The 69,988-nt window shown below is 45.1% G+C and overlaps 10 protein-coding genes across 10 annotated transcripts; all 10 read left to right on the top strand.

Moving 5' to 3' along the window:
- Window positions 1–15,906: 15,906 nt before the first annotated feature.
- On the top strand, window positions 15,907–16,407 carry H2al1a (H2A histone family member L1A). Its single transcript, NM_001111037.1, has one exon. The coding sequence runs from the start codon at window positions 15,971–15,973 to the stop codon at window positions 16,286–16,288; it is 318 nt and encodes a 105-aa protein (NP_001104507.1). The 5' UTR covers window positions 15,907–15,970; the 3' UTR covers window positions 16,289–16,407.
- A 2,674-nt stretch (window positions 16,408–19,081) lies between these two features.
- H2al1b (H2A histone family member L1B) lies at window positions 19,082–19,571 on the top strand. Its single transcript, NM_001242947.1, has one exon. It carries the CDS (start codon window positions 19,139–19,141, stop codon window positions 19,454–19,456), a length of 318 nt encoding a protein of 105 aa, NP_001229876.1. The 5' UTR covers window positions 19,082–19,138; the 3' UTR covers window positions 19,457–19,571.
- A 2,733-nt stretch (window positions 19,572–22,304) lies between these two features.
- On the top strand, window positions 22,305–22,622 carry H2al1c (H2A histone family member L1C). The gene has a single exon (NM_001242949.1). The coding sequence runs from the start codon at window positions 22,305–22,307 to the stop codon at window positions 22,620–22,622; it is 318 nt and encodes a 105-aa protein (NP_001229878.1).
- A 2,851-nt stretch (window positions 22,623–25,473) lies between these two features.
- Window positions 25,474–25,791, top strand: H2al1d (H2A histone family member L1D). The gene has a single exon (NM_001242950.1). It carries the CDS (start codon window positions 25,474–25,476, stop codon window positions 25,789–25,791), a length of 318 nt encoding a protein of 105 aa, NP_001229879.1.
- A 2,792-nt stretch (window positions 25,792–28,583) lies between these two features.
- H2al1e (H2A histone family member L1E) lies at window positions 28,584–29,077 on the top strand. Its single transcript, NM_001025260.2, has one exon. It carries the CDS (start codon window positions 28,641–28,643, stop codon window positions 28,956–28,958), a length of 318 nt encoding a protein of 105 aa, NP_001020431.1. The 5' UTR covers window positions 28,584–28,640; the 3' UTR covers window positions 28,959–29,077.
- Window positions 29,078–31,807: 2,730 nt separating this feature from the next.
- On the top strand, window positions 31,808–32,125 carry H2al1f (H2A histone family member L1F). The gene has a single exon (NM_001242951.1). The coding sequence runs from the start codon at window positions 31,808–31,810 to the stop codon at window positions 32,123–32,125; it is 318 nt and encodes a 105-aa protein (NP_001229880.1).
- A 2,780-nt stretch (window positions 32,126–34,905) lies between these two features.
- Window positions 34,906–35,414, top strand: H2al1g (H2A histone family member L1G). The gene has a single exon (NM_001242952.1). It carries the CDS (start codon window positions 34,975–34,977, stop codon window positions 35,290–35,292), a length of 318 nt encoding a protein of 105 aa, NP_001229881.1. The 5' UTR covers window positions 34,906–34,974; the 3' UTR covers window positions 35,293–35,414.
- A 2,688-nt stretch (window positions 35,415–38,102) lies between these two features.
- Window positions 38,103–38,544, top strand: H2al1h (H2A histone family member L1H). Its single transcript, NM_001242953.1, has one exon. It carries the CDS (start codon window positions 38,142–38,144, stop codon window positions 38,457–38,459), a length of 318 nt encoding a protein of 105 aa, NP_001229882.1. The 5' UTR covers window positions 38,103–38,141; the 3' UTR covers window positions 38,460–38,544.
- Window positions 38,545–41,308: 2,764 nt separating this feature from the next.
- H2al1i (H2A histone family member L1I) lies at window positions 41,309–41,626 on the top strand. The gene has a single exon (NM_001242954.1). It carries the CDS (start codon window positions 41,309–41,311, stop codon window positions 41,624–41,626), a length of 318 nt encoding a protein of 105 aa, NP_001229883.1.
- A 2,845-nt stretch (window positions 41,627–44,471) lies between these two features.
- Window positions 44,472–44,801, top strand: H2al1j (H2A histone family member L1J). Its single transcript, NM_001114529.1, has one exon. The coding sequence runs from the start codon at window positions 44,472–44,474 to the stop codon at window positions 44,799–44,801; it is 330 nt and encodes a 109-aa protein (NP_001108001.1).
- The last annotated feature ends 25,187 nt before the right edge of the window (window positions 44,802–69,988 follow it).

Raw genomic sequence — 69,988 nt, forward strand, 5'->3', positions numbered from 1 at the left:
AAAGCTTTATTGCTTACATCTTCAGGAGCAAGAGTACAAGAGAGCAAGAGCTCTATTGCTTACATCTTTAGGAGCCAGAGCGCAAGAGAGCAAGAGAGCAAGAGCTTTATTGCTTACATCTTCAGGAGCCAGAGAGCAAGAGAGCAAGAGAGCAAGCGCTCTATTGCTTACATCTTTAGGAGCCAGAGAGCAAGAGAGCAAGAGAGAGCAAGAGAGAGAATGGCGAAACCCCATCCCTTTTTAAGGAGAATTATCCTCCGCCTAGGACGTGTCACTCCCTGATTGGCTGCAGCCCATCGGCAGAGTTGTCGTCACGGGGAAGGCAGAGCACATGGAGTGGAGAACTACCCTTGGCACATGCGCAGATTATTTGTTTACCACTTAGAACACAGGATGTCAGCGCCATCTTGTAACAGCGAATGTGAGGGCGGCTCCCTACATGTGTGAACATGGAAGAGACCAGGACAGGCTCAGCTCATTCTTTTGTAATAGTCCATTTGTGGGTGAATTAACCCAGACTTTTGAGAACTATATTAACCCTTTCTAAGAGTGGTCTTCCCATTACTTAATCATTTCTTTGGGAACCACCAACTGTTACACTGGGGACATGCTGCCCTCCCATGAAGCTTTGGAGGATGCTCAAACTCTTGGCAAATCTAAGCAAGGGCAGAAATGTCAACTTCCCCCCTACAGAGTAGCTGTCCTGGGTTAAACATGCAGATCATTCAGTGGAATTCCAGATTGGCTGACTGCAAATAGCTGGGCTCTGTGGTAAGAAAACCATGATGCACTGAATTCCCGGCTTTCTATATTTAAAGAAAGATAGTCCTAGGATTTCCCTGAAATACATTGGGGACATTGGGCTCCATTTCCAAAACTCAGCTGTGGTTTTATGTCAAGACAATTCAATCTGAAAGGCTCTCTAAGGCCACACTGAAAGGGAGAAGCCTCAATAGTTATTGAGATGGGCTAATCATGCCTGCTTTAATCAAATCAGAGAGCAGTTCCACTCCAGAGGAAAATTATTATGTCTGTGTATTTATGTGACAGATACTTTTCTCCTGTCCAAAGGAACCTAAGATTTGCCTGCTATAACAGCAACTACTCTAGAGTATGGGTACATAGACATCCTGGAAAAACAGGAGTATATCTCCATGCAGCATAGGGACTATAGCAGAACGGGCTAAATAGATCTTGATCCCTGGAGAATCTAATTCTCAGCCATTCTGCCTGTTCCGAATCAAGAATGAGGAGGCCACAGAAAAGGTTTGACACAGGCCAGGATCTCACAGGCTTCTTAACTTGGAGCTTTCTGTTACATCCCCAAAGAATAACATGTCCTGGTTTCCACTCACAGTTATGAATGAGGCATGATGTTGACAAATAGACCCCACCTCCACACTCAGTCCAGAACACCATTATATGGGCTTCAAAATACTCAGAAACTCAGAATGGGATGGCATCTCAATTCTTGATGTGAATGCTACTGCCATGGCTCCCTAAGATGAGACCACCACCAGTGGAGACAACCATCTTGGCTCTTTGTATTGGGAAAACACTCTAACACATTTCCTACTTAGAATCAGAATGTTAGCTCTGGAAGAAATCTTAAAGATCTATCTAGCTTGGTGTTTCTCAACACAAACGCTGCTAGAGGGAGAAGCTCTAAATTCCCCACAAAGGATCAATTAAAATTATATAGATGTAATACACATTTATTAAAGTTTTTTAATAAAACAGTAGAATCCCTTTTAAACGCTCATTCATTTCTCTTTCCATTGCAGTTAAATGTTAGTTCATATTACAGACATTTTATTTTAAAATGAATTTTATAGATTTTAAGGCATGAAGGTTTTCAGTGACAAAAAAAAAATGGTAATCCAAACCATTGTCCTGAAGCAGTGCCAACTTAATGTCAGAAGTCTATTTCAATCTTTTCTGATCCCTCTATTCACAGAGTCAAGACGAACACTAGCATCTCTGGACACCTACACTAACAATAAAGCCATTGGGTCACGAAGTCAGTATACAAAGAGGTGCAGTGTCAGAAAAGTTCAGTGCTCCATTCAGCTTCTAATGATTTGTATTCGCCCCCTGGTGTAATTCGTCATATGCACGCTCAGTATGTTCACACCTCTGGTGTCCAATTTCCATCATCAGTATGGAGTAGCAGTGGAGATGTAATGCAGTACACTTGAAAACCCTGCCTAACCGTGGCCTTTACCACAAATACACCCGTCTTTTGCTTCACAAGTAATCTGAAGGTGGGTGGTTGCGGGGGCCACTAAACTGCTTAAGAAAACCAGCAAACACTTTCCAATTCCATAATCCTCAGCCTAACACCTTTATTCTCGCTTTTGCTGCCCCGTGATCTGAAGCTTCAGAGATCACTCATCCCTGCTAATATCCAACACTGGAAACAGGGAAAGGAAACTGGGCTCTATTTTTTTGTGGGGCCGCTGTCTTACCTCGCAGTATCCCTCTACTGTGGATTTTCTTACATTTATTTGCTCAGAACCATGTCACAAGGTACCAGTCAATTGTGAAGGAAAGCAGGATTACTCTAGTTGCCTTGGTGTAAGCACGATTTATCCCTGGAGCTCACATACATTGCTACTGAGCAAACTATGGTTCTGTTACCAAGGAACAAAGGAAAACAGCCTTTGTCTAAACAACTAGCTCCGCCCTGCCCTGCACCTGCCATGAAAATGAGGACGTTCCTTCCTGAAAGAAGAGCCGGGAGCTGGTGCCCTGCTTTCTTTCAACACTGGGAAGCCATGAGTCACCTGTGTCTAGAAACACAAAAAGTACCTGTCAGCTGGCACATCCTCTGCAAGAGCTTCTTAAGGTACGTCAGAGCACGTCAGAGCAGAGGCAGCAATAGATGAAGCCACTGTCTTCCCTGTAATAAAAAAGCTGCCCCTCTGTTCTTCCCCGCCACCTTTGAAAGAGGGTGTAGGAAATGGCGAATGCCACCACACGTCTCCTGGTGGGATCATTTCCTAAAACATTCCCTCGGCAACTTGGAGAGAACCCAGGTACCCAGAGAGCTAATGTGAGCAACAGGCGGGTATAAATGCTAACCTTGAAGCCTGACCTGGAGCCTCCGTGGATAAGAGGAGTTTTGTTTTCGAAGCTGAAGTGAGGTATTTCTCTTACATTTTTTCAGACGGTGGCATGGAGACAGGAGTGGGAAGGGGAGCTGCTCAGGCATTTTCCTGTAGCCCCCAGAACATTACCATCAGAGGCCCGTGGATCCCCATGACTACCGTGTCCATGATACCCACTGTCTACCAGTAGTAGGCTTCAGCTACCTCCAAAACTTTTATGTTGATTGCCAATGGTCTGTGGGTTCTCTATGAATGCAAAAACGTTTCAAATGACTCCCTTTGAAAGTTCATGTAGTGCTAGGCCCTCTAAGGCCTCCCGAAACAGCACAATTGTGCCAAGGCTTCCTAGTCCAGCAGTACACATCTTCTGTGCCTCTGAGTGTTGATACTCAGTTGTCTGTACTTTGGAGATGATGTCTCCACACTTACACAGCACATATCACAGTAATGCAGAAACTCTGGGCTCTGAAAAACTGTTCCTTCTGAACACATTGCCATTTGCCCTTGTGCTGGTCAGTTTTATTGTCAGCTCAATACACACTAGGATCATCTGGGGGGAGGAAACCTCAAAAACGAATAAACACTTCCATCAGATTGGCCTTCAGACAAGCCTGCTGGGCATTTTCTTGATTAATGATTAGTATAGGAGTGCCCATCCTACTCTGGTTGGTGACACCCTAGGCAAATGGCCCTGAGTTGTATAAGAGAGCAATCTGAACAAGGCAGGGAGAGCAAGCCAGTAAGCAATTCTCCTCCACAATCTCCTCTTTAGTTCCTGCCTCTAGGTTCCTGTCTTTTCCCTTTGGGTTAGACTCTGAACTGTAAGTGGAAATAAACCCTTTCCTCCCCCAAGATACTTTAGGTCACAGTGTTTCGTACAACAACCCAAAGCAAACTATAACAGACAGGCCTCCAGGATGGATGCCCAGGCACACGCATCCACAAATTTCTGTGTCTAGTGCTGGGCTTAGCCTCAAACCTCTCCCTCTCAGAAGAAACCCCGTACTGCTCCACCAGTAGACTAAGAGGGGATAAAACTCTCTTTGCTTAAATGCAGGCTAGAAACAGAAAGAAAGAGCGAGATGGTGGCAGCCTCCTCTGCTGTCTGCCAAGAGAGCCATCAAGCTGTCCTGTGGTCCTAAGTTACACCAAAGCCCAAGTCCCATGGCTGCCTTGGTATTGATGTGTCCTGTGGCTAGGGCCATTTCCTGTATTCGATTGAGATCTAGCAATAGAGCACACCCAAAGGACTATACTTTGCGCTTCCTTTGCCTCTGTCCAAATACGCAAGTGTCCTTATTACAGCCACACATGCAGCCACTGTCTCCAGCTCATTCTCAGATGTCCTTGGGGTACAGGAATCAGATATAGCTGAGAGACTTTGTCAAAAGCCAAGAAGATAACTATGTCTGTGCCCTTTCTCAGCTCTGCCTTTAAATTGAGGAAGGCTAACACTCCCCTGAATCCTTTAGGGCTATAAGCTATGCTTCTGTGTCCTTCTTCCTTCTCCTCCTCCTGCTTCTTTCTCTCCTCCCCCTCCTCCCAATTGTCCTCCCTCCTTCCTTCGCACCTCTACTCTCCCCTAATGCCTCTGCCAAGCTTTGACAAACAAGAACCAAGGTCAGGAAAATGCTACTGGTTAGAGTAAGAATTCAGCTGTCCATGCTCCCCCCACCCCCCTGCCTTCCCCACACCCTGCTTGCTGCCAGGTGTCTAGATTACAATGTAGACAGGAGATGGATGCTAGTGTTTGTCTGTTCACTTGAGCGAGGCCCCATCACCATCTATGTGTGAGGGGATGAACAGGAACACCTGTCAAATTCCATGCAGAAGGCAGAGTGTGAGGAGCGTGCTCTCTAGATCCTAGTGGGTCTGCTTTTACTGCCCCAGAGCCCTGGGAGGTAACAACTGGAGCTGCCTGGCTCCATGCACACTGGAGCTTTACCTGGCTCTCCTTGAGTGCCTGCTGCGCAGAACTACGGGAATTCAGAGGCCACGTGCACAGACTGCTGTTTCCAGCTGCTCAGGAACCTGAGGACTGTGCTGGCTCAGCCTGCTGGCTAGCAAACCTCTGAAACCCTCCGGTCTTTATCTCCCTAGAGTTGTGATTGCAGGCATATGCTGCCACGCCCAGCTTTTTAAGCGAGTTCTGGGAAATCTGAACTCGATTCACTGCAAGCACTTTACCCACCGAGCCGTCTCGTGTCCCCAGCTCCTGAGTGTACTCTCACAAACGAGGTCAGGCAAGGACTCTGCTCTAGAGATTTGTGGCTTGGTGCCAGAATCCTGAACAATTTAAGTGGGCAAAGGAAACAGCTCTCAAACCAGTGTCAGACAGAAGAATGGTGCCTGCTCTGGTCTGACACAGTTAGTCCTCACCAAAGCTCATGCTGAAGCTCGGTACCTTACAGAGAAGCGTCAGGGGGATAGTGGGATTCAAATCATACTCCTTAGACTCGGGAAGATTCTCCAACCATGATTTTGTCCTCATAACAGTACAGAGCTATAAAGTGAAGCAGCTCCTTTATCTCCTCTCTTTTCTTCCTTTGTTGTACACATGCTTCTCCCATATATACCCACTTTCCCTTTCATGAAATTACGTAGCAAGAAGATCCTGATGCTATGTATCCTCCATTACCCAGAGCCCAATCAAATCCTTCTTCCCTTTATAAATTGCCCGGACTCTGGTAGTTTGTTGCAGTAACAGAAAACAAACAAAAACCATGCAAAAAAAGCCTAACTTGTTTATCACTGGGGTGAAGTGACTCTGACTCATGCTCTCCAGTACCACCCACAGGACTCTGCAGCACTAGCTGCAGTGGTCCACAGCAGTCAGGGACTTTCCAGGCACCTCTTAGCTGGCCCTGCAGTGAGAGATCTGCATTTGAGAGGCAGAAAAGAACTCCGAAATCAAGAGCTATTCATCTCAGGAGGAAATGAAAACGGTCCTGCATTTAAAAGATTTGTACAAGTCCTCCAATCAGTTCAGCAGAGCTTGGATTAGATCTCTCCATTACAAAAGACCTCAAAACAAAGCAGCACTCTGACTATTTCCTGAGCCCCCAGACAAGCTCGCCTTTTGAATGCCTCATTTCGTTCCCACAGCCATCCTGGGAAGATGGTTCTTTTGGCCTCTCCTCCAGTGAGGAGCTCAGAAATACATCCTGCAGCCTGAGAATTTATTCAAGGTCACACAGTCTGTGAGATCCAAACTTGAGTTTGTCCATATCTAAGCTCATATCTCAGCACAAGGAAAGACGAGTTTCTTGAATGCCAGGATTACTAGCGCCATGGGATGGTGCTGATCCATAGGTAGCACTGCTGGAAATTCTAGGAGAGGGACAATGCTTATATTACTTTCTAGGGAACTTGGTTCTAGTCTTCTTACTACACAACAGCCAAGAGACCAGCATAAAAGCTTTGAGGTCAGTATAAGAAAGAGGATGGAGAAGAGAATGAAAGAAGAGGAGAAGAGGGAGGGGAAGAGGAGAAGGAAGAGGGAAAGAGGAGAAAGAGGCAGCAGCAGAATAATGGAAAGCAAAAAGCTAAGAGAAATTGAGTAAATAATCCACTGAATAGATTTAATAGCGCTCTGAATTTTGCAGCCTGTCATGGCAGAAACAGAGGCTCCACTTCTCATGCTGTGAGGTGGTCTTCGTGGAAATTTCCTCCCAAACCAGGCAACTGAGTTGCAGGGTGTGAGAATGGTTTTCACAAGGGAGCCTCTCCCCCTCCTAAATACATGTTCTTTTACTGTACTGATAAAGAATTCTCCAAGTGAGGAACCGCCAAAGAGACAATTACAAGGTCTAAAGCAGGCTGTCAGGGCCTGTGGGGGCAAGAAAAACGGGCATGATGAGTTGCCCTGGGATCAAGGTTTCAGTACATTACAAAGGAGAGATCCAAGGAGAAAGGGGAGGTTTAAGCAACAGCAAGAGAAGAAAATTAAATAGAAGTATGTGGAGGTAGGAGAGAGGGTGAGACAGAGAGAGAGAGGGAGAGAGAGGGAGAGAGAGAGAGAGAGAGAGAGAGAGAGAGAGAGAGAGAGAGAGAGAATGAGCAAGCTGCCTGGGTCCTAGAGAGAAGGCTTAATGGACTTGGCCAACCCCACAGGGAGCTCTGAAACTAGAATATTCTTTTGGAATTGGGTGGAAATGGTGAAGCTTTTTAAATCCTCCATGAATCACTTCCTGTATACGAAAAGCACCAGGAAGAAGTGATGGAATATCTCCTTCTAAGGCTACTATGGTGTTCCCAGCAGTCTTGAGGGCAAGTCAGAGGGCTTTGTCAGTGTGTCTATCGACATGCATGTGTGTGAGCATATCTGTGTCTGAGCATGTGTATTTGGCAAGTATGTGAATTATGGCAACTGTTCTCACAGTTGGAATTGGGCTCCATTGCTGAGTTGTCACACAAACCAGTGAAGTCCATCTTTTTACTGCCTCTGCCAGTGCAAGGAGGATATATACCTCAGAGAAACTGTGAGCACCAGGTCTGCCCACAGAGACACTGAGAGGTGGAGTGCAGAGCCACTCACCAGTAGCTGGCAGGTCAGGAGCCCGAGAGGCAGACTGAGACCAGCTTCGGGAAGCAAAGGGAAGGAACAGTGACATAGGAAGAGATCTTGGAGTGATGGCTAGTGATTATTATCAGCAGAACAGTATCTGGAGTCGCTAGGGAGATGGGCCTCTGAGGGATTATCTTTATTATGTTAATTGATGTGTAAAAACCCATCTTAATTATGGGCTGGACCATTCCCCAAGCAGGAACAAATGGACTGTATAAGGTGGGAAAGAGCTTCACATACTCTTCCTGTCTATCTGCTTTTTTAATGGACTTTTATTAGATATTTTCTTTATTTACATTTCAAGTGTTGTCCCCTTTCCTAGTTTCCTCTCCAAAAATCATTTATCGCCTCCCCCATCCCCGTGCTCCCAACCTACCCACTCCCGCTTCCTGGCCCTAGCATTCCCCTGTACTGGGGCATAGAACCTTCACAAGACCAAGGGTCTCTCCTCCCATTGATGACTGACTAGGCCATCCTCTGCTACATATATACCCAGAAGATGCTCCAACTTTTAATACAGATACATGCTCCACTATGTTCATAGCAGCCTTATTTATAATAGCCAGAAGCTGGAAAGAACCCAGATGTCCCTCAACAGAGGAATGGATACAGAAAATGTGGTACATTTACGCAATGGAGTACTACTCAGCTATTAAAAAGAATGAATTTATGAAATTTTTAGACAAATGGATAGATCTGGAGGCTATCATCCTGAGGGAGGTAACCCAATCACAAAAGAACACACATAATAGCACTCACTGATGAGTGGATATTAGCCCTGAAGCTCAGAATACTCAAGATACAATTTGCAAAACACATGAAGCTCAAGAAGAAGGAAGACCAAAGTGTGGACACTTCGTTCCTTCCTAGAAGGGGGAACAAAATACCCATGGAAAGAGTTACAGGGGCAAAGTGTGGAGCAGAGACTGAAGGAATGACCATCCAGAGACTGCCCCACCTGGGGATCCATCCCATAAACAACCACCAAACCCAGACACTATTGCAGATGCCAACAAGAGCTTGCTGACAGGAGACTGATATAGCTGTCTCCCGAGAGGCTCTGCCAGTGCCTGACATATACAGAAGTGGATGCTCACAATCATCCATTGGATGGAGCACAGGGTCCCCAATGAAGTATCTAGAGAAAGTACACAAGGTCCTGAAGGTGATTGCAACCCCATAGGAGGAACAACAATATGAACTAACCAGTACCCCTAGAGTTTCCTGGGACTAAACCACCAACCAAAGAAAGCACATGGTGGGACTCGTGGCTATCTGATTTTTTTTTTTACTGTAGATTTGATGTAACCAGCCTGGAGAGCGCTTTTCCACTCCACTGGGACTTCCCTGACCTAAGGAGAGCTGTGTGAACCTCTTCCTTAACCTCTTGCTTTTGTCTAGGTGTTTTGTCACAGCAGCAGGAACAAACAAACAAAACAACAAGAAAATACTAAAACACATGACTAGAGACTGAAACTCTGAGATGAAATGAAATGGAAGAGGGGGATGATTGACACTGAGCAAAATATGAATCAGACAACCAACAAGCCAACACCACACACACTCACACACACACACACACACACACACACACACACACACACACACACACACACACACTGGGGCACAGAGACAAACAGAAGAAGCAAAAAGAGGTAAAGGCAGGTGGAAAGAGACTGAACAAATATAAACATGAGCAAAGAGATACAGAGCAGAAGGGTAGGTAGATAAGAAAGAGTGACGAGAAAGAAGATGACAGAGAAAGACCAAGAGGGGATGTAAAGAGTTGAGGAGGGAGACTGAAGGAGAAAAGGAAGAACTTGGGAGGGCTCGGCACTGCTAGGAGTTCATTAATGTGAAGGAAACAGACTATCCCTCAGAACCCCTTGGCCCAATGAAAACATTTCTTTAGAAATTTCATATTTGTTTCTTTGTTTGTTGTCATCAAATTCTAGTGGCTGTACTAAGTTATTCCTGACAGGAACGGCAGACATAAGCTTCCATCCAGGTCTCTAGAGCAAAGAGGAAAACAGGTGGGTGAGGGAGGCTTCTGTGACTGGACCTCTGGGAAAAGCTATGTCCCATTGACCACCATGGTGATCAGGCCTGTGTTCCATCCCTGCCACAGACTCCTGGAGCCTCTTCCCACACGGTTCTCCTACACACACTTCTCCAGCCCCAGGCTTCCCAGAACACTCACCTGAACATGCAAACTACTCATGTAACAGCTGTCTGAGATGCAGAGCATCCCAATGCCAGTGAGGTGTGAGGGCAGCCTGACAAGATTCCTCGCAGTGGTCTGCCATAAAGGAAAATAACTGTTTCTGCAGATAGACTACAAGATGACAAGGAATGGAGCAGAGAAAGGAAATGAAGAGGGACCCCCAGTAAGCCTGACCAGATAATAGGAAGTGAGCAAGATATACTCATAAAACAGACAAGACACTGAAGTCCAGGAAAAGGATTTAAGACACAGGGAGTGAGGGAGAAACACATGCACAGAGTTGCCATCTGAAAATACAGTGTAGTTGTGAGGATAACATGCTATGACCCTTAGGGAAGTACGGAAGAAAGTTCTGCTATTCAATGCAACTAGAGCAAGCCAGACCCAGCAGCTGGGAATGAACTAGGTGCTTTCTGATGACCGGTGGCTCAGTGAAGTCTAAAGCTCCATAGAAGAGGAATTCAAGACAGAGGCCTGCTGCTCTGCCAACTACATCACTGAGGTTGTGGGTGGTCAAAGATGGGGAAGGGATGGCATTCATTCCACAAGGATCCAAGCCTGTTCTTTCTGTGCAAAGCTCCAAATGCGCTCACCGTGTATTAGCCTCTTGCCCTACTTCTGACCCCACTTACCAACACGTTTTGTCTGTGTTCAGTGTAGCCCTAGTTCCATTGGCCACCATGGGGATCAGGCCTGTGTTCCTTCCCTGCAGCAGACTCCTGGAGCCTCCTTACACCTAGTTTTCCCAAGCACATTTGGAGAACACAACAGATGAGTACCTCTGCCCAGCTATGCCTGCAAATGCAGCACACACTCTGGAGAAGTCACGTGTACTGTTATATTAACAACTGATGGAACTGAGTGATGAGTTCCTTAAAGCCCAGAATTCCTTCTTTTGGTGTACTACTTTATGTTTGTTAAAGCTGACATATCCAAAACCGAGGATCCACGATTTTCATAGGCCTATGGGCCACTTGAGCATCTTGTTAAAATTCGGGCATAAAAACAAAAACAAAAACAAAAACAAACAAACAAACATCCTCTGGGAAAGGCAAATGATTCAAAACCTCAGACTTGTTCCTGAGTGATGTAGATCCGACTGGTCCATGGACCACATTGAATAGCAAAGGGCTTATCTACTACAGTATACCTGGGCCTATTCCTACACACCTATCTCTTTACAGTTACAAATGCAGGGACTCTCCAAGGGCTGCCACATACAGCAGGCAAGACTTAGCGTTTGTGTCAAGAAAGCAACGTGTTATAACGGAGAGAAGCGCCTTTGGATCTAAACCATCCTAATCTCTTGTCTCCTTCTACCATGTACCAACAATTCGGCCTTGTTTAAATTCACTTGAGTGTCTGGCTCCCAGATGCCTAATTTGTAAAATGGACACATTAGGCATTGCAGGGTTGTGGGAGAGAATGCAAAGGAAGAAAGTTACAGGTGAGTCTGGCTAAACCCGTGACTCTTATTTTGACCCCTGCTACCTTCACCTTCTTTAAATGCCAGTTCATAATATCTGAATCATGTGCTTAGCAATCAATCCTATCCTGATGACACACGCCACCTGTAGACTCTATGTAAAATTTTATGTGTCCTCGTGATCACTACTGGATTATAAGTTTGTTGCCAATTTTTTTTAATATAGTCATTTTGAATTTAACTATTGCCCACTAAGTACAAATTTCATGGACAAGTGAATGGATAGATGGACGAATGAATGAGATGGGTGGGTGATTCTGTGTTGGATAGTTGAATGGACAAATGGATATGTGAGCAGAAGGATGAGTAGGTTGGTGGGTAGATAGATGGGTTTATGAATTTATGGACCCAAGCACGGAAGGGGAAGCATAACATAGGAATGTGCTGATTCTACTCTAACTGTCCTGTGAAGCATGCTTCTTGGTAAATTTGTAGCACTTGGCTCAATATTTCTTAAGCCATTAGTCCCCTCAAGTCAAAGTGAGAGCTACAAGCCAAGCTGTTGGTAAGTTGCCTGTTGGTCAGAGAGGACATTAGTTATGGAAGTCTCAGCCAAGAATGACACCTCTACTAAGTCGTGTTAAAGAATCATATATCAAACTGTGGTTTTCCCATCCTGGCAGGAATGAGAGAGTCCCAGCTCCTACCACGTAGCTTTGGCTATGGAACAAGAACTACAAGATTGCCACTGCACAGACGAGGCTAGTGTCTGTTTATAAAGAAGAGTTTCTAGCTAATTACTAGCTGCTGAAAAAAATGACCCACCCACCAGGAGAGTTGTTGCTTGTATCCCATGAGTGCTCTGGGACCAAGCTTTTTCTCCCATAACAGACCTGGTTCAAGGACCAGGCCTACTATTAAATCTGTCCTTATTAGAGAAATCAATCAATCCATTTCAGCAGAAGAAAAAAAAGCTTCCTATTCAGATGTGAGTTCAATGAACAGCTAACTGGATATACCAAGGAGAGTGAATTTGCTCCTGGAGCCTTAGGGGAATGATACTCCTGCTCGCTGGAAACACATGTGTCTTTGGGATGAGGAGTCAAGATGATATTTACCAGCCTGTTGCACTCACTTTCCAGCTTTTTGGTTTTTATTACTAATTGTTACGGCACCACATTTTCTCTCTTTGATTTTTAGGCAATTCCCTTGACTTTATGAGAGAGTTCAGACTTTGATCCGGCAGCCCTGGAGAACAAGTGGTCTTGGGGGTCTCATCTTTCTGCTCAATGGTTTAAGCTGGCTTCTTCCTGGTTTCTATCCAAGGAAGGATCGTCAGCTTTCCCAGCTCTTAAATGAGGGGGCCTGTCAAGATGATAGCCTGCTTCCAGCTCTGTGGGTCCATACATTAAGAGGCTTCTGTTTTCAATGCAGATATCCAGCAAGTGTCTCCTCCACATCTTGAGGCTGAAGCATGAGGAAGATATCACTGAGTAGGCATGAAAAATGTGAGAATTTGAAAAAGAAGGATAAAGCCACTAGGTTTAAAAGTCATGGAACATTCAAATAAAAAAAAAAGCTTGGAGGTCTCCAGAGCTACTAAACTCTTTCATGCTATAAACAAAGAAACTACAAGGAACGAATGTGCTCTTGCCTTTTGTTCCTCCTTGAATAAAATAGGTGATTAGACAGATATTGCAAAAATACCATTCATATTAAAAAGTTGGGTAGTGGTTGCAGTTAATGAAATTCATGTTTGGTATCTCATCCTGGGTTACCATCTGTGATAGACTTTTCCATGTCCTCCTTGCCCAATGAGCTACATACACCTCGTAGCATTTACTTCTTTAAGGACCAACTTTTAGACTGGCTGTGTGATGGCTTTAGTAGATGTAACACTTGCAATCAAGACATAATCAGAAACCTACTCATAGCTTTCCCATCTATCTGTCACTACTTCTCCTCTTATACACTGACTACTGGACATTCCCTCTCAGAGCCTAGTTACCATACTGGAAGAAGACCAAGACTCTAAAAGAGGGTCAGGGCTCTCAACCATAGCTCCAGCTGAGCTCCTAGTAGAAGGGCAGCACCAGATTGATAGCACATGAGGGCACCATCTTGGGAGTGACTCCTCCCTACAAACCGCCCTGATGAAACTTCCCAGAAAATGCAGACAAGCCTTTTGCATCAAATATAGCTAAAAGTGCACAATCACCAGCAAATAAATGCCTGCTGTTTTTTGAAGCCACAAATATTTAAGGTAGATAGACACACAGCAATAGATAACTGGCACACCACAGCCACACTCAAAGGAATGTTTTCTACTTGAGCTTGACACTATTCCTAATGGAGTTCTCTGTATTCTCTCATGGCATTTCTTCTCTGGGTTCAACTGAGTGCTTCAATCCTGTTGTTTTGCGGACTAGCACCTAAACAGCTTCCAAATTCCACCTCTGCCATAATAATAGATGGTTTGGTTCTCTGTGCATGTGTCTTTGTGAACATAAGTTTATTTTCTTTCCCTAAATAAATCCCTTTTTGCATAGATAAATAAGGGCTGATGAGCTAGAAAGTGCTGATTTAGGACTAGGCCCCATAGTTTGCTTGCTTATCAGGTGCTTATGGGCTTTGAATGCATCAAGGTCCCAAACCTAAAGGTTAATGTTTTGACACTGAAAATCCATCAGTCAGAGGGTGAGGACGAGGGGACAGTTTGCATTAATTATGTCTGACTCTTAATTTGAATCAATGAAAATGCCAGAATGACAGAGGTGTTTGGACTGAATTATAATTAGCAAGACTGATCCGGGGCTGAACAAAGAGGCCTAGGGAGGACAACAACTGTGTCTGACAGTAGAGAAGAGGCTGGCAAGGCAGAGCTGCAGTCAGAGAGGCAAGCAAGGTAAAGAGCCTTGGCCAGAGTGAGAGGCAGCTAAGAGGAAAAGGCTCCAAAGGCCAGGCAGGGCAGGGACCAGAGCTTGGAGGGACGTGGTCTCTCAAGAAGTCTTAGAATGGCAGAGCTATCTAATCTACAAATTGTTGGGGAAACGGACCAAGGGGTGGATGCTGTCTCATGTCAGGACTTGTCTCATTTCTGGAACAAATTTGTTCCTTGGAGTTTTTTATATCATCAGCTTCAGTGAACCAATTTCCTCTGCAGAAGAGTGAAGTAAACCTCAGAGACTGGAGGGGCCTTGACCAAAGCCACATGCTCCCTGAGAGGCCGAGGTAATGGGGTATATATGTCTTCTATCCCTATCTCACCCCAAATTTGACATTGACCCAGGTCCCAGTATTTGAAATATACATCCACATTAATTTTCCTGGTATATTTCTACCCTTTAGTGGGGGCAGGATATGGTAGAGAAAAAGACAGAATGGGTTGAGAGCTGAATGGTGCTCACATGACTAGACTACGACTTAAAAATAGGTGCAAGGGGTAGGCAGCTGGCCTATTGTAAGGAGTGACAAAACTAGGGGAATTTGCTCTAAATGCTTGCTTAAATTTTTACCAGAAAGTCATTTATTCAGAATAAACATTTCAGTCCTTCTATGGTCCTTTTAAATTATGATTTTAGGCTATATTTTTATTTGTGTCCATGTACACATTAAGGGACTGTGGGAGAATATTCTTTTTAAAAAACATTTATTAGATATTTTCTTCATTTACATTTCAAATGCTATCCCCAAAGCCTCCTATATCCTCCCCACCCACCCTGCTCCCTAACCCACCCACTCCTGCTTCCTGGCCCTGGCATATCCCTGTACTGGGCATATGATCTTTGCAATACCAAGGGCCTCTCCTCCCATTGATGGCCGACTAGGCCATCCTCTGCTACATATGCAGCTAGAGACACAGTTCTGGGGGTACTGGTTAGTTCATGTTGTTGTTCCTCCTATAGGGTCACAGACCCCTTTAGCTCCTTGGGTACTTACTTTCTCTAGCTCCTTCACTGGGTGCCCTGTGTTCCATCCAATAGATGACTGTGAGCATCCACTTCTGTATTTGCCAGGCACCGGCATAGTCTCACAAGAGAGAGCTATATCAGGGTCCTGTCAGCAAAATCTAGAAAAATTTCATCATATCAAGAAGAAACCATGAACACGTAGGTCTTGTCAGATTGTAAAAATCTAAGAGAAAGAGTTCCCATGAGAGGAGGATATAACCAGGTGGGCTTAGTGGCCTGCCTACAATTCCAGTTGTGGGAGGATAAAACAGAATCTCCAGAGCAAGGTGGCTAGTAAGACTATATTGGTGAGCTCTGGCTTGGATTGAGAGATCTCTCTTAGTAAATAAGATAGAAGACTGATCAAGGGTGAGTCTAGATATCAACTTCAGGCCTTTACGTGTGTGGCCACACAGGAAACAGGAGCACAGGCAAACATTCACTCACACAGTCTCACAGACACATGAAAATGAGAAAAGATAAAAAGGACATATTCAGTAAGGTGAGCTGTTTCCTAATATGGGCATTTCTGCACTGAACACCAGAGTTCAGTGGCTACCAGTGATATCATAAAGTATGATGTAACAAAGCCCTCTCAAGGATAACTTCATAGGTGGGTGAGAAGGTTGGTTATTTGGAGAGCCTCGGGCCAACAGAGAGGGCCATCTGAGCCAAAACCTCCACACAGACATCATGGCCAAGAAAATGCAAAGGCGAAGAAGACAGAAAAGAACCCGCTCCCAGAGAGGTGAGCTTCCTTTCAGCCTTGTAGATCGTTTCCTACGAGAGGAATTCCATTCCAGTCGCCTGAGCTCTTCCGCACTTTCATTCCTCACGAGTGTGCTCGAGTACTTAACATCGAACATCCTCGAACTGGCTGGTGAGGTGGCCCAGACCACTGGCAGGAAGCGCATAGCTCCAGAGGATGTACGTCTGGTGGTACAGAACAACGAACAGCTCCGCCAACTCTTCAAACCAGGTGGCACATCAGTGAATGAGGATGACAACTGATGATGCCTGGGTCTCAAGAGTCTGGAGGTTCACCGCACCTTCGGCCTCACCCTGCCCCAGTGTCCTACTAGCTGGGGGAGCAAATCAAATATGCTATTAAAGCATCTAGATCAAACCCATTGATCCTGGCTCCTTTGTTTCTTCATTTTGAGCTAGAGGTTGCTATGAACCAACTGGGAGGGTGATGGTGGGTTTGAAGCTGTCGTTAATATGGGGAACTTGATTTCCAGAGGAAATTTCTAATAGGGGCCATGTGGGCAGTGGTCTTGGTGGGAGGAGATGGTGATGTGTAAGCACTTTTGACCGGGTGGCAGTGGGAGGATTTGGCTAAGGTAAAGAGGGCAGAGAAGCTGTCCCGGTAGTCTGTGAGCCCACAAGGCCTTGGAAGGCCAGGAATTTGGCTTCAGCCTCCCAGGCACATTGGATTCCCAATGAGATGCTGCTAACTGGAGATGGGTGGATGAAGACATGGATTGTGGTTTGAAAGGTTTCCTTGGAGGTTAGGTCTCAGGTTAGAAGATAATGACTGTGGGATGGGGGAGACCATGTGTGGCATAATATTGGCATGAGGTTCAAGGGTCAGGAGCCTTCCCTCAGCACTGAGCAATGATGGTGAAACCAGAAGAGATAAGCTGGAAGAAGACCCCATGGGAAGACCAGCAGGCTCAACTAACTGGAACCCTGAGATCTCTCAGATACTGAGCCACCAACCAGACAGCATACACTAGCTGGTCCCAGGCCCCAAAACACATATAGCAGAGGACTGCCTGGTCTGGACTCAGTGAAAGAAGATGTGCCTAACCCTTGAGAGACTTGGAGCCCCAGGGAGTAGGGAGATCTAGTGGAGTGGGAACATCTACTTGGAGACAGGAGAGGAGGTATGGGATGAGGAACAGTCAGAGGGCAGTCCTAGAGGGGGATAACGACTGGACTGTAAGAAAAAGATTAAAAAATAATAAAAATATGCAAAATAGAAAATATAGGTGGTTTTCCTTTTTAATTTTTAGAATTTCTGCCTCATTACAAAAGGATTTATACAAGAATTAGTAGTTATATAGTACTATGATGCTGTGTAGATATATGCTTCTATAGTCTTTTCTTTTTTTTTTTCTTTCCTCCTCTTTCTCCTCCTCTTCCATCTCCTCTACTTCCTCTTCTTAGGTTTTGAAACAGAGTCTCTCTACACTGTCCTGACTCACTCTGTAGACCAGGCTGAACTTGAACTCACATAGTTCTGACCGCCTCTGTCTTTGAGTGCTAGAATGTGCCCTCTGTCTTAGGCACACTGGTCATCTAAATAACAGTAGTGGAGAAATGCTACTGTCTAACTGCCTTGTAATTCAAGCAGGTCGAAATAGTTACACAGTATTAACGAACTTATTTATGAACATCTTCAGTGCTGTTCTCAGAAGGGAGCTCTGGGTTTTCAGTGATAGGATACGTCATAAAATAGTGCAGGACCTGTCATCAGAGGTTGAGACTGGGTTTTAGAGAGTTTTCATGTATTATGTATAAACTCTGCCCCTAATGTTTCACAGAACATATATGGGATAACTAACACTCAGGAGCTGCTCCAACTTAGCACTGGGGCCCCTGCCTCTAAGTGTCCACATTTGGGGTGTTCACTTTTCATCATCTCCTAGGCTTATGCTGCTGCTGGCCTTTTAGACAGAACTCCTCAGAGGCTGTCCAGTCAGCTTTCACAGCAGAATCAGAAGAGTTTAGTTTCATGTCCTAGGGTACCACATTCTTTTCATGTCATCTTGACCATTCCTTGTTTCCTCTGAACAGTGGCATCTTTCTCCTCCCCTGTCTGCACATGCTCAGGCTACTTTTCTTTCTTGTTTTAAGGCATTTTTATTAGATATTTTCTTCATTTACATTTCAAATGCTATCCCCAAAGCCTCCTATATCCTCCCCACCCACCCTGCTCCCTAACCCACCCACTCCTGCTTCCTGGCCCTGGCATATCCCTGTACTGGGCATATGATCTTTGCAATACCAAGGGCCTCTCCTCCCATTGATGGCCGACTAGGCCATCCTCTGCTACATATGCAACTAGAGACACAGTTCTGGGGGTACTGGTTAGTTCATGTTGTTGTTCCTCCTATAGGGTCACAGACCCCTTTAGCTCCTTGGGTACTTACTTTCTCTAGCTCCTTCACTGGGTGCCCTGTGTTCCATCCAATAGATGACTGTGAGCATCCACTTCTGTATTTGCCAGGCACTGGCATAGTCTCACAAGAGAGAGCTATATCAGGGTCCTGTCAGCAAAATCTAGAAAAATTTCATCATATCAAGAAGAAACCATGAACACGTAGGTCTTGTCAGATTGTAAAAATCTAAGAGAAAGAGTTCCCATGAGAGGAGGATATAACCAGGTGGGCTTAGTGGCCTGCCTACAATTCCAGTTGTGGGAGGATAAAACAGAATCTCCAGAGCAAGGTGGCTAGTAAGACTATATTGGTGAGCTCTGGCTTGGATTGAGAGATCTCTCTTAGTAAATAAGATAGAAGACTGATCAAGGGTGAGTCTAGATATCAACTTCAGGCCTTTACGTGTGTGGCACACAGGAAACAGGAGCACAGGCAAACATTCACTCACACAGTCTCACACACACATGTAAATGAGAAAAGATAAAAAGGACATATTCAGTAAGGTGAGCTGTTTCCTAATATGGGCATTTCTGCACTGAACACCAGAGTTCAGTGGCTACCAGTGATATCATAATGTATGTTGTAACAAAGCCCTCTCAAGGATAACTACATAGGTGGGTGAGAAGGTTGGTTATTTGGAGAGCCTCGGGCCAACAGAGAGGGCCATCTGAGCCAAAACCTCCACACAGACATCATGGCCAAGAAAATGCAAAGGCGAAGAAGACAGAAAAGAACCCGCTCCCAGAGAGGTGAGCTTCCTCTTAGCCTTGTAGATCGTTTCCTACGAGAGGAATTCCATTCCAGTCGCCTGAGCTCTTCCGCACTTTCATTCCTCACGAGTGTGCTCGAGTACTTAACATCGAACATCCTCGAACTGGCTGGTGAGGTGGCCCAGACCACTGGCAGGAAGCGCATAGCTCCAGAGGATGTACATCTGGTGGTACAGAACAACGAACAGCTCCGCCAACTCTTCAAACCAGGTGGCACATCAGTGAATGAGGATGACAACTGATGATGCCTGGGTCTCAAGAGTCTGGAGGTTCACCGCACCTTCGGCCTCACCCTGCCCCAGTGTCCTACTAGCTGGGGGAGCAAATCAAATATGCTATTAAAGCATCTAGATCGAACCCATTGATCCTGGCTCCTTTGTTTCTTCATTTTGAGCTAGAGGTTGCTATGAACCAACTGGGAGGGTGATGGTGGGTTTGAAGCTGTCGTTAATATGGGGAACTTGATTTCCAGAGGAAATTTCTAATAGGGGCCATGTGGGCAGTGGTCTTGGTGGGAGGAGATGGTGATGTGTAAGCACTTTTGACCGGGTGGCAGTGGGAGGATTTGGCTAAGGTAAAGAGGGCAGAGAAGCTGTCCCGGTAGTCTGTGAGCCCACAAGGCCTTGGAAGGCCAGGAATTTGGCTTCAGCCTCCCAGGCACATTGGATTCCCAATGAGATGCTGCTAACTGGAGATGGGTGGATGAAGACATGGATTGTGGTTTGAAAGGTTTCCTTGGAGGTTAGGTCTCAGGTTAGAAGATAATGACTGTGGGATGGGGGAGACCATGTGTGGCATAATATTGGCATGAGGTTCAAGGGTCAGGAGCCTTCCCTCAGCACTGAGCAATGATGGTGAAACCAGAAGAGATAAGCTGGAAGAAGACCCCATGGGAAGACCAGCAGGCTCAACTAACTGGAACCCTGAGATCTCTCAGATACTGAGCCACCAACCAGACAGCATACACTAGCTGGTCCCAGGCCCCAAAACACATATAGCAGAGGACTGCCTGGTCTGGACTCAGTGAAGGAAGATGCACCTAACCCTTGAGAGACTTGGAGCCCCAGGGAGTAGGGAGATCTAGTGGAGTGGGGACATCTACTTGGAGACAGGAGAGGAGGTATGGGATGAGGAACAGCCAGAGGGCAGTCCTAGAGGGGGATAACGTCTGGACTGTAAGAAAAAGATTAAAAAATAATAAAAATATGCAAAATAGAAAATATAGGTGGTTTTCCTTTTTAATTTTTAGAATTTCTGCCTCATTACAAAAGGATTTATACAAGAATTAGTAGTTATATAGTACTATGATGCTGTGTAGATATATGCTTCTATAGTCTTTTCTTTTTTTTTTCTTTCCCCATTTCTCCTCCTCTTCCTTCTCCTCTACTTCCTCTTCTTAGGTTTTGAAACAGAGTCTCTCTACACTGTCCTGACTCACTCTGTAGACCAGGCTGAACTTGAACTCACATAGTTCTGACCGCCTCTGTCTTTGAGTGCTAGAATGTGCCCTCTGTCTTAGGCACACTGGTCATCTAGATAACAGTAGTGGAGAAATGCTACTGTCTAACTGCCTTGTAATTCAAGCAGGTCGAAATAGTTACACAGTATTAACGAAATTATTTATGAACATCTTCAGTGCTGTTCTCAGAAGGGAGCTCTGGGTTTTCAGTGATAGGATACGTCATAAAATAGTGCAGGACCTGTCATCAGAGGTTGAGACTGGGTTTTAGAGAGTTTTCATGTATTATGTATAAACTCTGCCCCTAATGTTTCACAGAACATATATGGGATAACTAACACTCAGGAGCTGCTCCAACTTAGCACTGGGGCCCCTGCCTCTAAGTGTCCACATTTGGGGTGTTCACTTTTCATCAGCTCCTAGGCTTATGCCGCTGCTGGCCTTTTAGACAGAACTTCTCAGAGGCTGTCCAGTCAGCTTTCACAGCAGAATCAGAAGAGTTTAGTTTCATGTCCTAGGGTACCACATTCTTTTCATGTCATCTTGACCATTCCTTGTTTCCTCTGAACAGTGGCATCTTTCTCCTCCCCTGTCTGCACATGCTCAGGCTACTTTTCTTTCTTGTTTTAAGGCATTTTTATTAGATATTTTCTTCATTTACATTTCAAATGCTATCCCCAAAGCCTCCTATATCCTCCCCACCCACCCTGCTCCCTAACCCACCCACTCCTGCTTCCTGGCCCTGGCATATCCCTGTACTGGGCATATGATCTTTGCAATACCAAGGGCCTCTCCTCCCATTGATGGCCGACTAGGCCATCCTCTGCTACATATGCAACTAGAGACACAGTTCTGGGGGTACTGGTTAGTTCATGTTGTTGTTCCTCCTATAGGGTCACAGACCCCTTTAGCTCCTTGGGTACTTACTTTCTCTAGCTCCTTCACTGGGTGCCCTGTGTTCCATCCAATAGATGACTGTGAGCATCCACTTCTGTATTTGCCAGGCACTGGCATAGTCTCACAAGAGAGAGCTATATCAGGGTCCTGTCAGCAAAATCTAGAAAAATTTCATCATATCAAGAAGAAACCATGAACACGTAGGTCTTGTCAGATTGTAAAAATCTAAGAGAAAGAGTTCCCATGAGAGGAGGATATAACCAGGTGGGCTTAGTGGCCTGCCTACAATTCCAGTTGTGGGAGGATAAAACAGAATCTCCAGAGCAAGGTGGCTAGTAAGACTATATTGGTGAGCTCTGGCTTGGATTGAGAGATCTCTCTTAGTAAATAAGATAGAAGACTGATCAAGGGTGAGTCTAGATATCAACTTCAGGCCTTTACGTGTGTGGCCACACAGGACACAGGAGCACAGGCAAACATTCACTCACACAGTCTCACACACACATGTAAATGAGAAAAGATAAAAAGGACATATTCAGTAAGGTGAGCTGTTTCCTAATATGGGCATTTCTGCACTGAACACCAGAGTTCAGTGGCTACCAGTGATATCATAATGTATGTTGTAACAAAGCCCTCTCAAGGATAACTACATAGGTGGGTGAGAAGGTTGGTTATTTGGAAAGCCTCGGGCCAACAGAGAGGGCCATCTGAGCCAAAACCTCCACACAGACATCATGGCCAAGAAAATGCAAAGGCGAAGAAGACAGAAAAGAACCCGCTCCCAGAGAGGTGAGCTTCCTTTCAGCCTTGTAGATCGTTTCCTACGAGAGGAATTCCATTCCAGTCGCCTGAGCTCTTCCGCACTTTCATTCCTCACGAGTGTGCTCGAGTACTTAACATCGAACATCCTCGAACTGGCTGGTGAGGTGGCCCAGACCACTGGCAGGAAGCGCATAGCTCCAGAGGATGTACGTCTGGTGGTACAGAACAACGAACAGCTCCGCCAACTCTTCAAACCAGGTGGCACATCAGTGAATGAGGATGACAACTGATGATGCCTGGGTCTCAAGAGTCTGGAGGTTCACCGCACCTTCGGCCTCACCCTGCCCCAGTGTCCTACTAGCTGGGGGAGCAAATCAAATATGCTATTAAAGCATCTAGATCGAACCCATTGATCCTGGCTCCTTTGTTTCTTCATTTTGAGCTAGAGGTTGCTATGAACCAACTGGGAGGGTGATGGTGGGTTTGAAGCTGTCGTTAATATGGGGAACTTGATTTCCAGAGGAAATTTCTAATAGGGGCCATGTGGGCAGTGGTCTTGGTGGGAGGAGATGGTGATGTGTAAGCACTTTTGACCGGGTGGCAGTGGGAGGATTTGGCTAAGGTAAAGAGGGCAGAGAAGCTGTCCCGGTAGTCTGTGAGCCCACAAGGCCTTGGAAGGCCAGGAATTTGGCTTCACCCTCCCAGGCACATTGGATTCCCAATGAGATGCTGCTAACTGGAGATGGGTGGATGAAGACATGGATTGTGGTTTGAAAGGTTTCCTTGGAGGTTAGGTCTCAGGTTAGAAGATAATGACTGTGGGATGGGGGAGACCATGTGTGGCATAATATTGGCATGAGGTTCAAGGGTCAGGAGCCTTCCCTCAGCACTGAGCAATGATGGTGAAACCAGAAGAGATAAGCTGGAAGAAGACCCCATGGGAAGACCAGCAGGCTCAACTAACTGGAACCCTGAGATCTCTCAGATACTGAGCCACCAACCAGACAGCATACACTAGCTGGTCCCAGGCCCCAAAACACATATAGCAGAGGACTGCCTGGTCTGGACTCAGTGAAAGAAGATGTGCCTAACCCTTGAGAGACTTGGAGCCCCAGGGAGTAGGGAGATCTAGTGGAGTGGGGACATCTACTTGGAGACAGGAGAGGAGGTATGGGATGAGGAACAGCCAGAGGGCAGTCCTAGAGGGGGATAACGTCTGGACTGTAAGAAAAAGATTAAAAAATAATAAAAATATGCAAAATAGAAAATATAGGTGGTTTTCCTTTTTAAATTTTAGAATTTCTGCCTCATTACAAAAGGATTTATACAAGAATTAGTAGTTATATAGTACTATGATGCTGTGTAGGTATATGCTTCTATAGTCTTTTCTTTTTTTTTTTCTTTCCTCCTCTTTCTCCTCCTCTTCCATCTCCTCTACTTCCTCTTCTTAGGTTTTGAAACAGAGTCTCTCTACACTGTCCTGACTCACTCTGTAGACCAGGCTGAACTTGAACTCACATAGTTCTGACCGCCTCTGTCTTTGAGTGCTAGAATGTGCCCTCTGTCTTAGGCACACTGGTCATCTAAATAACAGTAGTGGAGAAATGCTACTGTCTAACTGCCTTGTAATTCAAGCAGGTCGAAATAGATACACAGTATTAACGAACTTATTTATGAACATCTTCAGTGCTGTTCTCAGAAGGGAGCTCTGGGTTTTCAGTGATAGGATACGTCATAAAATAGTGCAGGACCTTTCATCAGAGGTTGAGACTGGGTTTTAGAGAGTTTTCATGTATTATGTATAAACTCTGCCCCTAATGTTTCACAGAACATATATGGGATAACTAACACTCAGGAGCTGCTCCAACTTAGCACTGGGGCCCCTGCCTCTAAGTGTCCACATTTGGGGTGTTCACTTTTCATCAGCTCCTAGGCTTATGCCGCTGCTGGCCTTTTAGACAGAACTCCTCAGAGGCTGTCCAGTCAGCTTTCACAGCAGAATCAGAAGAGTTTAGTTTCATGTCCTAGGGTACCACATTCTTTTCATGTCATCTTGACCATTCCTTGTTTCCTCTGAACAGTGGCATCTTTCTCCTCCCCTGTCTGCACATGCTCAGGCTACTTTTCTTTCTTGTTTTAAGGCATTTTTATTAGATATTTTCTTCATTTACATTTCAAATGCTATCCCCAAAGCCTCCTATATCCTCCCCACCCACCCTGCTCCCTAACCCACCCACTCCTGCTTCCTGGCCCTGGCATATCCCTGTACTGGGCATATGATCTTTGCAATACCAAGGGCCTCTCCTCCCATTGATGGCCGACTAGGCCATCCTCTGCTACATATGCAACTAGAGACACAGTTCTGGGGGTACTGGTTAGTTCATGTTGTTGTTCCTCCTATAGGGTCACAGACCCCTTTAGCTCCTTGGGTACTTACTTTCTCTAGCTCCTTCACTGGGTGCCCTGTGTTCCATCCAATAGATGACTGTGAGCATCCACTTCTGTATTTGCCAGGCACTGGCATAGTCTCACAAGAGAGAGCTATATCAGGGTCCTGTCAGCAAAATCTGGAAAAATTTCATCATATCAAGAAGAAACCATGAACACGTAGGTCTTGTCAGATTGTAAAAATCTAAGAGAAAGAGTTCCCATGAGAGGAGGATATAACCAGGTGGGCTTAGTGGCCTGCCTACAATTCCAGTTGTGGGAGGATAAAACAGAATCTCCAGAGCAAGGTGGCTAGTAAGACTATATTGGTGAGCTCTGGCTTGGATTGAGAGATCTCTCTTAGTAAATAAGATAGAAGACTGATCAAGGGTGAGTCTAGATATCAACTTCAGGCCTTTACGTGTGTGGCCACACAGGAAACAGGAGCACAGGCAAACATTCACTCACACAGTCTCACAGACACATGAAAATGAGAAAAGATAAAAAGGACATATTCAGTAAGGTGAGCTGTTTCCTAATATGGGCATTTCTGCACTGAACACCAGAGTTCAGTGGCTACCAGTGATATCATAATGTATGTTGTAACAAAGCCCTCTCAAGGATAACTACATAGGTGGGTGAGAAGGTTGGTTATTTGGAGAGCCTCGGGCCAACAGAGAGGGCCATCTGAGCCAAAACCTCCACACAGACATCATGGCCAAGAAAATGCAAAGGCGAAGAAGACAGAAAAGAACCCGCTCCCAGAGAGGTGAGCTTCCTTTCAGCCTTGTAGATCGTTTCCTACGAGAGGAATTCCATTCCAGTCGCCTGAGCTCTTCCGCACTTTCATTCCTCACGAGTGTGCTCGAGTACTTAACATCGAACATCCTCGAACTGGCTGGTGAGGTGGCCCAGACCACTGGCAGGAAGCGCATAGCTCCAGAGGATGTACGTCTGGTGGTACAGAACAACGAACAGCTCCGCCAACTCTTCAAACCAGGTGGCACATCAGTGAATGAGGATGACAACTGATGATGCCTGGGTCTCAAGAGTCTGGAGGTTCACCGCACCTTCGGCCTCACCCTGCCCCAGTGTCCTACTAGCTGGGGGAGCAAATCAAATATGCTATTAAAGCATCTAGATCGAACCCATTGATCCTGGCTCCTTTGTTTCTTCATTTTGAGCTAGAGGTTGCTATGAACCAACTGGGAGGGTGATGGTGGGTTTGAAGCTGTCGTTAATATGGGGAACTTGATTTCCAGAGGAAATTTCTAATAGGGGCCATGTGGGCAGTGGTCTTGGTGGGAGGAGATGGTGATGTGTAAGCACTTTTGACCGGGTGGCAGTGGGAGGATTTGGCTAAGGTAAAGAGGGCAGAGAAGCTGTCCCGGTAGTCTGTGAGCCCACAAGGCCTTGGAAGGCCAGGAATTTGGCTTCAGCCTCCCAGGCACATTGGATTCCCAATGAGATGCTGCTAACTGGAGATGGGTGGATGAAGACATGGATTGTGGTTTGAAAGGTTTCCTTGGAGGTTAGGTCTCAGGTTAGAAGATAATGACTGTGGGATGGGGGAGACCATGTGTGGCATAATATTGGCATGAGGTTCAAGGGTCAGGAGCCTTCCCTCAGCACTGAGCAATGATGGTGAAACCAGAAGAGATAAGCTGGAAGAAGACCCCATGGGAAGACCAGCAGGCTCAACTAACTGGAACCCTGAGATCTCTCAGATACTGAGCCACCAACCAGACAGCATACACTAGCTGGTCCCAGGCCCCAAAACACATATAGCAGAGGACTGCCTGGTCTGGACTCAGTGAAGGAAGATGCACCTAACCCTTGAGAGACTTGGAGCCCCAGGGAGTAGGGAGATCTAGTGGAGTGGGGACATCTACTTGGAGACAGGAGAGGAGGTATGGGATGAGGAACAGCCAGAGGGCAGTCCTAGAGGGGGATAACGTCTGGACTGTAAGAAAAAGATTAAAAAATAATAAAAATATGCAAAATAGAAAATATAGGTGGTTTTCCTTTTTAATTTTTAGAATTTCTGCCTCATTACAAAAGGATTTATACAAGAATTAGTAGTTATATAGTACTATGATGCTGTGTAGATATATGCTTCTATAGTCTTTTCTTTTTTTTTCTTTCCTCCTCTTTCTCCTCCTCTTCCTTCTCCTCTACTTCCTCTTCTTAGGTTTTGAAACAGAGTCTCTCTACACTGTCCTGACTCACTCCATAGACCAGGCTGACCTTGAACTCACAGAGTTCTGACCGCCTCTGTCTTTGAGTGCTAGAATGTGCCCTCTGTCTTAGGCACACTGGTCATCTAAATAACAGTAGTGGAGAAATGCTACTGTCTAACTGCCTTGTAATTCAAGCAGGTCGAAATAGATACACAGTATTAACGAACTTATTTATGAACATCTTCAGTGCTGTTCTCAGAAGGGAGCTCTGGGTTTTCAGTGATAGGATACGTCATAAAATAGTGCAGGACCTGTCATCAGAGGTTGAGACTGGGTTTTAGAGAGTTTTCATGTATTAAGTATAAACTCTGCCCCTAATGTTTCACAGAACATATATGGGATAACTAACACTCAGGAGCTGCTCCAACTTACCACTGGGGCCCCTGCCTCTAAGTGTCCACATTTGGGGTGTTCACTTTTCATCAGCTCCTAGGCTTATGCCACTGCTGGCCTTTTAGACAGAACTTCTCAGAGGCTGTCCAGTCAGCTTTCACAGCAGAATCAGAAGAGTTTAGTTTCATGTCCTAGGGTACCACATTCTTTTCATGTCATCTTGACCATTCCTTGTTTCCTCTGAACAGTGGCATCTTTCTCCTCCCCTGTCTGCACATGCTCAGGCTACTTTTCTTTCTTGTTTTAAGGCATTTTTATTAGATATTTTCTTCATTTACATTTCAAATGCTATCCCCAAAGCCTCCTATATCCTCCCCACCCACCCTGCTCCCTAACCCACCCACTCCTGCTTCCTGGCCCTGGCATATCCCTGTACTGGGCATATGATCTTTGCAATACCAAGGGCCTCTCCTCCCATTGATGGCCGACTAGGCCATCCTCTGCTACATATGCAACTAGAGACACAGTTCTGGGGGTACTGGTTAGTTCATGTTGTTGTTCCTCCTATAGGGTCACAGACCCCTTTAGCTCCTTGGGTACTTACTTTCTCTAGCTCCTTCACTGGGTGCCCTGTGTTCCATCCAATAGATGACTGTGAGCATCCACTTCTGTATTTGCCAGGCACTGGCATAGTCTCACAAGAGAGAGCTATATCAGGGTCCTGTCAGCAAAATCTAGAAAAATTTCATCATATCAAGAAGAAACCATGAACACGTAGGTCTTGTCAGATTGTAAAAATCTAAGAGAAAGAGTTCCCATGAGAGGAGGATATAACCAGGTGGGCTTAGTGGCCTGCCTACAATTCCAGTTGTGGGAGGATAAAACAGAATCTCCAGAGCAAGGTGGCTAGTAAGACTATATTGGTGAGCTCTGGCTTGGATTGAGAGATCTCTCTTAGTAAATAAGATAGAAGACTGATCAAGGGTGAGTCTAGATATCAACTTCAGGCCTTTACGTGTGTGGCCACACAGGACACAGGAGCACAGGCAAACATTCACTCACACAGTCTCACACACACATGTAAATGAGAAAAGATAAAAAGGACATATTCAGTAAGGTGAGCTGTTTCCTAATATGGGCATTTCTGCACTGAACACCAGAGTTCAGTGGCTACCAGTGATATCATAATGTATGTTGTAACAAAGCCCTCTCAAGGATAACTACATAGGTGGGTGAGAAGGTTGGTTATTTGGAGAGCCTCGGGCCAACAGAGAGGGCCATCTGAGCCAAAACCTCCACACAGACATCATGGCCAAGAAAATGCAAAGGCGAAGAAGACAGAAAAGAACCCGCTCCCAGAGAGGTGAGCTTCCTCTTAGCCTTGTAGATCGTTTCCTACGAGAGGAATTCCATTCCAGTCGCCTGAGCTCTTCCGCACTTTCATTCCTCACGAGTGTGCTCGAGTACTTAACATCGAACATCCTCGAACTGGCTGGTGAGGTGGCCCAGACCACTGGCAGGAAGCGCATAGCTCCAGAGGATGTACGTCTGGTGGTACAGAACAACGAACAGCTCCGCCAACTCTTCAAACCAGGTGGCACATCAGTGAATGAGGATGACAACTGATGATGCCTGGGTCTCAAGAGTCTGGAGGTTCACCGCACCTTCGGCCTCACCCTGCCCCAGTGTCCTACTAGCTGGGGGAGCAAATCAAATATGCTATTAAAGCATCTAGATCGAACCCATTGATCCTGGCTCCTTTGTTTCTTCATTTTGAGCTAGAGGTTGCTATGAACCAACTGGGAGGGTGATGGTGGGTTTGAAGCTGTCGTTAATATGGGGAACTTGATTTCCAGAGGAAATTTCTAATAGGGGCCATGTGGGCAGTGGTCTTGGTGGGAGGAGATGGTGATGTGTAAGCACTTTTGACCGGGTGGCAGTGGGAGGATTTGGCTAAGGTAAAGAGGGCAGAGAAGCTGTCCCGGTAGTCTGTGAGCCCACAAGGCCTTGGAAGGCCAGGAATTTGGCTTCACCCTCCCAGGCACATTGGATTCCCAATGAGATGCTGCTAACTGGAGATGGGTGGATGAAGACATGGATTGTGGTTTGAAAGGTTTCCTTGGAGGTTAGGTCTCAGGTTAGAAGATAATGACTGTGGGATGGGGGAGACCATGTGTGGCATAATATTGGCATGAGGTTCAAGGGTCAGGAGCCTTCCCTCAGCACTGAGCAATGATGGTGAAACCAGAAGAGATAAGCTGGAAGAAGACCCCATGGGAAGACCAGCAGGCTCAACTAACTGGAACCCTGAGATCTCTCAGATACTGAGCCACCAACCAGACAGCATACACTAGCTGGTCCCAGGCCCCAAAACACATATAGCAGAGGACTGCCTGGTCTGGACTCAGTGAAAGAAGATGTGCCTAACCCTTGAGAGACTTGGAGCCCCAGGGAGTAGGGAGATCTAGTGGAGTGGGAACATCTACTTGGAGACAGGAGAGGAGGTATGGGATGAGGAACAGTCAGAGGGCAGTCCTAGAGGGGGATAACGACTGGACTGTAAGAAAAAGATTAAAAAATAATAAAAATATGCAAAATAGAAAATATAGGTGGTTTTCCTTTTTAATTTTTAGAATTTCTGCCTCATTACAAAAGGATTTATACAAGAATTAGTAGTTATATAGTACTATGATGCTGTGTAGATATATGCTTCTATAGTCTTTTCTTTTTTTTTCTTTCCTCCTCTTTCTCCTCCTCTTCCTTCTCCTCTACTTCCTCTTCTTAGGTTTTGAAAAAGAGTCTCTCTACACTGTCCTGACTCACTCTGTAGACCAGGCTGACCTTGAACTCACATAGTTCTGACCGCCTCTGTCTTTGAGTGCTAGAATGTGCCCTCTGTCTTAGGCACACTGGTCACCTAAATAACAGTAGTGGAGAAATGCTACTGTCTAACTGCCTTGTAATTCAAGCAGGTCGAAATAGTTACACAGTATTAACGAACTTATTTATGAACATCTTCAGTGCTGTTCTCAGAAGGGAGCTCTGGGTTTTCAGTGATAGGATACGTCATAAAATAATGCAGGACCTGTCATCAGAGGTTGAGACTGGGTTTTAGAGAGTTTTCATGTATTATGTATAAACTCTGCCCCTAATGTTTCACAGAACATATATGGGATAACTAACACTCAGGAGCTGCTCCAACTTAGCACTGGGGCCCCTGCCTCTAAGTGTCCACATTTGGGGTGTTCACTTTTCATCAGCTCCTAGGCTTATGCCGCTGCTGGCCTTTTAGACAGAACTTCTCAGAGGCTGTCCAGTCAGCTTTCACAGCAGAATCAGAAGAGTTTAGTTTCATGTCCTAGGGTACCACATTCTTTTCATGTCATCTTGACCATTCCTTGTTTCCTCTGAACAGTGGCATCTTTCTCCTCCCCTGTCTGCACATGCTCAGGCTACTTTTCTTTCTTGTTTTAAGGCATTTTTATTAGATATTTTCTTCATTTACATTTCAAATGCTATCCCCAAATCCTCCTATATCCTCCCCACCCACCCTGCTCCCTAACCCACCCACTCCTGCTTCCTGGCCCTGGCATATCCCTGTACTGGGCATATGATCTTTGCAATACCAAGGGCCTCTCCTCCCATTGATGGCCGACTAGGCCATCCTCTGCTACATATGCAACTAGAGACACAGTTCTGGGGGTACTGGTTAGTTCATGTTGTTGTTCCTCCTATAGGGTCACAGACCCCTTTAGCTCCTTGGGTACTTACTTTCTCTAGCTCCTTCACTGGGTGCCCAGTGTTCCATCCAATAGATGACTGTGAGCATCCACTTCTGTATTTGCCAGGCACTGGCATAGTCTCACGAGAGAGAGCTATATCAGGGTCCTGTCAGCAAAATCTAGAAAAATTTCATCATATCAAGAAGAAACCATGAACACGTAGGTCTTGTCAGATTGTAAAAATCTAAGAGAAAGAGTTCCCATGAGAGGAGGATATAACCAGGTGGGCTTAGTGGCCTGCCTACAATTCCAGTTGTGGGAGGATAAAACAGAATCTCCAGAGCAAGGTGGCTAGTAAGACTATATTGGTGAACTCTGGCTTGGATTGAGAGATCTCTCTTAGTAAATAAGATAGAAGACTGATCAAGGGTGAGTCTAGATATCAACTTCAGGCCTTTAAGTGTGTGGCCACACAGGAAACAGGAGCACAGGCAAACATTCACTCACACAGTCTCACACACACATGAAAATGAGAAAAGATAAAAAGGACATATTCAGTAAGGTGAGCTGTTTCCTAATATGGGCATTTCTGCACTGAACACCAGAGTTCAGTGGCTACCAGTGATATCATAAAGTATGATGTAACAAAGCCCTCTCAAGGATAACTTCATAGGTGGGTGAGAAGGTTGGTTATTTGGAGAGCCTCGGGCCAACAGAGAGGGCCATCTGAGCCAAAACCTCCGCACAGACATCATGGCCAAGAAAATGCAAAGGCGAAGAAGACAGAAAAGAACCCGCTCCCAGAGAGGTGAGCTTCCTTTCAGCCTTGTAGATCGTTTCCTACGAGAGGAATTCCATTCCAGTCGCCTGAGCTCTTCCGCACTTTCATTCCTCACGAGTGTGCTCGAGTACTTAACATCGAACATCCTCGAACTGGCTGGTGAGGTGGCCCAGACCACTGGCAGGAAGCGCATAGCTCCAGAGGATGTACGTCTGGTGGTACAGAACAACGAACAGCTCCGCCAACTCTTCAAACCAGGTGGCACATCAGTGAATGAGGATGACAACTGATGATGCCTGGGTCTCAAGAGTCTGGAGGTTCACCGCACCTTCGGCCTCACCCTGCCCCAGTGTCCTACTAGCTGGGAGAGCAAATCAAATATGCTATTAAAGCATCTAGATCGAACCCATTGATCCTGGCTCCTTTGTTTCTTCATTTTGAGTTAGAGGTTGCTATGAACCAACTGGGAGGGTGATGGTGGGTTTGAAGCTGTCGTTAATATGGGGAACTTGATTTCCAGAGGAAATTTCTAATAGGGGCCATGTGGGCAGTGGTCTTGGTGGGAGGAGATGGTGATGTGTAAGCACTTTTGACCGGGTGGCAGTGGGAGGATTTGGCTAAGGTAAAGAGGGCAGAGAAGCTGTCCCGGTAGTCTGTGAGCCCACAAGGCCTTGGAAGGCCAGGAATTTGGCTTCAGCCTCCCAGGCACATTGGATTCCCAATGAGATGCTGCTAACTGGAGATGGGTGGATGAAGACATGGATTGTGGTTTGAAAGGTTTCCTTGGAGGTTAGGTCTCAGGTTAGAAGATAATGACTGTGGGATGGGGGAGACCATGTGTGGCATAATATTGGCATGAGGTTCAAGGGTCAGGAGCCTTCCCTCAGCACTGAGCAATGATGGTGAAACCAGAAGAGATAAGCTGGAAGAAGACCCTATGGGACGACCAGCAGGCTCAACTAACTGGAACCCTGAGATCTCTCAGATACTGAGCCACCAACCAGACAGCATACACTAGCTGGTCCCAGGCCCCAAAACACATATAGCAGAGGACTGCCTGGTCTGGACTCAGTGAAAGAAGATGTGCCTAACCCTTGAGAGACTTGGAGCCCCAGGGAGTAGGGAGATCTAGTGGAGTGGGAACATCTACTTGGAGACAGGAGAGGAGGTATGGGATGAGGAACAGTCAGAGGGCAGTCCTAGAGGGGGATAATGACTGGACTGTAAGAAAAAGATTAAAAAATAATAAAAATATGCAAAATAGAAAATATAGGTGGTTTTCCTTTTTAATTTTTAGAATTTCTGCCTCATTACAAAAGGATTTATACAAGAATTAGTAGTTATATAGTACTATGATGCTGTGTAGATATATGCTTCTATAGTCTTTTCTTTTTTTTTCTTTCCTCCTCTTTCTCCTCCTCTTCCTTCTCCTCTACTTCCTCTTCTTAGGTTTTGAAAAAGAGTCTCTCTACACTGTCCTGACTCACTCTGTAGACCAGGCTGACCTTGAACTCACATAGTTCTGACCGCCTCTGTCTTTGAGTGCTAGAATGTGCCCTCTGTCTTAGGCACACTGGTCACCTAAATAACAGTAGTGGAGAAATGCTACTGTCTAACTGCCTTGTAATTCAAGCAGGTCGAAATAGTTACACAGTATTAACGAACTTATTTATGAACATCTTCAGTGCTGTTCTCAGAAGGGAGCTCTGGGTTTTCAGTGATAGGATACGTCATAAAATAATGCAGGACCTGTCATCAGAGGTTGAGACTGGGTTTTAGAGAGTTTTCATGTATTATGTATAAACTCTGCCCCTAATGTTTCACAGAACATATATGGGATAACTAACACTCAGGAGCTGCTCCAACTTAGCACTGGGGCCCCTGCCTCTAAGTGTCCACATTTGGGGTGTTCACTTTTCATCAGCTCCTAGGCTTATGCCGCTGCTGGCCTTTTAGACAGAACTTCTCAGAGGCTGTCCAGTCAGCTTTCACAGCAGAATCAGAAGAGTTTAGTTTCATGTCCTAGGGTACCACATTCTTTTCATGTCATCTTGACCATTCCTTGTTTCCTCTGAACAGTGGCATCTTTCTCCTCCCCTGTCTGCACATGCTCAGGCTACTTTTCTTTCTTGTTTTAAGGCATTTTTATTAGATATTTTCTTCATTTACATTTCAAATGCTATCCCCAAATCCTCCTATATCCTCCCCACCCACCCTGCTCCCTAACCCACCCACTCCTGCTTCCTGGCCCTGGCATATCCCTGTACTGGGCATATGATCTTTGCAATACCAAGGGCCTCTCCTCCCATTGATGGCCGACTAGGCCATCCTCTGCTACATATGCAACTAGAGACACAGTTCTGGGGGTACTGGTTAGTTCATGTTGTTGTTCCTCCTATAGGGTCACAGACCCCTTTAGCTCCTTGGGTACTTACTTTCTCTAGCTCCTTCACTGGGTGCCCAGTGTTCCATCCAATAGATGACTGTGAGCATCCACTTCTGTATTTGCCAGGCACTGGCATAGTCTCACGAGAGAGAGCTATATCAGGGTCCTGTCAGCAAAATCTAGAAAAATTTCATCATATCAAGAAGAAACCATGAACACGTAGGTCTTGTCAGATTGTAAAAATCTAAGAGAAAGAGTTCCCATGAGAGGAGGATATAACCAGGTGGGCTTAGTGGCCTGCCTACAATTCCAGTTGTGGGAGGATAAAACAGAATCTCCAGAGCAAGGTGGCTAGTAAGACTATATTGGTGAACTCTGGCTTGGATTGAGAGATCTCTCTTAGTAAATAAGATAGAAGACTGATCAAGGGTGAGTCTAGATATCAACTTCAGGCCTTTAAGTGTGTGGCCACACAGGAAACAGGAGCACAGGCAAACATTCACTCACACAGTCTCACACACACATGAAAATGAGAAAAGATAAAAAGGACATATTCAGTAAGGTGAGCTGTTTCCTAATATGGGCATTTCTGCACTGAACACCAGAGTTCAGTGGCTACCAGTGATATCATAAAGTATGATGTAACAAAGCCCTCTCAAGGATAACTTCATAGGTGGGTGAGAAGGTTGGTTATTTGGAGAGCCTCGGGCCAACAGAGAGGGCCATCTGAGCCAAAACCTCCGCACAGACATCATGGCCAAGAAAATGCAAAGGCGAAGAAGACAGAAAAGAACCCGCTCCCAGAGAGGTGAGCTTCCTTTCAGCCTTGTAGATCGTTTCCTACGAGAGGAATTCCATTCCAGTCGCCTGAGCTCTTCCGCACTTTCATTCCTCACGAGTGTGCTCGAGTACTTAACATCGAACATCCTCGAACTGGCTGGTGAGGTGGCCCAGACCACTGGCAGGAAGCGCATAGCTCCAGAGGATGTACGTCTGGTGGTACAGAACAACGAACAGCTCCGCCAACTCTTCAAACCAGGTGGCACATCAGTGAATGAGGATGACAACTGATGATGCCTGGGTCTCAAGAGTCTGGAGGTTCACCGCACCTTCGGCCTCACCCTGCCCCAGTGTCCTACTAGCTGGGGGAGCAAATCAAATATGCTATTAAAGCATCTAGATCGAACCCATTGATCCTGGCTCCTTTGTTTCTTCATTTTGAGTTAGAGGTTGCTATGAACCAACTGGGAGGGTGATGGTGGGTTTGAAGCTGTCGTTAATATGGGGAACTTGATTTCCAGAGGAAATTTCTAATAGGGGCCATGTGGGCAGTGGTCTTGGTGGGAGGAGATGGTGATGTGTAAGCACTTTTGACCGGGTGGCAGTGGGAGGATTTGGCTAAGGTAAAGAGGGCAGAGAAGCTGTCCCGGTAGTCTGTGAGCCCACAAGGCCTTGGAAGGCCAGGAATTTGGCTTCAGCCTCCCAGGCACATTGGATTCCCAATGAGATGCTGCTAACTGGAGATGGGTGGATGAAGACATGGATTGTGGTTTGAAAGGTTTCCTTGGAGGTTAGGTCTCAGGTTAGAAGATAATGACTGTGGGATGGGGGAGACCATGTGTGGCATAATATTGGCATGAGGTTCAAGGGTCAGGAGCCTTCCCTCAGCACTGAGCAATGATGGTGAAACCAGAAGAGATAAGCTGGAAGAAGACCCTATGGGACGACCAGCAGGCTCAACTAACTGGAACCCTGAGATCTCTCAGATACTGAGCCACCAACCAGACAGCATACACTAGCTGGTCCCAGGCCCCAAAACACATATAGCAGAGGACTGCCTGGTCTGGACTCAGTGAAAGAAGATGTGCCTAACCCTTGAGAGACTTGGAGCCCCAGGGAGTAGGGAGATCTAGTGGAGTGGGAACATCTACTTGGAGACAGGAGAGGAGGTATGGGATGAGGAACAGTCAGAGGGCAGTCCTAGAGGGGGATAACGACTGGACTGTAAGAAAAAGATTAAAAAATAATAAAAATATGCAAAATAGAAAATATAGGTGGTTTTCCTTTTTAATTTTTAGAATTTCTGCCTCATTACAAAAGGATTTATACAAGAATTAGTAGTTATATAGTACTATGATGCTGTGTAGATATATGCTTCTATAGTCTTTTCTTTTTTTTTCTTTCCTCCTCTTTCTCCTCCTCTTCCTTCTCCTCTACTTCCTCTTCTTAGGTTTTGAAAAAGAGTCTCTCTACACTGTCCTGACTCACTCTGTAGACCAGGCTGACCTTGAACTCACATAGTTCTGACCGCCTCTGTCTTTGAGTGCTAGAATGTGCCCTCTGTCTTAGGCACACTGGTCACCTAAATAACAGTAGTGGAGAAATGCTACTGTCTAACTGCCTTGTAATTCAAGCAGGTCGAAATAGTTACACAGTATTAACGAACTTATTTATGAACATCTTCAGTGCTGTTCTCAGAAGGGAGCTCTGGGTTTTCAGTGATAGGATACGTCATAAAATAATGCAGGACCTGTCATCAGAGGTTGAGACTGGGTTTTAGAGAGTTTTCATGTATTATGTATAAACTCTGCCCCTAATGTTTCACAGAACATATATGGGATAACTAACACTCAGGAGCTGCTCCAACTTAGCACTGGGGCCCCTGCCTCTAAGTGTCCACATTTGGGGTGTTCACTTTTCATCAGCTCCTAGGCTTATGCCGCTGCTGGCCTTTTAGACAGAACTTCTCAGAGGCTGTCCAGTCAGCTTTCACAGCAGAATCAGAAGAGTTTAGTTTCATGTCCTAGGGTACCACATTCTTTTCATGTCATCTTGACCATTCCTTGTTTCCTCTGAACAGTGGCATCTTTCTCCTCCCCTGTCTGCACATGCTCAGGCTACTTTTCTTTCTTGTTTTAAGGCATTTTTATTAGATATTTTCTTCATTTACATTTCAAATGCTATCCCCAAATCCTCCTATATCCTCCCCACCCACCCTGCTCCCTAACCCACCCACTCCTGCTTCCTGGCCCTGGCATATCCCTGTACTGGGCATATGATCTTTGCAATACCAAGGGCCTCTCCTCCCATTGATGGCCGACTAGGCCATCCTCTGCTACATATGCAACTAGAGACACAGTTCTGGGGGTACTGGTTAGTTCATGTTGTTGTTCCTCCTATAGGGTCACAGACCCCTTTAGCTCCTTGGGTACTTACTTTCTCTAGCTCCTTCACTGGGTGCCCAGTGTTCCATCCAATAGATGACTGTGAGCATCCACTTCTGTATTTGCCAGGCACTGGCATAGTCTCACGAGAGAGAGCTATATCAGGGTCCTGTCAGCAAAATCTAGAAAAATTTCATCATATCAAGAAGAAACCATGAACACGTAGGTCTTGTCAGATTGTAAAAATCTAAGAGAAAGAGTTCCCATGAGAGGAGGATATAACCAGGTGGGCTTAGTGGCCTGCCTACAATTCCAGTTGTGGGAGGATAAAACAGAATCTCCAGAGCAAGGTGGCTAGTAAGACTATATTGGTGAACTCTGGCTTGGATTGAGAGATCTCTCTTAGTAAATAAGATAGAAGACTGATCAAGGGTGAGTCTAGATATCAACTTCAGGCCTTTAAGTGTGTGGCCACACAGGAAACAGGAGCACAGGCAAACATTCACTCACACAGTCTCACACACACATGAAAATGAGAAAAGATAAAAAGGACATATTCAGTAAGGTGAGCTGTTTCCTAATATGGGCATTTCTGCACTGAACACCAGAGTTCAGTGGCTACCAGTGATATCATAAAGTATGATGTAACAAAGCCCTCTCAAGGATAACTTCATAGGTGGGTGAGAAGGTTGGTTATTTGGAGAGCCTCGGGCCAACAGAGAGGGCCATCTGAGCCAAAACCTCCGCACAGACATCATGGCCAAGAAAATGCAAAGGCGAAGAAGACAGAAAAGAACCCGCTCCCAGAGAGGTGAGCTTCCTTTCAGCCTTGTAGATCGTTTCCTACGAGAGGAATTCCATTCCAGTCGCCTGAGCTCTTCCGCACTTTCATTCCTCACGAGTGTGCTCGAGTACTTAACATCGAACATCCTCGAACTGGCTGGTGAGGTGGCCCAGACCACTGGCAGGAAGCGCATAGCTCCAGAGGATGTACGTCTGGTGGTACAGAACAACGAACAGCTCCGCCAACTCTTCAAACCAGGTGGCACATCAGTGAATGAGGATGACAACTGATGATGCCTGGGTCTCAAGAGTCTGGAGGTTCACCGCACCTTCGGCCTCACCCTGCCCCAGTGTCCTACTAGCTGGGGGAGCAAATCAAATATGCTATTAAAGCATCTAGATCGAACCCATTGATCCTGGCTCCTTTGTTTCTTCATTTTGAGCTAGAGGTTGCTATGAACCAACTGGGAGGGTGATGGTGGGTTTGAAGCTGTCGTTAATATGGGGAACTTGATTTCCAGAGGAAATTTCTAATAGGGGCCATGTGGGCAGTGGTCTTGGTGGGAGGAGATGGTGATGTGTAAGCACTTTTGACCGGGTGGCAGTGGGAGGATTTGGCTAAGGTAAAGAGGGCAGAGAAGCTGTCCCAGTAGTCTGTGAGCCCACAAGGCCTTGGAAGGCCAGGAATTTGGCTTCAGCCTCCCAGGCACATTGGATTCCCAATGAGATGCTGCTAACTGGAGATGGGTGGATGAAGACATGGATTGTGGTTTGAAAGGTTTCCTTGGAGGTTAGGTCTCAGGTTAGAAGATAATGACTGTGGGATGGGGGAGACCATGTGTGGCATAATATTGGCATGAGGTTCAAGGGTCAGGAGCCTTCCCTCAGCACTGAGCAATGATGGTGAAACCAGAAGAGATAAGCTGGAAGAAGACCCTATGGGACGACCAGCAGGCTCAACTAACTGGAACCCTGAGATCTCTCAGATACTGAGCCACCAACCAGACAGCATACACTAGCTGGTCCCAGGCCCCAAAACACATATAGCAGAGGACTGCCTGGTCTGGACTCAGTGAAAGAAGATGTGCCTAACCCTTGAGAGACTTGGAGCCCCAGGGAGTAGGGAGATCTAGTGGAGTGGGAACATCTACTTGGAGACAGGAGAGGAGGTATGGGATGAGGAACAGTCAGAGGGCAGTCCTAGAGGGGGATAACGACTGGACTGTAAGAAAAAGATTAAAAAATAATAAAAATATGCAAAATAGAAAATATAGGTGGTTTTCCTTTTTAATTTTTAGAATTTCTGCCTCATTACAAAAGGATTTATACAAGAATTAGTAGTTATATAGTACTATGATGCTGTGTAGATATATGCTTCTATAGTCTTTTCTTTTTTTTTCTTTCCTCCTCTTTCTCCTCCTCTTCCTTCTCCTCTACTTCCTCTTCTTAGGTTTTGAAAAAGAGTCTCTCTACACTGTCCTGACTCACTCTGTAGACCAGGCTGACCTTGAACTCACATAGTTCTGACCGCCTCTGTCTTTGAGTGCTAGAATGTGCCCTCTGTCTTAGGCATACTGGTCACCTAAATAACAGTAGTGGAGAAATGCTACTGTCTAACTGCCTTGTAATTCAAGCAGGTCGAAATAGTTACACAGTATTAACGAACTTATTTATGAACATCTTCAGTGCTGTTCTCAGAAGGGAGCTCTGGGTTTTCAGTGATAGGATACGTCATAAAATAATGCAGGACCTGTCATCAGAGGTTGAGACTGGGTTTTAGAGAGTTTTCATGTATTATGTATAAACTCTGCCCCTAATGTTTCACAGAACATATATGGGATAACTAACACTCAGGAGCTGCTCCAACTTAGCACTGGGGCCCCTGCCTCTAAGTGTCCACATTTGGGGTGTTCACTTTTCATCAGCTCCTAGGCTTATGCCGCTGCTGGCCTTTTAGACAGAACTTCTCAGAGGCTGTCCAGTCAGCTTTCACAGCAGAATCAGAAGAGTTTAGTTTCATGTCCTAGGGTACCACATTCTTTTCATGTCATCTTGACCATTCCTTGTTTCCTCTGAACAGTGGCATCTTTCTCCTCCCCTGTCTGCACATGCTCAGGCTACTTTTCTTTCTTGTTTTAAGGCATTTTTATTAGATATTTTCTTCATTTACATTTCAAATGCTATCCCCAAATCCTCCTATATCCTCCCCACCCACCCTGCTCCCTAACCCACCCACTCCTGCTTCCTGGCCCTGGCATATCCCTGTACTGGGCATATGATCTTTGCAATACCAAGGGCCTCTCCTCCCATTGATGGCCGACTAGGCCATCCTCTGCTACATATGCAACTAGAGACACAGTTCTGGGGGTACTGGTTAGTTCATGTTGTTGTTCCTCCTATAGGGTCACAGACCCCTTTAGCTCCTTGGGTACTTACTTTCTCTAGCTCCTTCACTGGGTGCCCGGTGTTCCATCCAATAGATGACTGTGAGCATCCACTTCTGTATTTGCCAGGCACTGGCATAGTCTCACGAGAGAGAGCTATATCAGGGTCCTGTCAGCAAAATCTAGAAAAATTTCATCATATCAAGAAGAAACCATGAACACGTAGGTCTTGTCAGATTGTAAAAATCTAAGAGAAAGAGTTCCCATGAGAGGAGGATATAACCAGGTGGGCTTAGTGGCCTGCCTACAATTCCAGTTGTGGGAGGATAAAACAGAATCTCCAGAGCAAGGTGGCTAGTAAGACTATATTGGTGAACTCTGGCTTGGATTGAGAGATCTCTCTTAGTAAATAAGATAGAAGACTGATCAAGGGTGAGTCTAGATATCAACTTCAGGCCTTTAAGTGTGTGGCCACACAGGAAACAGGAGCACAGGCAAACATTCACTCACACAGTCTCACACACACATGAAAATGAGAAAAGATAAAAAGGACATATTCAGTAAGGTGAGCTGTTTCCTAATATGGGCATTTCTGCACTGAACACCAGAGTTCAGTGGCTACCAGTGATATCATAAAGTATGATGTAACAAAGCCCTCTCAAGGATAACTTCATAGGTGGGTGAGAAGGTTGGTTATTTGGAGAGCCTCGGGCCAACAGAGAGGGCCATCTGAGCCAAAACCTTCACACAGACATCATGGCCAAGAAAATGCAAAGGCGAAGAAGACAGAAAAGAACCCGCTCCCAGAGAGGTGAGCTTCCTTTCAGCCTTGTAGATCGTTTCCTACGAGAGGAATTCCATTCCAGTCGCCTGAGCTCTTCCGCACTTTCATTCCTCACGAGTGTGCTCGAGTACTTAACATCGAACATCCTCGAACTGGCTGGTGAGGTGGCCCAGACCACTGGCAGGAAGCGCATAGCTCCAGAGGATGTACGTCTGGTGGTACAGAACAACGAACAGCTCCGCCAACTCTTCAAACCAGGTGGCACATCAGTGAATGAGGATGACAACTGATGATGCCTGGGTCTCAAGAGTCTGGAGGTTCACCGCACCTTCGGCCTCACCCTGCCCCAGTGTCCTACTAGCTGGGGGAGCAAATCAAATATGCTATTAAAGCATCTAGATCGAACCCATTGATCCTGGCTCCTTTGTTTCTTCATTTTGAGCTAGAGGTTGCTATGAACCAACTGGGAGGGTGATGGTGGGTTTGAAGCTGTCGTTAATATGGGGAACTTGATTTCCAGAGGAAATTTCTAATAGGGGCCATGTGGGCAGTGGTCTTGGTGGGAGGAGATGGTGATGTGTAAGCACTTTTGACCGGGTGGCAGTGGGAGGATTTGGCTAAGGCAAAGAGGGCAGAGAAGCTGTCCCGGTAGTCTGTGAGCCCACAAGGCCTTGGAAGGCCAGGAATTTGGCTTCAGCCTCCCAGGCACATTGGATTCCCAATGAGATGCTGCTAACTGGAGATGGGTGGATGAAGACATGGATTGTGGTTTGAAAGGTTTCCTTGGAGGTTAGGTCTCAGGTTAGAAGATAATGACTGTGGGATGGGGGAGACCATGTGTGGCATAATATTGGCATGAGGTTCAAGGGTCAGGAGCCTTCCCTCAGCACTGAGCAATGATGGTGAAACCAGAAGAGATAAGCTGGAAGAAGACCCTATGGGACGACCAGCAGGCTCAACTAACTGGAACCCTGAGATCTCTCAGATACTGAGCCACCAACCAGACAGCATACACTAGCTGGTCCCAGGCCCCAAAACACATATAGCAGAGGACTGCCTGGTCTGGACTCAGTGAAAGAAGATGTGCCTAACCCTTGAGAGACTTGGAGCCCCAGGGAGTAGGGAGATCTAGTGGAGTGGGAACATCTACTTGGAGACAGGAGAGGAGGTATGGGATGAGGAACAGTCAGAGGGCAGTCCTAGAGGGGGATAACGACTGGACTGTAAGAAAAAGATTAAAAAATAATAAAAATATGCAAAATAGAAAATATAGGTGGTTTTCCTTTTTAATTTTTAGAATTTCTGCCTCATTACAAAAGGATTTATACAAGAATTAGTAGTTATATAGTACTATGATGCTGTGTAGATATATGCTTCTATAGTCTTTTCTTTTTTTTTCTTTCCTCCTCTTTCTCCTCCTCTTCCTTCTCCTCTACTTCCTTTTCTTAGGTTTTGAAACAGAGTCTCTCTACACTGTCCTGACTCACTCTGTAGACCAGGCTGACCTTGAACTCACAGAGTTCTGACTGCCTCTGTCTTTGAGTGCTAGAATGTGCCCTCTGTCTTAGGCACACTGGTCATCTAAATAACAGTAGTGGAGAAATGCTACTGTCTAACTGCCTTGTAATTCAAGCAGGTCGAAATAGTTACACAGTATTAACGAACTTATTTATGAACATCTTCAGTGCTGTTCTCAGAAGGGAGCTCTGGGTTTTCAGTGATAGGATACATCATAAAATAATGCAGGACCTGTCATCAGAGGTTGAGACTGGGTTTTAGAGAGTTTTCATGTATTATGTATAAACTCTGCCCCTAATGTTTCACAGAACATATATGGGATAACTAACACTCAGGAGCTGCTCCAACTTAGCACTGGGGCCCCTGCCTGTAAGTGTCCACATTTGGGGTGTTCACTTTTCATCAGCTCCTAGGCTTATGCCGCTGCTGGCCTTTTAGACAGAACTTCTCAGAGGCTGTCCAGTCAGCTTTCACAGCAGAATCAGAAGAGTTTAGTTTCATGTCCTAGGGTACCACATTCTTTTCATGTCATCTTGACCATTCCTTGTTTCCTCTGAACAGTGGCATCTTTCTCCTCCCCTGTCTGCACATGCTCAGGCTACTTTTCTTTCTTGTTTTAAGGCATTTTTATTAGATATTTTCTTCATTTACATTTCAAATGCTATCCCCAAATCCTCCTATATCCTCCCCACCCACCCTGCTCCCTAACCCACCCACTCCTGCTTCCTGGCCCTGGCATATCCCTGTACTGGGCATATGATCTTTGCAATACCAAGGGCCTCTCCTCCCATTGATGGCCGACTAGGCCATCCTCTGCTACATATGCAACTAGAGACACAGTTCTGGGGGTACTGGTTAGTTCATGTTGTTGTTCCTCCTATAGGGTCACAGACCCCTTTAGCTCCTTGGGTACTTACTTTCTCTAGCTCCTTCTTTGGGTGCCCTGTGTTCCATCCAATAGATGACTGTGAGCATCCACTTCTGTATTTGCCAGGCACTGGCATAGTCTCACAAGAGAGAGCTATATCAGGGTCCTGTCAGCAAAATCTAGAAAAATTTCATCATATCAAGAAGAAACCATGAACACGTAGGTCTTGTCAGATTGTAAAAATCTAAGAGAAAGAGTTCCCATGAGAGGAGGATATAACCAGGTGGGCTTAGTGGCCTGCCTACAATTCCAGTTGTGGGAGGCTAAGACAGAATCTCCAGAGCAAGGTGGCTAGTAAGACTATATTGGTGAGCTCTGGCTTGGATTGGGAGATCTCATCTTAGTAAATAAGATAGAAGACTGATCAAGGGTGAGTCTAGATATCAACTTCAGGCCTTTAAGTGTGTGGCCACACAGGACACAGGAGCACAGGCAAACATTCACTCACACAGTCTCACACACACATGAAAATGAGAAAAGATAAAAAGGACATATTCAGTAAGGTGAGCTGTTTCCTAATATGGGCATTTCTGCACTGAACACCAGAGTTCAGTGGCTACCAGTGATAAAGTATGTTGTAACAAAGCCCTCTCAAGGATAACTACATAGGTGGGTGAGAAGGTTGGTTATTTGGAGAGCCTTGGGCCAACAGAGAGGGCCATCTGAGCCAAAACCTCCACACAGACATCATGGCCAAGAAAATGCAAAGGCGAAGAAGACAGAAAAGAACCCACTCCCAGAGAGGTGAGTTTCCTCTTAGCCTTGTAGATCGTTTTTTACCAGAGGGAAATCATTCCGGTCGCCTGAGCTCTTCTGCACCTGTAATCCTCGATAGTGTGCTCGAGTACTTATCATCGAACATCCTCGAACTGGCTGGTGAGGTGGCCTACACCACTGGCAGGAAGCGCATAGCTCCAGAGGATGTAGGTTTGGTGGTACAGAACAACGAACAGCTCTGCCAACTCTTCAAACCAGGTGCTACATCAGTGTTTGATCCACCAGAACCCGATGACAACTGATGACCAAGGGCCTCATGTGTGGGAGAATATTCTTGTGGAGGCCAGAAGACAGTGTGGAATACTCTGGAGCTGATTGTGAGCTACCAAATGTGCCAAGAATTGAACTCAGGTCTCTGGAAAAGCACTGAGTTCTCTTATATGCTGAGCTATCTCTCCAGCCGCTCCTTTTCATATTTATTTATTTATTTATTTATATGAGAGAAACAGAGAAAGACAGAGACAGAGACAGGGAGACATACACAGAGACAGAGACTGAATGCCATGTAGTTACAGGTCAGAAGAAGGTGGTGGATCCCTTGGAACTTGGAGTTACAGATGATTGTGAGCCACTGGACATCAGTGCTGTTGACTGAACCCAGATCCTTTGAAAGAGCGTAAGAGCATCAAGTGTTCTTAACCAGTGATCTGCTTCCTCAACTTCCTTTCTATGGGTTAATATAATATAATATGATATAACACACACACAATCGTATATATATATATATATATATATATATATATATATATATAGCCCAAAACACACACAATCATATATATATATATATATATATATATATATATATATATATTCCAAAGGTATTATGATAGTAACTCCTTTTCATCTTAATATAAATGAACATAATCAATGCATTTACTCTCACAGGCACATATAGGGCAAATCCTAATCCCAGTGCATTTTCTAGGGGGGGCGGGGCTAGAGACATACAATAACAACCGCGTTGATGCCCTTCATGGAGCGCTCTGTTCCAGGCCCATTTGAACCCAATTCTTCTTCTCATAGTGTTCTCTCCAGAGAGAGAAACCCCATACCTTCCCAAAGTCACCCAGCAAGAGCGGGTGAAGAGCGGACGGTGCCAGATCTGCCTGCTTCTCAAGCACGAGCGCTTTCAAGAACCCTGTCTGTGGCCTCACAGCAATGCACCAGGGTAAGTGGTCACAATTGAAAGCAGTGGGTCCAGGTGAAGGGATGGAACGAGGGCATCAGATATCATTTAGGATGGGACAGGTGTTATAAACCAAGCGACAATTTGAGGCCAAAGCCCAGAAAGATGAAAGCATAATATGTTTTCAGGAAACTGTAAGTAGTCCATCATGACCAAAGCCAAGAACTTGAAAGAAATCTTCTCACAAAAGTAAGCTCTGTAGGCGGGCAGGGCCCAGTTCTCCCAGAGCACTGCGAACAAAATCTGGATTTTATCCTGAGCTTGGCACAAATCTTTGGCCAATGTTAAGCATAAGAGCTTTGGCAAAGACAGAGCTTTGAAGTCTGGGACTCCTAGAGCACACTGCTTAGGAGCACAGGCCCCGGGGTCAGATCTGGATTCCATCCTGCTTCATGCTACAGAAGTCATTCATCTTTCTCTTGCCTGCTGGAATGTAAGCTCTCTGAGGTCAGCACCCCCATCTTCTTGATCTCTGCTGTAGGCAAAGAAATCACTAGCTTACCGTAGAATGTTAAGGAAACAGAGTGACTATTTCCCCAAAGCCATCCTTATTTTTTCTGGACATACACCACCAAGAAAGAGGTGATAGTCCCAGTCCCACCCCTTTTTGCACTAAAGTTTCCTCAGTAGGATGCAGGATGTGTGTGTGTGTGTGTGTGTGTGTGTGTGTGTGTGTGTGTACATTGCCACACATTGCTTTTGGAGTTGCTTGCTTGTTTTACTTTTTTACAAGCTAGAACCCAAGTGTGGTCCCAGTCTGGCTTTGACCCTTTAGATGAGCACAATAAAATAGCAGAGGGCAGAGTACAAAAACACAGGGTCCTGGATTTCAGAATAACCACCTACAAAGCTAAGCGACTGACCTCAGGGCTGTCACAAGGAGAACAAATGAGGTAAGTTTGCTGAGCCATAGCGCTAGAGGGGCTTTACGTTACAGTGGCTAGTCTTTACTAGAACTGACTTAGTGAACAGCCTCTGAATGAAGTGTATGCAAATGTTTATCAGGGTCTTGTTTTGTTTGGCCAGCCTGACAATACCTTGAGTGCAGGGGCTTATGTTTGTCTACCGTCCTGAAAGCACCTAGATTGGTGGCAGGCTTGTGTTGAATTGAATTAAAGGCAATAAACTCAACTCTGACTAGACAAGTCTCCCTAGGCCTATCTCAGTAGTCTGCTTTGCTAAAATGAGAGGATTGTCTCTTCCAGACTAACACTAGTTAGAGTTTGAAGCTCTTTGGACAAGAAGGAGCTGCTAATGGAAGGAAAAGGAGGAGGCGGCACCACAAAGGTAAAATCCTCTTGGGTGGCCCTAGGAAATTTGCAGAATTACAGCTGCCAGAGCTCAAGGTTTGCACCACCATGGCTAAAAAGTCACAGGGGAGAAAGGGGACCCCTCTCTGAGGAGAGAAGCATGCTAGCACTAGTAATGCATCAAATTTAACAACATTGCCACAGACATCCCCAAATCCTGTGCTGCTGAGAACTCGTTAGTTACATCGGATGTGACATATGGGTGGGTAAGAGAGTCTGGAGCCTAGAGTCCTGTAATTAACCAATAGCAATCAGGAGTGAGGGCAATTCCAGGGGAACTGTAATTGTCTGGAAGTTCTGGGTGCCTGCAGGCTGAGCCGCAGGCCAGAAACCCAGCCAGCTCTGTCCCCAGGAATCACAAAGAGCCAAGGTCATGGTTGCCATTTTAAAAGGGGTCCTTTCTCAGAAAGCTTGAGATCACAGCAGATTGCAGCAAGTGAGAATTTCCTCTGATGTATGAGCTTGCATCTGGCTGGCACAAGCCTGCTGGTCCTGGGGACATTCCCACAGAACCATGCAGTTAATGTACAACCTGCTGGGACTCCAGGAAGTAAATGGTACCAGGCCTGGATGATGAGTGTCGGAGGCTGTCAAGCCAACTCCAAATTCTCCCATTGACAAGGACTTGCTAGCTGATTAGTATATACAAAGCTAGAAGGGAGTAGCTAGAAGGTTAGATTCTTTTGTTTTGTTGGTGGTGGTGATGGTAGTGTTCATTTGTTTGTTGTTTGGTTTCGGTTGGTTGGATTGGGTTGGTTTTTGTTTTGTTTTGGTTTGTTTGTTTGTTTGTTTGTTTGTGTTTGTTTTGAGGCAGAGGTTTACCAGAGAGCCCTGGATGGCCTGGAATTCATGGCAGTCTTCCTGCCTTAGCATCCCAGAAAACATCTGTTGTTGTTTGTTCATTGTATAAGATGGTGGCTTTCATAATGGCGTCCTTGTTCAGGGATTCACGTACTTCTCCTCTGGTACCCTCTTCTGGACTCTTGCCCTGCAGCAAATAGTCCTCCTACTTTCCTGACCTGCATGTGTATGTGCAATCTAGGTTGAACCTATGGGAGGATGAATGTGGATTGTTCTGTCTCTTTAGAGTCTGGTTTTTTCTTTAAATAAGAGGACCTCCAATCCTAACTATTTCATGAAAATAGCACTGTGTGTGTGTGTGTGTGTGTGTGTGTGTGTGTGTGTGTGTTTGTAAGAAAGAGAGAGAGAGAGAGATCACATTCTGAGTGTTTGAGAGTTTCATACATTCATACAATGTGTTTTGAACAAATACACCCCTTCCCTTCCTTTCCATTTGTCCCATGTCCCCTTCCTTACTCCACCCATTTATCCCATGCTCCCTTCCTTACTTCCCCACTTCCAATTTCATGTGCTCTGTTTGTTTTTGAAATCCACTGAGTCCACTTGGTGCTACCTATATGTTCACGGGTGTAGAACCATCTACTGGAATATAGCCATGTGCCCTCAGCCACATGCCTACAGAACACTGATTCTCCTTCTCTTTGCAGCCATCAATTGCAGATAGCTTCTTGTGTTCATTTTCCATTTCTCTATCGGTAGGCATCCAGACTGATTACATATCTTGGCTATTATGAAGAAAGAGTACCAAAATAAGCATGTGTCTCTTTGAGCAGTTGTCTCTGGCATGACTTAGATCCCTTTGGCTATATTTAGGAAGTATTTTTAAATGTTTGACAAGAAAAGAAAAGCAAATGTTGCTTTCACTTTTCCGTGGTACTAGGGATCAAATCTAGGACATTACCAGGCAGGTACTCTACCAATGAGCTCCATCCCAGCTCCTACTACTAGGGTTTGATTGAGTTGTCCAGTTGCCTTAATCCCCAAATAACTGAGATTGCAGGCATAAGCTACCAGGCCCAGCTTAACGTAGCTATCACATCAGTGGCTGTTATAAAACCCTTGAGAGTGTACGGCCTTCTTCGTGGTATAACCCATGGGATCTAGAACTTACTCTCCTGTCTGAAAAGCAGAGATGGAGAAAGAAGAGGTGGAGTCTGGGAGACAAGACAGTGAGAGGGATTGAAGGAAGCACAATAGACAGGGATCAGCAGAGGCGGGAGCTACCAGTAGGGCTAGGGGAGGGCACTGAGCTCATGGGACTAAGGATTTGGTTAATGTCAAAGGACAGGCAAGTTCAAAGAGATGTGCCAAAGGGACCACGAATGGGTTGCCTGCAAAGACTGTTGTTTTGGGTGTTAATAAACTGACAAGACTGCTGTGTGGCTCTGGAGACTGTAAATTGTCTTTAGAGTGGTGGGAGGTTTTTCCCCCTCTGTAAAGCTGTAGAAAAAAATACCTTTAGCATCTTGCTGAAGTTCTCTGCTTGGCAAGCTCCTCTTCCCTGATAAAGTGAAATAAACAAGTGCTCACTAGGCATCTCTCTGAATCATCACAAATTCCAAAAAAGAACACTCTGTATTAATGAAGTAGATTTTTAAATTTACTATTCTAAGTGGAGATGGAAGTTGAGCAGCCCTTGTTTGCCTAGGCAATACAGCAAGGAGTGCCAAATATTCTAGGCTGTAGTCAGATCTGTAATACCTTTGAGGAGTTAAATGCCCAGAAAGAAAAAAAAAAGACAACCTCATTCTGGGTCTGTGGACATCTAAAGAAAACATCAAGCATTCACTTAAACTTGAAGAGGTGAAATCCTGGTTCCTGTCCCAAGGTTGTGCCTTTGGGAAGCAGAGGTGTAGTCTATGATGCAAGATTGTTGGACAGTTATACTTGTGGGTGGATAGACCTTGACAGGGGTGGAGGCTGCCAGTAGGGAGAGAGGAAAGCAAGGAACTGTTGCTGTATTTGACTAAGGCAGCAAAGTATTCAGTAGCAGGATTGCCTGCAGAAAGGCTTGTATTAGGTAGAAATAGCTGTGTCTTCACATGGGCTTGCCTGAGCGCACACACACACACACACACACACACACACACACCACTTAGATGCAGCACTAGGACCACCCAGAAGAATGCATGACCAGGGGCCAGACAGCTCTCAGTAACGTAGGTGCTTCACCAGAGGAGCTGACAGCTGCAGGCTGTCTGTAGACCATGCTCCTCACATCTGGACAGCAAAACCCTTCCTTGAAGAAGGATCCAGGCAGTAGGTCTCTGTCTATCACAGCTCCAGAGGCAAAATTGGTTGTGTGCTGCCCAGGGCTTCCCAGCTGCTGGGAACCTCTGGGACTGCCCATTCCACCTGCTCTGTCAGGGGGCAGATGAGCTTTGTGCAGAACTACTGGAGAAGTTGCCTGCCTCTTCCTGTGCAGTCCCTGCCCGTTCCATCATTTTGTAGATGTGGTTGCTTTCTCTAGTTCTTTGAAAAACACAATCAAATGCCAACTCACTGCTGAAGATATTGAGGCCGAACTGAGATAGCACAGACCAGTCTGCTCTCAAATAGCTTACATTCTAAGATAGAACATGTGGTTGAGCTCTCAGCAAAACCAATTGCTTTATCCTAGGTTCGACTAACAAATGAAAAGGGTACTTGAAATGCTCTGAACGTGCTGTCTACTAACTTGCTAAAGAGATCACCAATGCCTATTATTTAGAGGGAATTCTTGCCAGGGCCACACACTGTTCTAAGAAGGCCATCAATGTCAAGGTCATCACTCAATGTGAGCCTATGAGGGAGGTTCTAGTACTATCTTTACATTGAGGTTTAGACAGACTGAGTCACTTATGTATCATGACTCGGTTAATCTCTAGTGAAGGAAACTTCATCTCATATAGTCTAGCTTCTTCAGAATGTGTGGATTTTGTCTGCCTACTGTGCTTTGTCTGCCTACTGTGCTATCTCTCCCAGTTGCCTGGTACCTAAATTACTTCTTGGGGCCTCTTCAGATGGGCAGGAAGCCACTGGAGGGCTTGTGTGGGGAAGACACTGGAGGAAGAGGAAGACTTGGAAAGGTAAGTAGGTGGCATGAGATTAAAATGACTCTACAAGCAAGAAGATATCATGGAGGAGGTTTGTAAAAAGTATATACACATGTACACTTATACACATAGATAGATAGATAGATAGATAGATAGATAGATAGATAGATAGGTAGATAGATAGATAGATAGATAGATAGATAGATAGATAGATAGATAGATAGATAGATAGAGATATATGGATAGATAGACAGATAGACAGACAGACAGACAGACAGATAGATAATTAGCCAGGGTCTGGAAAGACAGCTCAGTTAAGAGTACTGACTCTCAGCATCCACATGGCAGTTTACAAATATCTGTAATTCCAGGTCGAGGGGATTGAATTCAACATGCCCTTCTGGCCTTCAGACATACATGCAGGTAAAATACTTATATACATAAAATAATATTTTCTATAAAAGAAAATATAGGCAAGAAGCCTTACAGGTTAGGTTTTGAGTGCCCGTGGTTTATTTGTGATCCCATTCTAGTAACCATCAGGAGGAGCTGTGGTAGAAGATAAACAGGATGGGACGGTACAGATGCTAGATGCTAGATTACCTGTCCCTCTGGGGAGTTCTGGGGGACAGGCTAGAATGGGCTCCAGTTATCCCACTCTAGGGCCAGGACAGATGGGGAATTAACCCACTGTATTAATCCTGTCCAGCAGCAGCAAAGGTTTCTCCAAGGGTTATAGGGCTGACTTCACCCTTCCTCCACTTGCCCTGTGCACAAGAAAGACACTCTTATGCCAGAGTAAGGCATACCAGCCAAAGCCTGCAGGTGGAAAGGCAGGTGCTAACAGCAAGGTGTCTAATAGACATGCACAAAAATGCCTAATCCCACAGAGATATGGTCAGGATATTAGCAGGCTGGGCCAGGACACATTCTGGAAGTGGTGCAGAGAATATCTCTGCTGGAGAACAGGCATCATAGCAGCCTTCACACACACACACACACACACACACACACACACACACACACACACACACACACACACACCCTCCTCCTCCTAATCCCCAGAGTCTAGAATTCTGTTACTTCTCATGACAGAAAGGATGTTGCAGGTAGATGAAGTTACCAATCTTAGGGTGGGGAGAGTATCCTAGATTATCAGAGGGGATCCAGTTGAATCCAGGAGCCAATAGCCAGTGTCATTAGGAGCATGTGATGTTGGAAGCAAAGAGGGTGATGTGAAGAAAGGGACATGAACTATGCCATGCAAGTGGTCTCTGGAAGCTGGGAAAGGCCATATTGTAGAGCCAGAACCTTTCAGAACCTCCACAAAACAGGTTTCCCGGTACCTTAACAGAAGCTTTAGTGAGACTGATTTTCAGTGCCTGCCTCCAAGAACCCTAATACTAAATGTGTGCTGTTGTAAGTCAGCAAACCCACAGTCATCTGTTACAGGAACTACTGAAAAGCCCATACAGCCCTCTTCCATTGAGCCACTGTGTGAGCTCTCAAGCAAAAAGTTCATCTTTTTTCTTGGCATGTTGGATTTGTGCTTAAACTTAGACTTTTCCTGGCAGCACCACACAACAATCACTTGCAGTTGATTAGGAAGGCCTTGCCTCCATGTTTTTGAGGAAACTGAGGTTCAGGGGGTGGCCAAAGGGATTTTCCCAGGCTGCTCAGAACACTGGCAAAGGAGGCAGCTCTTCCTCCAGACACCGCCTGCTCTGCTCCTGGCTCTGCATGTCGTAGACCTTCTCACGCAGGAGCAAGTCTGTGACTTCCAGGACTTTCTCTCCTCTCTGTCTGGCGATGAGAAGCTGCTCTGATGTTTCCACTAGAACAAAAGCCACAGCTTTCAGAGTCCTGGACTTGGTCCAGGGAGAAGATACAAAAGCTACTCTCAGCCCACCTGCTTCCCTGCCTTATATTTATTGACCTTCTTAATCCATCAGAGTGCAGAGAACTTTTACTGTATGATGAGAAGGGTGCATTTTACCCTAGGTTAGTGGTAGAAGAGAAAGAGATGATCAAAGCTCTGATACAAGGTAACTGGGTGAACTTGGTCAATGACCTATCTTTCAATCCTTGATAAGACCATTACCTCTAGCTTGCCCTTCCCCAGACAAAACAGGGGCAAGGGAAAGTTAGATCACCCGTGTGTAGGATCACTCAAGCAAAAGTTCCTGTCATAATATCCTAATTACCATCTATTAGGGTGCCTGAACTTCTGTACTAGACATCAGTCTTTATGGGGAGGATCTTCTGGCTCTGAAGGCCCTCTATAATTGTGGTTTGAATGTCAAATGTCCCCCATAGACTCCTGTATGTAAACTTAATCCCCACTTGGTGGCGCAATTTGATAGGGTCATGGAACCTTTAGAAGGTTGAACCTAGCTTGAGGAAGTGCATCATTGGGAGAACTTGAAGTTTTATAGTGTAGCTCCAGTTCCTCTTCATATTCTCTCATATTCTCTCATATTCTCTCATATTCTCTCATATTCTCTCATATTCTCTCTCTCTCTCTCTCTCTCTCTCTCTCTCTCTCTCTCTCTCTCTCTCTCTCTCTCTCTCTCTCTCTCTCCTTCTTTCCCTCCCACCCTCTGCCTCCCTTTCTTCCTTACTTCAAGGCAGAAGCCTTATGCTCATGTTGTGGTGCCTTGCCCTGCCCCCCGCCATGATAACTGATAATTTGCTTTCACTTAGATATTTTATCACAGTTCCAGAAAAGTAACTAATACACTCACGGAAGGGAAAAGCCCTAGGCAGCAGCTATACCTGGAATTCTGATGAACTGTCACTCTAACTCAGGATTACTGCATATTTTCTGTGTCCTCTGCCTGAGTTTAGGGCATATATAGAAAAGGCCCTCCTTGAGTAGGAAGATGATCAGAGAGTCCTGAGGAAGTGAGACAGGGAGATGCCAAGGAAAGAAAATAGTGTTCGTCTGTCTCTTGTTTTTGTCCTGAGCTAGTTTTCGGCTACAGGTCTGAGCTCACTGACATGTCTCATCAGCCAGCAGTCTCTTCCCAGTGTTCATCTCTGTCTGGCATAGCCTAACAGGAAACCCATTTGGAAGCCCAAATGCCATTTTACCAAAAATGTTGACATATTTGACTGATTTCAGGCATGGACTGAATGATAAAATGTCTCAGTAGATCTGGATCCCTTTACCTGTATTTGTGAACTAGACAAAGCCAACTGTGGAAAACATGTTTGGTACCACAGCTGAGAATTTCGAGAAATCAGAGTCTGAGGTCAATTTTCTTGCTAGTACTGTAGAGAGCAGGTAGTCCCATGTCAGCTCTCTTGGAATGAGAGGAAGAGAGAAGGAAGGAAGGGAAGGAAGGATAGTGAAGGCTGAAGATGTATAGTATACAACCCAGTCACTCTGGAAACCTTCAAGGTCACTGCAAGAAAAAAATCCTTCATTTAGAGTCACCATTTAGAGGTGGAGGCTCAATACCAATCCCTCCTGGCCAATTATGTTAATCTTATTTGTCATAATAACATGGAATGGGGTAATAACTCTACACACATCTAGGCCATGATCCAAAACTTCTTTGTAAGTCTCTAAAGAAACCAAGGCCTCTGTGGCCCAGACCTGATGCTAAAAAACATTGCAGTGGGTAAAATAAAGTCAAACTGAAGCCCAGTGGTCAGGAGGAGTTGGTTTTCAAAGACGAAGGCAGCATGATCACAAAGCATAAACAGTAAAGAAGTGAGAGTAAGGATCACTCTGGCTCAGCTAAATGATGCTGCTGCTTAAGCTTGGACTTTGAACTACTTCCCAAAGCAAAACAGAATGGACTTAAGGATTAGTCCATCTGAACTCATACAGGTGCAAAGCCAAAAGGGCCAAGTATCCTCCTCCATTGACTCCCTAAACTATCATATGCTGCTACAATGTTCTGGAGTTTAGCATCTTAACCACCTGTGCAGATTGCCTGTCATATCCAGAAGAAGGCTCAGCAAGTTTGCATGTGAAGAAAATAACCACTGAGCTCGAGGGCAGCACAGCTTCAAGGTAGCAGAGCACACTCTGAAAATGGCTGCCTTTCTCCGTGAGAGCCAGCAGAGTAATGCCAGCGATAAGCACTCTTGTATTTCTGTCTGTGTGCTTCCACTAAATCTATTAACATGACAGCATGCTATAGAAAATCATATAAAGAATGATGCAAAGAGCAGAGCCAAAGCACCCCAGTCACACCAAGCAAAGCCCTGCTAGATGGACTGATAAAAAGCTACCCCTCAGATGTATGATCGAGCCTAGCCATGATGTGCAAGGCTAGTCAGCTGCCCCACAGATGACTGTAGATGCAGGAACGCATGTGTCCAGCTCACAGTCACTGACAATGACACACTTGGGAAGGAAATAAATGTGTATTGTTATGGGCCACTGAGATATTGTCGAGATTTTGTTACACAGCATGATTATGGCAATAGCAGACAGATATAACTCTCCCAAGCCCAAGATAAATTCCTGCTCTGTGAGTTTGTAATGTCTCTCTCTGTATCAGAGTTTCTTATTTTCCTCATTCTTTCAAAAACACGTATCACCTTCCAAACTTGACTACAATCTCCTGAGTGTCTAGGTTTATCCCTCTGTTTCCTTAAAGAGTATTTAGAGGCATAATGGTAGACCTCCAAACTGCAGGTGTGACTTCTAAGCCCTCGTGGATTTCCAATGCCACAGCTCCTTTCAGAGTCTTAGAACATGAGAATTAGAAATGGATTAAGATAGCACAAGAACCATCCCCTCCTTTTACGAATAAGCCAACAGAGGCTATGAGAGGTTCAATTACTATTCATGGCCACATGGCTGGCTGAAAGCAAAGCTAGACCTGTTTGCCAGATCTCTTGGCTATGAGTCCAGTTCTTTGTTCCCCCGAGGTGACATTAGCTCCCTAACTGATTAGCAAGGCCTACCCAATACCAGTGTGATGAAAATTCTGGCACAAAAGCGGAAAGACTCATTATGAATTAGCTATATTTTCCAGGAGGAAGAATGGAGAGTTACCATCACCATTACTCCTGGTGATTATAGATTAGCCCATTGATTTATATTTAACATAAAGATAACATTTTATTTATCTCATCTTTGTCTCCTTCCTAGTTGGAAGAACACTTTCAAACCTCCAGAGGCTCTTATGGACTCCCTTCCATGAACATAGACTAGGGTTTTTATTGCTGTGAACAGACACCATGACCACAGCAACTCTTATAAAGGAAAACATTTAATTGGGGCTGGCTTACAGTTTCAGAGTCTATTATCATCATAGTGAGAAACATAGTAACAGTATACAGGCAAACATGGTGCTATGAAGGAGCTGAGAGTTCTACATCTGAATCTACAGGCAAGAAGATAGAGTGCCACACTGGTTATAGCTTGAGCATATAAGACCTCAATACCACCCACACCCCACATGACACACTTCCTCCATCAAAGCCACACCCACTTCAACAAGGCCACACTTCCTAAATGTATCATTCTTATTGGCCAAACATTCAAACATATGGGGGGGCATTCCTATCCAAATCTCCACACTGTGACAAAATGCCTGACAGAAGAAGCTTAAGAAAGGAAAAGTTTGGCAGGGCTCATGGTTTCTGGGGATTTTGGCCCATCATGGCAGAAAATGCACTGACTGTGGAGATGGTTCCACCTATAGTAGTGAGATGTGCAAAGGAGGCTAACTCACAATGTGATCATAAAGACTCAGAACCAGATGACAACAGAGTGAAGTCCTAATTCCCAAATGCTCACTCATGATGAACCAACTCAACCAGCTATACTCCACTTCCTCTCAGAGCAGTGCTACCAACTGGGGACCACATCTTCAAATACTTGAGTCCTTGGCAGCCATTTCCGTTTTGAGCTATAGCACTAAGATATTCCTTTTTCATGGACCAGGAAGTATTTTTAAAGCCTCTAGTGTTATCTTTCACCCAAAAGAAAGCTTATGGTATGAAAAGTCAAAAGGCAGAATCATATACAGAAATCAGTAGGTCACAGTAGCATGAAGACTTGTAAGTTGGAAGAACTAGTTGTTGCCTCTTGCTTGTCTCCCTGCCCCCCCCCCACTTCAAAAAAAAAAAACAAACAAACAAACAAAAAAAAAAACCCTGGAGTCTTCTTGCTCTGATTATTGTCATTTTCCCCCAGATTAACTTAAGTCAGCACAGTTGACCCCGAAGAGCCTTAGGAAGTGGGCAGCAGAACTTTCTGGGCAGCCATAGACAGCTGATGGGGAAACTTGCATGAGAATAAAAGGAAATGCAGATGGGGCTGGAGAGATGGCTTACAGGTCAAGGGCACTGGCTGGTTTCCAGAGGACTAAGATCAGTTCCAGAGGATCTAATACCCTTTTCTGCCCTCTGTGGACACTTCACACATGTAGCACATACATATAAGCAAAACATCCACACACCTGAAATAATAAATAAAAATAAATAAATAAATAAATAAATAAATAAATAAATATTTTTGATAGAGAAGAAATGCAGACTACATTTGCAGTTCTTCCTTCCTAAGAAGAGTAGAGTCCTTTTCCAGCATCCTGTACTTGAGTCAACTGATGTTACTTTTTCAAGACAGTCTTCCCAGATGCTTAAGATAGCGTCAGGAGCACCTTCTCATGCCCCTTATATTCGATTGAGTCTGAGATTCATCACTTTTAAGAATTACCAACATGCTAGGTATACCAATCAGAAAAAAAAAATGTCACTATTCAATAACACAAGGCTTTCATGGCTCTTGGGATTTTTATTGTGTGGTTCATTATTAAAAGAGCACTTTTAAATGTATTTAGACAGATTTGTATGATATAGCACTCTCATGAAAAGGAAAATACACTCAAAATTAACTGGTGGAGGTAATCATCCTTAACTTCCTTTGTATGTGGGCAGAATTCTCCTTGGAGGGCAAGAAGGAGGGAAAAGGAAATGATTGCCTAATGGGCACAAAGTCACAGCCGGAGAGTAGAAATACATTTTGGTATTTTATTACACAGAAGGGCGACTACAGTCAACAGCGTCATCTTGTATAATTCAAAACAGCCAGAAGAAAGGATTTAGAATGCTCGCACCGCCAAGAAATGATAAGCACCTGAGATGGTGGAGAAGCACAATATCCCGAGTTGATCATTACATGAGGTATGAAGCTCCCAAACACTGCCTCATACCCGACAAAGATGTGCAATTATCAACTGTCCATTTAAGACACCGATCCATCAATCTAAATGTTTTAAAATGTGAGTGTTTGGAATAGATTTGTGACCCAGAGTCTTCAGGCCCATGTCTCCACTGCCAAGTCGTGTCTCCTCACCAAGTCGTATCTTCCCTCACCTATCTTTCTCTCCACCGCAGGTCCCAGTCACTATTGCACACCAGGCAGCTGCTCCATTCACTGTCAGAAAAGAGTTTTACAGACAAAGTCGTGCCTAGTCCCACCGAATTCTCCTCAGCTGGGAGCAACTCTAGTGATTTTTTTATCCCCAACTTCTCAAGGCAGATTTTGAAGCTCACTACTGGGAAGAAGCCTCTTGCTAGAGTTGTTCTGGCAAAGCAGCATGCAGAGCTGGGACAATGACCCAGAGTGTGGTTGCCAGTAAAATGTTTCCTCTGTAGACCTGACATTCATTCATCTCTTGTGCACAGAAGAACATAGAACAGGCTGGTTTTCACAGCATGCATACATCAGGGTGACAGGCCAAGGTAGGAGGCACACAACTCTGCCACTTCCAAGTCATGGGAACTTGGGCTAGTGGCACCACCCACTCAGCTCTCAGTTTTCTCATCTGTTATGAAAAGGAAGCCCTCAGTCGCCTTTTTCAGTGCTCTTGTGGAAGGCCAGGAAGCTATTCCTGTGGATGAGGAAAACACAGTGCCCAGAAGTATAGTAAACAGAGGGTAACTATGATCTGTGGCTTCTATTGTATCTCAAGCCAAAGCTTCTGATGCAGGTATGTAGAAATGCCAGCATCTGACCCCAGGATCCTCTACATGCCTGAGTGAGTAGAAGACAAAGGCATACCTGATAGATGCTATGACAGAAGTGCTCATTGCTCCACTGTAACTAGGCAGGGTCCTTTAAATTTAACTAAAGCTGTGTGTTATCTCAAGGTCAGGGTGCCACATTAGAAAGATAAGCAAAACAGTCAAGAGTGGAGTGGATTGCTATTGGGGAGGGGTATGCTTAGCAAGAAGACATGGCCTAGCCCTATAAGCCAAGCACAGAGGTCTGTGAGTATCAGGTATCTTCTTGCTTGCTTAGTGGCTTGTTCACATTGACTACATAATTAGAGTAGAGAAAAGTAGCTGTCTGAGTCATATTTGGTGAGAGAATGGAAGCAATGAAAGAGTTCCAGCAAGGAGGTGTCTTGCTTGACAGCACTGTTGCTGTGCATAACATCTTGGCAGCATATGTGGGCATGGCACACTGTGAAGGGACAGTTAGAAGGTCATTTCCTGCCTTGGCAGGAAGTGTTGAGTGATAATCTAGGGTTGGACTTGTGGGACAGTCCATTTGAGCCACGTTGTACAAGGACAACTGTGGTGGCAAGAAACACCAAAGAACAAGGGGAGGAAGCTGGTGAACAAAGGCTTCTTTCTTCTGGGTCTGAAAGCCTGGGAACATGGGAAGATGAAGAGCATGCCCCCCAAAGTGTGGCTCCAGACACTTGATAGAGAGCTGTGTTTGGTAGTAAAGGACCCAGAGAGAGGGGTGCCATTCAAAGAAAAGGACTCAGGACCTAAGAAAAGAGGAGACCTTCTATACATGGGGCTCAGGTTCTCTTCTCTTCTCTTCTCTTCTCTTCTCTTCTCTTCTCTTCTCTTCTCTTCTCTTCTCTTCTCTTCTCTTCTCTTCTCTTTTCTCCTCCTCCTCCTCCTCCTCCTCCTTCTCTCTCTGTCTCTCTCTCTGTCTCTCTTTCTCTCTCTCTCTCTCTCTCTCTCTCTCTCTCTCTCTCTCTCTCTCTCTCTCTCTCTCTCAATAGGGTTTCTTTGTTTACATCTTCAGCCCTGGATGTCTCAGAACTCACTTTGAAGAAAAGGCTAGACTTCAGTTCACAGAGATTGGCCTGCCTCTGCCACCTGAGTGCTGAGATTAAAGGGGGTGGGTTCTTAAGTCCATCGATAACATCACAATCTCATGCAGTCTCCACCCTTCCTAGGGATACAGTGCATAAAGAGTAGTGTCTATTCTCCCAGTAAGGTTCCCACAAAACTTCTTTATCATCTTCACTTAAATTGCCCTCCTTAGCATGAAGGGAATTTGCTTAAATTAAACATGTGTCCTTTGCCCCCATTCTATTCACATGGGGTCCTTTGATCATGCATAGAAGTCTGTAGAAGACATATGCACACACATATAAATGGAGCCTCTGTTTTCAAAGGTAGTCTCCATTTAAGTGAGATCCACTTTAAAAGTCATAATTTGGAGCCATTCCAGGGCTACCTCATAACCAATACAAGACGGGCTCTATCTCTTCATATAGATAAATATTTTAAGAATTTTGTCAAATGGAAAGTGTCATGGCTTGGAGGAGGGAAATCAATATGGATTTGGTTTATGAAAGAAAGCAGGCAAGTGAGACCAACTAGAGAAATGGGGAGATCCAGGCAAAGAGAACACAGGAGCAAAGACACAGGTGACAACACTGCTAGCATGCAGAGAAAGGCACACCAGAGTGACGAGGGTTGTGTTCAACTGCAAGTGAAAGAATACTCAAGGAGCAATAGCTTAAATAAATAGGTGTTAGTTTCATGGAGCCCAAAACATAAAACTTGACAGTTGCTGGTATTGACTCAAAGATGTCAGATGTGGCATTTCTGACACCTTTTGTAGCCTTTCCTTCATGTTGATTCCAGGAAGGTTGCTTAGCTTTGGCCATCACATGAGCACCCTCATTTAAGATGAAAGAGGGAAGATGAATTATGTCAGCCATTTGAGTTTGAAATCCCTCTGAAAGTAGACTTCAAACCAACGACTTGGATTCTGAGAGTTCAGTTACTAACTAAACTTTGGAAGCATTAGGAGAAAGCAAGAAGAGTAACAGAGGTCAGACCTGTGCTATGGTCCTTTAATCGCAACTATTCAGGTTCCTGAAGCTGAGGGATTTTTTAATTCAAGGCCTGCCTAGGCTAGAGAATGAGTTCAAAGCCATCGTCATAACCTAATGAAGTCCTGTCTCAAAACAAGAAAGTGAAAGTGGGACACCACTTGCTGAGGGTTTGGGAGAAGTGGTGAAGGAGCAGGAGGAGGAGGCGGTGGTAGCAGCAGAGGAGTAGAGGAGGGAAAGGATGAGGAGGCATAAGAAGAAGAGATGAAAAACAGGAGGAAAAGATGAACGAAGAGATGGAAAAGGTGGAGGAGGTGGCGGAGGATGAAGAGGAATGCAGGAGAAGATGGAGGACCAGGAAAAGATAGAGATGGGGAAACAGTGGATAGAGAAGGACGAGCTAGAAGAGGAGTATGGGTGGAGAGAGGAAGGTAGAGTGGATAGAATACTCTATGAATGTGTTACAAGGAGGTCCCCACCTTGAGCAACAGGGACTTCATTACACCTTGACTTCCTGAGATGAATACACAATGCCTTCCAGACTTTTAATCCTGAAAAGCAGGTGGCTGAAACATCTGGCCCCTGTCCTCCATTAGCTAAGTGTTAATAGCAATGCAAGCATCTCTACTTTGGGTGTTGCTTTCATTTGCCAGCGGGCTCCTGGTGTGCTACTGAAGCCCGAGGAAGAGATAGAAGGACAGGGCATTGTTTGATCTTGAGGTCAGATGTTATCAGCATGGAGAGATTCTGAAAAGCATCATTTGCCCATCCTAATTGCAGCAGAAATCAGAGGGGGCTATGGGTGTGGAATATAGAGCAGCATGGTCATCTGTCTCACCAACCAGACTTCAGGAGCTACCTAGATTGGTTACTGCTAGCTGTAAGAGAGGATGAGAGAGCTGAATTTACCCTTTTCCAACCTCAGGAAAAGAAGCAAGGCTGGGAAAATCAAGTAAGAGAGGGCTGTGAATGGAATGAAACCTTATACAATTTCAGACTCTTGAAGGATGCGGTAGATCAAGTCGTCTACTATGATCGTCTCCTCACTTTATCAATGAGATGGCAAGTGAATCCTGAGCTGGGAATGCTCAGCCAGTGCTGCAGTCTGGAGTAGAGCTGGGGCTCGCAGCAAGCCTTTTGAGTCAGCAGCCCTTTCCAATCTCACCATAATAACCCTCTCCGGCTGTGGAAGAATGTCCTGGCTGGAACTCTGTTTTTACAAAATGAAAGGAAGGAAAGAAAGAAAGTGCCCACATTGCCAAGGTGAGCTCTGTTGTCATGAGACCTGGAACAATGAACCTGGGCATTTGGACTTGGTCTGGGGGGCCATGGGGAGCTATTGTAGAGTCTTAAACAGGAGCATGGCAATTTGGACTGCTTGTAGGTAGATATTATATAAATAGAAGGGCTTATTTCTCTGTTGATTAGTGCTGCCGATTCAGCCAAGAGGAAATGGAGTTCTGGACAGGCCCACACCTCCAGTGGTGACTGCAGGTGCTGTCAAAGGAAGGTGCCGGCTGCTGTCTGACATTCTCAAAAGGCCCCTGCTCTCCCGAGACCAGCTTGATGCTTATTGCTAATAACAAGGCTGGCAGCCGGCTGCAGCTTTCACTCAAAACTCTCCAGCTCTCAGTAATCAAAGCCAGGCCGGGTTGTTCCTTGGCCCTAGACTGCAGAAGGAATTTCCTTTATTTTTTTTGAACATGGAGTGAATAAAAAGAAGTACACGTTGTTTTATAGGGCAAGTGGGGCGGCAATTTGAAGGAGGCATTTTAGACATCTCTTCGGAATTAACATCGGGACTCATTTAAGGTTTGGAGTGTTAATAAAGATGAGATGTATTTATTTTTCCCTGGGTTCACTTTTAGGAATCCCTGGGCAGCATTCTGGAATTGATCTGTACTGGTTCAAATTTCACGCAGCCCCCTTTCCATTTTCCACGTTTATTTCCTCACCCCTGCTTTAGCCTGACTTGCACCTCATATTAACCTGGAGTAATGCCACAGCCAAGGATGCAGAGCCAGGCACTATTGGTACCCACAAGTACTGCTCATCAGATTGAAACAGCTCAGAAAAAAAAAAAGAAAGGTCTTCTTACCTAGAGAATCTGGTTTGAAAATTGGACATTAAGTTACACTTCTAATTGAAATGAATTTGATTCAGAACACTTCGCAATGATCCCAGCCCACATCATAAAAACCACCATTGGCAAATTGGCACCATTCAACCTTGGCTCCAACAGGCTAAGGAGCAAAAGAAGATGTAAACTGAATCTGTGGTTGTTTTTATCTTCAGATAGACAGGCTGGGGCAGCTTCCAGAGGGGGAATTCATGGGTCAGATTACATCATTTTCTTGGCGTCCTGGGAGGCAGTGTGGTATGGAAGCTTGTCGGGAGATTGAGTCTACTCTTGTTTCTGACAGCAGTTGACATTTATGTCTTTTGTTAACTCCTTTTTGGATATTTTGCATGTATCCTCCTCTGTAAAGAAAGGATGATGGCATCAGTGTGAATCAGGCACTGATAGTTCATTCAATTGCCTAAAACCATCTCTTGGAAACCAGGAATCATAGTGGCTTGGCTGGTGCCCATTCTACCAGCTGGCCTCGAAAGGACAAGATGCCCGTCTTCCTGTGAAAAGTGCTCATGAGGTTAGATGAGCGCAAAGCAAAGCACCATGGCAGAATCAAAAGAATACTTCCAGCTTTCCAGGCAGATCACCTTTAGTATTCATCCCATGGGCTGTGTGAAGGTGCAGATGTCTGGAACACAGATAGAAGATGGCTCTGGACCTGGGCTAATGCATCATGAGTGACTTGGGGCTGGGATTTGCTCCTAAGCGCATTGGAAAAAAAAAAAAAAACGATTGAGAGCTTTGCAAAATTTACTCTAATTGATGCGTGGGCTGGAGAGCACTAAAATACTGGTTATAAAAAGCAAGACTTCAGTCAGTAAAAGGGAGGCCAAGGGAGCTTACATTAGTAGAGCATCCATTGGAAATAGAAAGCAGGAGCCAGGTTCTACATGTCCTCAGTGTTTATGGAGGGACAATTGGAAGAATCAAGTAACAGGCTGGAGAGAAGAGTGATGGACAGGGATGTATCAAAGCCAAGTACATATGTAGAGGGATTTGTCATTTGCTGAGATGGTAAATATTGGTAGAAAAGTAAGCAAAGTGGGAGTGAAAAGTCCAGAGCCTACTGGCCATTGTATGGAGTTGGAGCTGAGGACTGGTGCTGTTCTCATCATAAACATTTTGAAGCCCTCATAATGCCAAAAGGATAGGAAACTCAAGAAGCTGGTCTCCTGCAAAGACTCTAGGCCATGTGGCCACATCTTATTCCAGCTCCACCAACCTTCTAAAACCAATGTTTATTCCTTTCTCCCTTCCTTCCTTCCTTCCTTCCTTCCTTCCTTCCTTCCTTCCTTCCTTCCAGGAAGTATTGGGTAGAAAGGAGATAAAGCATGCTCAGGACATTATCTTCCCTGCTCTCAATATTTTTGGGACTTCAGAATCCTTTCACTCCCTCATCCCATTCTTAGCTTTCATCCTTGTATTACACAGATTTCTGTTACTGCAACAAATACCTAAGATAATCTGCTTATACAGAAGAGAGGCTTGAACTGGGAAGATGGCTCCATTGGTAAAATGTTTGCCATTCAACCATGAGAACCTGAATTCAGATCCCCCAAACCCATATTTTTAAAAATAGGCATGGTGGCACATACTTTTACCCCCCAGAATTTGTGGGAAGAACAGAGATAGACAGATTCCTGAAGCTCATTGGCCAGCCAGCCTACCAAAAATCAATGACTTTCAGGCTCAGTAAGAGATGCTCCTCAAAACACAAAGGTAGAGAGTAATTGAGGAAAAATGGCCAGAGTCAACCTCTGACTCTATGTGCAAGTGCACATACATTTGCACCCACATTAGCAAGTACACTCAACACACACACACACACACACACACACACACACACACACACACACCATGACAAAAGTATTTTTAGTCACCATCTCAGAACATTTAACCCATTGGGCCTGTACTGAGGCTACACATCATGGCAGTAGGATATGTTGGAACAAATGACTCATGCCATGGCAGCCAGGAAAGAGAATGGAGACCACAAGGTTCACACAAATCCCTTTTGAGGGCATGCCCCCAGGGGTTTAAAACCTTTCAGTAGCCCTCACACTTAAAAAGTTCCAGAGTCTCCCAATAGTGTTGTAGGCTAGGAACAAAACCTTCACTCCATAGGCCTTTAGCAGACATCCCAGATCCAGACTTTAGTACCCTGCACCCTGCATACCATTGCCTGAAGAGTTTTTCTAATAGTGGATGTTTCTTTCCACTCTTGTAAACAAGCCTCTCTAATCTGGAACAAGCTGCTTCAGAAGAAGCACTGGTGCCTGGACTGGGACAGGAGAACTTGGCAAAGCATCTCCTTAGTTCATCTATCTCTAAGGAAGACCCTATAAAACGCCCTCCCCCCTAATATCTAGCCTACGCATCATAGGTATGCAGCTCAAGTATGTTGACTAGAAGAGGTCATGTTATCATGTGATGGCTCAGTCAGTTTGTCTGCCACATACCCCATTTCTTTGATTTTACCTTTCAACATAGTTGAAAACGAGCTGTCAATTATCTTCCAGGTAAACACTTGTGTGATGAGAGTTTTGCATACAGACATAGCTCACTGCAGAGTGAGAAGCATAGAAGGAGCATCTTTAGTTTCTGTATGAAACAAAACAATAGTCCCAGTATTGCATAGTTTGCAGCTAAGTTGCTCTGAAGAACACTGAACTAAACAGAGAGTGGAGCTAGACACCTTTGACCTACCATTCCAATGGAAGTCTTTGTTGTTGGGTGGAAAAATAATAATTTCTTTCATTTTGCCTCAGATATGACATTTTGAAAGAGAATATTCATGCTTGTAGGGAGTGGGTGGGGGGAGTGGGTGGGGGAGCAGATGGGGGACTTTTGGGATAGCACTGGAAATGTAAATGAAATAAATACCTAATTAAAAAAAAACAAAAACAAAAACCTTGAGATAATTGATTTATGGGCAATACATAGTGTACTGGCAGTCTATCCAAATTTTGCTTTTTGTACCTCTTTGTCTGTTAGTAGCTCATTGGTTATCTTGATTGTGAGTTCCTTATGCCTGTATAGGTTCCTTGACTGGGATGTCAGAAATGGCCATAGGGCCTGCCCAGAGCCTGTAGATGCTAAACATTCTTCCCTAACACTATCATGATCATTTATAGGGCCATCATGTTATTTCATGTTCTGGGAGATTCTGGTGTAGAGTGACATACAGCCAAGAAACACACTTAGGAGGCATTCACATGTCCAGAAGTGTTCAACTTGTACACTGTCTATTGCCCAGTCAATTCTTGCCCAGAGCTATTTTCTTCCCATCATTCATCTAAGCTCTCAATAGTATCCAAGGTCCCCTTTGGACCAAGGTAGTCAAGAGTCAGTTTGTGTCACTTACTGCCACTACAACTTACAAACTGGATATAGACAATCTTTGAAAGAGGTACTAGCTCATCCCCAATCCCCAATTTCACCGAAGAAGAGGATTAATTAGTACCAGCCCTCTTTCTTCACCTATCATTGGGCCAGTCTACTGAGGATTCATCCCTGAGCCACTAATGAATTTTGCAACTGTCACAAAACAATGCAAATAAATAAGAGCCACATCTGCTGAACACCATCATGGGGTCAAACTGTGGGTAAATAAATGCTTGCTTCAAGGAGAAGGGAAATCCTAAGGTAAGGAGTGACAGGGTTTTGTTTGCATAAACCCAGCAAGGTATTATGGGTAGGATATTAATTAAACCATGCTCCTGGGCCTCACAGAGCCCCAGCTCAACGGCTTCAGCTTGTTGACAAACTGAACGCAAGGCCCCTAGAGAAAGCCCTAACATTTTGATGAACAGGGTTTGTTGGGGATGATGTTTCCTAACTAGCAATTTAATATACTCTTTGACGTTTTAGTTGAGCAACTTGGGAAAAAATACCAATAAAGGAGAGGGACAAACATAAAATATCCAAAGATGAAACTTTCATTGAATCTTGGGCCACTGGAATTGTTTCAAGGGAAGAATTCAGTGTACCCCCCAGACCCCGCCTCGGGCCTTCATTCTGTGAGCCTCATCTTTCCTCCTCAGCACCCACATATCTTATAGAACCTCCCTGAATAGTGTTGATGCTGCCTCAGGTTGAAATGAAGTTTTAATGATCTGAAAGTGTGCCCAGAACCCCTGAAACATTTCCCTTTTGCTCCTTCTTCCTCTTTGAAGGCATTAACTTGATGGCAGGTGTAATCTTCATGGAAAAGGCTCTTAGGCAGGAGAAAATAAAAGACCCCACCATATCTGGAGTGAAATATTCGTCATTATTAGACCTTTGGTGGCCTTCAGACATGCTCAGCCTCTGAGAGACACTGACTGGGTAGATTCAAGCCCCTTGTAATTGACTAATGACCCTGTCTACCCAACGCCACCATTCCCATCTTCTCTTGCACTACGTGGCCTCTTTCAGCTCAGAATTTCGTGCATCACCAGAGAACTACAAAGCCTCTTTTATCTGAGAATATGCAGACAAATATGAACTAATTAATGCTTTGACTAGCCCCAACCCCCTAGGACTGTGCAGTTGTCCTATGCCCCATGAGCTTCCCAGGTATACCTTGATGTATCCCTTGATAACTAGGGCCCTGTGTCAGAGGTCTCCCTTTTTGGCCTCCTCCTCCAAGGTGGCCACAGCAACTCTCAGCTTCATCTTTAAAATCTCTCTCAACTCCACCCACCTTATGCCATTGCCGCTCCTTCAAACTGTCTCCTCACCTTGACTGGGAATCCAGACTCTCACTTCTACTCTTGTCCCATGTAGACTATCATCCAATTCTCCACCTAGCAGTCAGAGACCAATCTGGAGAAGTGAATTCTTGAGTAAAGGCCCGCTTGTAAGTCATTTACTGTAAGACACTCCCTGATACCATCATCCTCCATGATGCTCCTTTGCTTTTGGTCTTCAAACACCAAGAGCTCTCCAGACTCATAACCTCTGTACATGTTATTTTCTCTTTTAACACTTGGACCAGCTAGTACCACCTTGTGTGACTAGTCCCATCCACACGTTCACATCTGAAGCATCATCCCAAGCCTCTGAGCTTTAGAGTGGCTTGTTACATAATGTTTTCACAGCAGCTAAGATGGCATCTATTTTTAACCAACATGGATTTAGTTTGGAGATCACCCTTCTCCATTCTCCATCACAGGATTCCAATGAATTCTAATCCCACCCCAGCTCCAGACCTAGCCAATTAGAGCATCCCATTCATCCTCCTGGCCAGAGGAGCTGGATTACATTCAGTGTGTTATTCAAGCTACATCAATAAGATGTCCTCCCAGTGAAGTTCTGATCTCCTAGAACATAAGACCACAGCTGCTACAGGAAAACAAGATCCAAGTTAAGAACTAGTAAGACCCAGACACGGTGGCTTACACCTAAAATTCCATCACCCAGAAGGCTGAGGAATGAGACTTACCAGAAGTTTGAGGTTGTCTGGGATATGTCATAACGTCCTGGCAAACCTGTGCTACAAATTAGCCTGTCTTAAAAAAATTATGGAATCACTTAGAAAGGCAAAAGCAAGGTACTGAAATCATGAGACCAACTCTAGGTATCTGGATCAGCCACTCCTCAACAACTTCTTGACATTCTCTACATTGTGTGTATGACAGGGGCACACACACAGGCATGTGTGTATATGTTCACATTTACATGTGTGCAAATGTGCATGTGTGCACATGCATGTAAAAGTCAAATTCAGCCTCAGATGTCATTTCTCAGAAGCTCTACACCCTATGTTCTGAGGCAGGATCTTTCCATAGCCTAGCACTCACTGATTTAACTAGGCTGGCTGGCCAGTCGGCCTCAGGGATCTTTACTCCCTCAGTGCTTGGATTACAAGTGTGCATAGCAATATCTAGCTATTTTTCACATGTGTTCTGGGCCTCAAACTTGGGTCCTCATGTAGTTTCCCCAGTTTCCCTACCCTGCACTGTCCCAGGCTTTCTAATTTCAAAAGCCACAGTCTTGATTTTAACTTGGGTTTTAATTGACTGTGACCCCACATCTCCTAGTTTCTGTCCTGACATTGTTCTCCATCTTCAGCTGTGCACACCCTGATCAACTCCTTCTCTTCATTCTTACCTTCTTCTTTTCACCCTTCTGAGTCTGTGGCCTTATCTTTGAGGCCTTCTCTATTTTTCCCCCACTTCCTAAGAATTAAATAAGGATCAAGCAAGGAATCCCAAGTGTGACCACTTTGCATGTCTCCTATGAACAAGCTAGAACATCAAGGCAAGGAAAAGACAGGGAGGGCCTATGACAAGATCTGAAGCTGGCATGGAAATGAAGCCATGTCTGTACCACTGCCTTGTAAATCAAATTAATGAGTTGTAAGATCTAGCAAGAAACTCACCTTCCAAAAAATGTCAACAGGCACAATGTGCCCTGAACTACAGAGTGTTTAACTTGTTTGTGTCAGATATGGTTGTTTCAAGGTAAACTGGGTGAAGTTTCCAATAATCACCATTTTCCAGTGTATCTTAGAGTTCATGTTGTTGATCAAGCAATGTTAGCCTATTTTTTTCATCAAGGAAAAGACATGGCAAGCAGTCTCCCTGCATTTTAAACAAAGGGAATGAATAAGCAAGTGCATGAATGGGTAGGTGAATGTTTTCAAGAAAATTAATAAGTAAAGAGGTTTGAGTGACCACTTTTCTTTTATAGAAATCATTCATGGAGGCCCAGTATTGAGATGATCCTGCTTTGGTCGTAAATAATTCTAGAATTCCTACTTTAAAAAGCTATCTTTGTAACTTGTACAGCCTCACGTTGGGTAGCTTCTTCGTAAGCCATGCTGCTCTGTTTGGGGATTTTAAGACTTAGCATCTCTTCCT

This window comes from Mus musculus, chromosome X, assembly GCF_000001635.26.
Source record: "Mus musculus strain C57BL/6J chromosome X, GRCm38.p6 C57BL/6J".
Lineage (NCBI taxonomy): Eukaryota > Metazoa > Chordata > Mammalia > Rodentia > Muridae > Mus > Mus musculus.

Coding starts and splice junctions, on each gene's coding strand:
- H2al1a (NM_001111037.1), top strand. CDS start 15,971: ATGGCCAAGAAAATGCAAAGGCGAAGAAGACAGAAAAGAACCCGCTCC.
- H2al1b (NM_001242947.1), top strand. CDS start 19,139: ATGGCCAAGAAAATGCAAAGGCGAAGAAGACAGAAAAGAACCCGCTCC.
- H2al1c (NM_001242949.1), top strand. CDS start 22,305: ATGGCCAAGAAAATGCAAAGGCGAAGAAGACAGAAAAGAACCCGCTCC.
- H2al1d (NM_001242950.1), top strand. CDS start 25,474: ATGGCCAAGAAAATGCAAAGGCGAAGAAGACAGAAAAGAACCCGCTCC.
- H2al1e (NM_001025260.2), top strand. CDS start 28,641: ATGGCCAAGAAAATGCAAAGGCGAAGAAGACAGAAAAGAACCCGCTCC.
- H2al1f (NM_001242951.1), top strand. CDS start 31,808: ATGGCCAAGAAAATGCAAAGGCGAAGAAGACAGAAAAGAACCCGCTCC.
- H2al1g (NM_001242952.1), top strand. CDS start 34,975: ATGGCCAAGAAAATGCAAAGGCGAAGAAGACAGAAAAGAACCCGCTCC.
- H2al1h (NM_001242953.1), top strand. CDS start 38,142: ATGGCCAAGAAAATGCAAAGGCGAAGAAGACAGAAAAGAACCCGCTCC.
- H2al1i (NM_001242954.1), top strand. CDS start 41,309: ATGGCCAAGAAAATGCAAAGGCGAAGAAGACAGAAAAGAACCCGCTCC.
- H2al1j (NM_001114529.1), top strand. CDS start 44,472: ATGGCCAAGAAAATGCAAAGGCGAAGAAGACAGAAAAGAACCCACTCC.